The sequence below is a fragment of the Callorhinus ursinus genome, unplaced genomic scaffold (genome assembly GCF_003265705.2).
Source record: "Callorhinus ursinus isolate GAN/ISIS: 27379988/994484 unplaced genomic scaffold, GSC_fseal_2.0 scaffold8, whole genome shotgun sequence".
NCBI lineage: Eukaryota > Metazoa > Chordata > Mammalia > Carnivora > Otariidae > Callorhinus > Callorhinus ursinus.
The window spans coordinates 6,079,382-6,151,470 of NW_027397070.1; the positions used below are offsets into that span (position 1 = coordinate 6,079,382).

General features: G+C 36.2%; 1 pseudogene; it reads left to right on the forward strand.

Moving 5' to 3' along the window:
* Nucleotides 1-38,136: 38,136 nt before the first annotated feature.
* LOC112822890 (small nucleolar RNA U3) lies at nucleotides 38,137-38,214 on the forward strand (annotated as a pseudogene).
* Nucleotides 38,215-72,089: the final 33,875 nt, after the last annotated feature.

Consider the following 72,089-nt stretch of genomic DNA (forward strand, 5'->3'; position numbering starts at 1 on the left):
AAATATTTATATGTAAATATTACCACACTACTGCACAAGCAGTGGGCCAAATAAATCAAACAGCAAATCAAAATATGTCTCAAAACAAAAGAAAAAAAAGATACAATATTCCAAAACCTATGGGATGCAGCAAAAGCAGAGTGAAATTTATGCTATAAATGCTTGTATTAAGAAAAAAAGTTCAGATAAACATTATAGCACAAGGAACTAGAAAAAGAAACTTAGCTGAAATTTAGTAGAGGAAGAAAATAGCAAAGAAAAATCAGAAATAGAAGGGACCAGAATAAACAATAACATAACATTGAAAGTAATGACTAATTTTTCCAAAAAAATAAACAAAATTGGCAATTCTTTAATTGCATTAAGAAAAAAAGACTCGAAAACCAAAATGAGAAATGGAAGAGAAAACAGTACAACAGGTAACCATAGGAATACATAGTGTGATAACAGATTACTGTAAATAATTATACATTAACAAATCTGATAACTTAGAAGAAAAAAGATAATTCCTAAAAAACATGTTACCAAGATCAAATCATGAATCTTGAATTCAAGAGGTAGGAAATCTTCTTAAACCAAAAACCAGAATGAAAATTGAAATAAGAATAAAAAATCTCCCAGCATAGAAGAGCCCACGACCACATGGTTGCATTGTTGAATTCTATCAAACATTTAAAAAAATCAATAAGGGCATTCTTTATCAATATCTTACAAATAATGGAATAGAGGGAACATATTCAAAATTATTCCATGAGGCCATTATGAACCTGATACCAAAGCAGGATAAAAACAATACAAGAACAAAAAAGTCTAGATTGTCCAATATAAGTATTGCTACTCTGACTTTATTTCGTTATCTATTTGCATGATAAATGTTTTTTCACCACCCAACTTTCAATCTGCAGGTGTCTTTAGATCTAAAATCAGTCTCTTGTAGGCAGTAGGTAGATAATAGATGGATCTTATCTTGTTTTTTTGTCCATTCTGATACCCTGTGTCTTTTGACTGGACTGTTAGTCCATTTACATTCAAAGTAATTACTGATAGATATATATTCATTGTCATTTTATTCTGTCATTTGTTTCTGGAGATTTTCTCTGTTTCTTTCTTGTCTTTGTCAGTTTTTGTCTGTCTTTTGCACTCAAGGAGTCCCCTTTAATATTTTTTACAGGGCTGGTTTAGTGGTCATGAACTCCTCTAATTTGTTTGTCTGGGAAACTGTCTCCTGTTCTGAAAGATAGTCTTGCTGGATAGAATATTCTTGGCTGCTGTTTTCCCCTTCAACATGTAGAATATATGATGCCATTCTCTTCCAGCTTGCTAAGTTTCTTTTCTTTTCAAAGATTTTATTTATTTGAGAGAGAGCAAGAGTGAGAGAGTGGCAGAGGGAGGAGAGAGAGAGAAGCAGGTTCCCCTCTGAGCAGGGAGCCTGATGTGGGGTTTGATCCAAGGACCCTGGGATCATGACCTGAGCCAAAGGCAAACACTTAACTGACTGAGCCACCCAGGCTCCCCAGTGGCTTGCTAAATTTCTGTTGAGAAATCTCCAGCTAGCTTTATGGGTTTTCCCTTGTAAGTCAAGGACTTTTGTCTTGCTGCCTTTTTTTTTTTTTTAAAGATTTTATTTATCTATTTGACAGAGCCACAGCGAGAAAGGGAACACAAGCAGGGGGAGTGGGAGAGGGAGAAGCAGGCTTCCCGCAGGGCAGGGAGCCCGATGTGGGGCTCGATACCAGGACCCTGGGATCATGACCTGAGCCAAAGGCAGACGCTTAACGGCTGAGCCACCCAGGCACCCCTGTCTTGCTGCTTTTAAGATTTTTTTACTTTATCAATATATTTTGCAAGCTTAATTATAATATGTCTTGGTCTTGGCCTGCTTTTGTTGATTTTGATGGGAATTTTCTGGGCCTCTGCATCTCGTTGTCTGTTTCCTTCCCTAGATTAGGGAAATTTTCTGCTACTATTTCTTCAAATGAATGTTCTGCCCCTATTCTCACTCTTCTTCTGGGACTGCTATAATGTGAATGTTATTACATTTGATGGAGTCACTGAGTTCCCTAAGCATAAACACAGAGCCACCTGAGGGAAGAAGCATAGCACCAACACTGGCTGCCTAACTTGCTTACACAACACCCCCCCCCCAATGCTCTGGTGGGACTGTCCTTCTCAGTCAAGGTTGCCTCAGTCTCACTGTGACAGGCCCCTCCCCCAGAAGACCAGCACAGACCCTTGTCCCCACCAGAGTTCTGCAGGGCCTTGGTTCTGATGGAGTTAGTGTTAGTTCCCATTTCACAAACAGAATAGAGCACACCTAGTTAAAAGTTGCCGCATTCAGGCCCGGGACCAAACGCTGCCCACAGCAGGCAAGGAGAGCCTCTGCAGACAACTGCACTGAAGGACAGAGCAGCAGAGCACACACAGCACACACCAGAGACACTCGTTAAAGTGCCAGGCCCTGGGTACTCCACGACCTCTTCTTCTTAAGGCCAGTACTTTCAGAAACAGAAGATATAACTGGCTTTTCTAACATAGCGAAGAAGGCAGACTTGGACAAAATGCCAAAAGGGAGGAAATTATCCAGGTTGAAAGAATAAGATAAGGCCATAGCCAGAGCTCTAAGTGAAACAGGTATAAGTAATATGCCTGATGAAGAATTTAAAGCAACAGTCATAAGGATACTGGGCTTGAGAAAAGAATGGAAGACATCAGGGAGATCCTTACCACAGAGATAAAAGTGTTTAAAAAAAGAATCAATTAGAGATGAAGAATGAAATAACTGAGATTAGAAACACACTCAATGCAATGAACAGCAGGCTGGAAAAGCATAGGAATGAAATAGTGACCTAGAAGATAAAATAATAGAAAATAAGCTGAACAAAAGAGAGAAGGCTTATGCAACGTGAGAACAAACTTCTTTATCACTTTTAAATAAACGTTTTATTTTAGAACCGTTTTAGATTTACAGGATTTTTGTGAAGATAGTAGAGAATTCTAGTACACTCTACACTCAGTTGTTCCCTGTTATTAACATCTTACATTCATACATTTTTTGACAAAATTAGTGAAACAATATTAATGCATTATTATGAATTAAAGTTCATTTTTTAGGCGAGCCTTGGTGGCTTAGTCAGCTAAGCATCCTTGATTTCAGATCATGATCTCAGAATTGTGAGATTGAGTCCTTCATCAGGCTCCATGCTGGGCGTGGAGCCTGCTTAAGATTCTCTCTCTCCCCCTCTTTCTGTCTCTCTGCTGCTCCCCACTAAAAAAAAAAAAAAAAAAAAAAGTCCACTTTTTAATACACCTAAAAATTTTTATCATATACCTGTTATTTTATATTTATAATGATAGAGTTAAAAGACTCTTAGAGATGTTACTTCAGCCTGTTTTCTTACCAACAATAAATCAGCAGTAGACAAAGATAAAATAATTTTTTTAAAGATTTATTATTTGAGAGAGAGGGAGTGTGTGAGTGTTGGGGGGGCAGAGGGAGAGAGAGAGAGAGCGAGACTCAAGTAGACTCCCTGCTGAGTGCAGAGCCCTATGCGGGGCTTGAGCTCATGACCCTGAGATCATGACCTGAGTCAAAACCAAGAGTCAAACACCTAACTGAGCCACCCAGGAGTCCTAAGATAAAATTTTTTTTATGTCTAAAATATGTATGTTTGATTAGAGACAAAGTTTTAGTTTCCTTATTCAAAGGCCAGAATTATTTTCTTATGCCTGGCAGTACTGGTTACATGTTTAAATGACCTGCTCTTTCCTTTGAACAATTAATTGATGAGTTCTCAATGTAAAATTCCCACTGTTAACATCTCTCTCAAATTTCTTTAATTGTAAAATTTGACTAGTATTTTTTTTTTTTGCCTCTTGCCTTTGAGAGGCTGAACCATCTTCCATATGCTTATCTACAGAAGCCACTCATCACCCTTCTCACCACGCCATTCTCCAGTTTTCCATCATGTTCCACACTAAATGAAGAAAACCATAAGTCCAATAGTAGACTAAAATTTGGCTCCTTCTTTCTGAGCTTTTGAATCTTGTAGCTTCTTTTTTAGTCTCTATTTACAATTGCTTTCTTTTACCAACCTTCTACCTTCCACTTCCTCATTATCATTACTATTCTCTGGGATCCTCCTCTCTTGCCCCAGGGTCCATTTCAATGTTAACATGAAGTGACAGATTATTGTCACCAGAATCGTTAGCAGCGGCAGCATCTTTTTCTCAGTACATCACAGTCTAACATATACTTTTCTGATGGTTTGCCTTCTCTCAGACTTCTAAGTTTAGAATAGATTTTTTTGCAAATAGCCTTCTGAAATTTTAGAGATAGAACATTTATGTAATTCTAGATTAAGAATGACTACATCGTGCCATCCATCTATCTTCAATATTATCTATGGGATAATATTCCTTACAGATAATCTATTTACTTACTATATAAGTGGGGTTATATTAATATAAAGAAGTAAGAAGAAAGTGGAAACTAATTAATTTAGATTGGTGATGTGCAATTCTACGTCAATAGAATATAATGAATCTATTATATAAATATGTATTTACATATACATAAAATATGTTACACATAAGTTAAAAAAGTTATGTATATATTCATTCCCCTCCCCATGTATTTCCAGGTTCCACTTGCAAGCAGCTATGAGAATTGAGACCTGGAATCTTTATTTAGATAAAGCTCCTCAAATGATTTAATGATAGCTATGTTCTTTAAGCACTAGTTTAGGGGTAACTATTTGTAATTCCAAAGTCAAATAGTCACCTCAACCATGCTATTATCTACAGAGTATGGATATTCCAGCACCCCCTGAAGATACCTGAGAAGAAGTTTTTTTCTCCCCTGCAGTTACCTCTGGTCCCAAGCTCTTCTTCATTTCTCTGAAGTAATTCAGTTTAGGGATGCATCTCATCATCTCACAGGTGTGGCTATTATTCCTTACTGCATAAACACAGATGTAGAATGAAACCCTTTTCCTTCTTTTATAAACACATGCACACACACAAACATATCTACACAGAAGACATTTGTGTGTTAAATTTTATTGAATTATCTACTTATGTAATAAGAAATTACAGCAAACAAGTAATTGAAAGATAAATATTTAACAATTTTCTTGAAGAAGAAACCATTAATTTCCCTCATCTATTTTCTGGTTTGGGCTCTGATCTTCTGCCAATTATTAGTCACCTTTTCAGTCTTCTATCAGTCTTCCTTTCCATAAAGAAAACAAAATCCTCTTTTATCTTTTGTGAAATTAAGATGTTTCCTAAATATGTGTCCTATAAAATATCTACCCTTGGATGATATTTCAGGTCAAGTGTGTAGCTTACTAGAGGATCAGTACTTATTAGTTTTGCATGTCAAATACCTTTACGAACACAGCCTATTTTTAAAGTTTTTATTTAAATTCCAGTTAACATACAGTGTAATATTAATTTCAGGTATACAGTATAGTGATTCAACACTTGGATACGTCACCCAGTGCTCATCATGACAAATGCACTTCTTAATTCCTATCACCTATTCCACCCATCCTCCAACCCACCTCCCCTCATAACCATCAGTTTGTTCTCGATGGTTAAGAGTCAGCTTCCCGTTGTGCCTCTCTTTTCCCCCACTTTTCTCATTTGTTTTGTTTTAAAATTCCACATATGAGTAAAATCATATGGTATTTGTCTTTCTCTGACTGACTTATTTAGCATATCATTGTACTCCCTAACCCCATCTATGTCATTGCAAATGGCAAGATTTCTTTCTTTTTTTATAGTGGAATAATATCCCCTTGTGTATGTGTATATGTATTTATCTATAAACACATACCACATCTTCTTTATCCATTCACCAATAGATGGGCACTAAACAGAAACTGTTCTGTTTCTATAATTCGGCTATTGTAGAAAATGCTGCTATAAACATTGGGGAGCATGTATTCCTTTGATTTGGAATTTTTGTAGTAGTGTACCTAGTAGTGCAATTGCTGAGTCAGAGGGTAATTCTATTTTTAATTTTTTGAGGAACCTCCATACTGTTCGCCAGAGTGACTGCACCAGTTTGCATTCCCACCAACAGTGCAAGAGGTTTCCGCTTTCTCCACATCCTCACCACTACCTGTTGTTTCTTATGTTGTTGATTTTACCCATTCTGATAGGTATGAGGGTGATAGCTCATTGTAGTTTTGATTTGCATTTCTCTGATGATAAGTGATGTTGAGGATCTTTTCATGTGTCTGTTGGCCATCGGGATGTCTTCTTTGGAAAAATGCTTATTTATGGCTTCTGCCCATTTTTAATTGGATTATTTATTTTTTGGGTGTTGAATTTTTTAAGTTCTTTATGTATTTTGGATATTAACCCATTATCAGATATGCATTTGCAAATATCTTCTTCCATTCACTAGGTTGCCTTTTAATTTTATTGTTTCCTTCACTTCTTCTTTGCTGATTATTTCTTGATGTTGTCTGATTGCTGTGGCTAGAACTTCCAATACTATGTTAAGTAAAAGTGGCAAAAGTGGACATCCTTGTCTTATTCCTGATGTTAGGGGAAAAGCTGTCAGGTTTTCCCTATTTAGGATATTAGCTGTGGATTCTTCATATATGGCTTTTATTATATTGAGGTATATTCCCTCTAAACCTAATTTGTTGAGGATATTTTTAAATCATGAATCAATGTTGTACTTGGTCAAATTCTTTTTCTGCAGCTATTGAAATGACCACATGGTTTTTATCCTTTCTTTTATTAATGTGATGTATCATGTTGATTGATTTGTGAATATTGAACCACCCTTGCAACCCAGGAATAAATTCCACTTGATTGTGGTGAATGATTTTTCTTAATGTACTATTCGATTTGATAGGCTAGAATTTTTGCATCTATGTTCATCAGAGATACATCAGATTCTCTGTTTTTGTGGTATCTTTATTTGGTTTTGGCATCAGAGTAATGCTGACCTCATAGAATGAAATTGGAGGTTTTCTTTTCCTTTCCTTTTCTTTTCCTTTCTTTTCTTTTCTTTTTTCTTTTCTTGTCTTTTCTTTCTTTTTTTTTTTTGTAATAGTTTGAGAAGAATATGTATTAACTCTTCCTTAAATGTTTGGTAGAATTCACCTGTGAAGCTGTCTGGTCCTGGACTTTGGTTGTTGGCAGTTTTTTGATGACCAATTCAATTTCATTGCTGGTTACCAGTCTGTTTAAATTTCCTATTTCTTCCCATTTCAACTTTGATAATTTATATGCTTCTATGAATTTATCCATTTCTTCTAGGTTGTCCAATTCATTGGCATACAGATTTTCATAATATTCTCCTATGGCTGATTCTATTTCTGTGGCGCTGTGATCTCTCCTCCCTTATTTATGATTTGATTTAGTTGAGTCCTTTCTGTTTTTGATAAGTCTGGTGAGAGGTTTATCAATTTTATTCATTTTTCAAAAATTATCTCCTGGTTTTATCAGTCTATTGTTTTTTATTTTTTAGTTCATATATCATTTATTTCTGCTCTAATCTTTATTATTTCCTTCCTTTTGTGGGCCTTAGGCTTTATTTGTTGTTCTTTTTCTAGCTCCTTTAGGTGTAAGGTTAGGTTGTTTATTTGAGGTTTTTCTTGCTTTTAATGTAGGCCTGTTTTGTTAAATACTTACCTTTTAGGACTACTTTTGCTGCATCCCAAAGGTTTTGAACCATTGTGTTTTCATTTTTATTTGTTTTCCATATATTTTTAAATTTTGTCTTTGAATTCCTGGTTGACCCATTCATTGTTTAGTAGCTTGTTATTTAACCTCCATGTATTTGTGGTTTTTCAAGATTTTTTCCTGTGGTTGACTTCTAGTTTCATGGCATTTTGATCAGAAAAGGTGCATGGCCTGACTTTGATCTTCTGGTATTTTTTGAGGCCTGTTTTATGGCTTAATATGTGATCTATTCTGGAGAATGTTCCATGTGCACTTGAGAGGAAGTGATTCTGCTGATTTAGAATGGAATGTTGTGAATACATCTGTTAAGTCTGTCTGATTCATTGTGCCATTAAAAACCATTGTTTCGTTGTTGATTTTCTGTTTAGATCATCTGTCTGTCCATTGATGTAGGTGGGATGTTTAAGTCCCTTGCTCTTATTGTATTATTAACAGTTAGTTCCTTTATGTTTGTTTTTAGCTGTTTTATGTATTTGGATGCTCCCATGCTGGGTGCATAAATATTTATAATTACAATATCTTCTTGTTAGGTTGTCCCCCTTATTATTATTATATAGTGTCCTTCTCTGTCTCTTGGTTATAGTCTTTTTAACCTACAGTTTGTCTAATATAAGTATTGCTACCCGGCTTTCTTTTGGCATTCACTTACATGATAAATATTTCTCCATCCCCTCACTTTAAATGTGCAGGTGTCTTTCAGTCTGAAATGAGTCTCTTGTAGGCAGCATACAGATGGGTCTTGACTTTTATCCACTGTGTCATCTTGTATCTTGTGATTGGAGCATTTAGTCTATTTACTTATATATACTTATGGATAGATATGTACTTATTGCCATTGTATTACCTGTTTTGTAGTTGTTTCTGGAGATTTCTGAACCTGTCTGGTCTTTTTCATATTTTGCTAACTTTCTTTAGTGATTTATTCAGATTTCTTTCTCTTTATTGCATGTTTATTAGTGGTTTTTAAAAAGTTTTTATCTAAATTCCAGTCAGTTAACATGCAGTATTATATTAGTGGTTTTTGACATATGGTTACTATTAGGTTTTTGTATAACCTCTTCTGCATATAGGAGTCTATATTAAGTTGTTGTTCATTGAAGTTTGAGCCCATTCTTTTCTCCTCTCCTCCCCACATTTTAGGTATATGTTATTATATTTATATATATTTTTTGTGAATTCTTTGACTGATTTTTTAGAGAAATATTAGTATTTCCTATTCTTGTGTTTCCTACTTTCATACTGTCACTTTTGGTTCTTCTTCCTTCTGAAAGAGTTCCTGCATGGCTGGTTTTGTGGTCCTGAACTCCTTTAGTTTTTGTTTGTCTGGGAAACTCTTCATCTCTCCTTCTATTCTGAATGATAGCCTTACTGAATAGAGCGTTCTTGGCTGCAAGTTTTTGCCTTTCATCACTTTGCTTATATTATGCCACTTTCTTTTGGCTTTCATAGTTTCTGTTGAAAATGTCTTGCAAGCCATATGGGTTTTTCCTTGTAAGTTACTGACTTCTTTTGTTTTGCTGCTTTTAAGATTTTTTTTCTTTATCAGTACATTTTGCAAATTTAGTTACAATATACCTTGCTGTGGACCTGCTTTTGTTGGTTTTGATGGGAGTTCTCTGTGCCCTCCTGAGGATCTGGATGTCTGTTTCCTTCCCCAGATTAGGAAAGTTTTTAGCTATTATTTCTTGAAATAAACTTTCTGGCTCCTTCTCTCTCCTCTTTCTGGGACTCCTATAATCCAGATATTATTACATGTGATGGAGTCACTGAGTTCCCCAAGTCTATGTTCCCAAGTCCTGTTGCATCATTCTTTTTTCTCTCTTTTGTTCAGCTTCATTGCTTTCCATTACTTCATCTTCTAGGTCATTAATTCATTCCTCTGCTTCTTCCAGCCTGCTGTTCATTGCATCAAGTGTGTTTCTAATTCCATATATTGTGCTCTTCATCTCTGATTGATTCTTTTTTAACTCTTTTATCATTGTGGTAAGGATCTCCCTGATGTCTTCCATTCTTTTCTCAAGCCCAGTGAGTATCCTTAGGATTGTTGCTTTAAATTTTTCATCAGGCATATTACTTATACCTGTTTTACTTAGATCTCTGGCCATGTCCTTGTTCTTTGAACTGGGATAAATTTATCCCTCTTGGCATTTTGTCTAAGTCTTCTACCTCCTTCTACATATTACAAAAGCCATTTTTGTTTCCTGCTTCTGGAAGTACTGGCCTTATGAAGAAGAGGTCATGGAGTGCACAGGGTCTGGCACTTCAGGGAGTGTCTCTGGTGAGTGCCATGTGTGCTCTGCTGTTGTGTTTTGGCTGCTCTGTCCTTCAGTGCTGTTGTCTGCAGAGGCTCTCCTTGCCTGCTGTGGGCAGTGTTTGGTCCCTGGCCTGAATGTGGCAACTTTTAACTAGGTGTGCTCTGTTCTGTTTATGAAATGGGACATGGTGCCATCTCCATCAGAGCCAAGGCCCTGCAGAACTCTCTGGTGGGGAGAGGTGGTGTGGGTAAGGGTTTGTGCTGGTCTTCTGGGGGAGGGGCCTGCCACTCTGAGACTAAGGCAAACTGGACTAAGAAGGGCAGTTCCACTGGAGCACTGGGGGTGAGGGTGAGTGTAAGCAATTTAGGCAGCCAGTGTTGGTGCTGAGCTGTTTCCCTTAGGTGGCTCTGTGTTTATGCTGAGCAGTGGAGAAGGGAAATGGTGTGGGGTTGTTCCTTTGTTCCTGGAGAGGTATTTTCATGAATGCTGCCTCTCAGAGACATGGTCTGAGAAGAGCAAATAATCCCCCTACTGTGTGTTCCAGGTGCACTTCAGATTGCTGTTTCCATACTGTCTGCCCCAGGTTGTTTGGCTTTCTTCTCTCCGGAAACAGCACAGTGCCTTCTGGCTCTATCCTAGCCCAGACCTTTGAACTCTAGGCTATAAGCCTTGCTGGTCACAAAAGCTCATGAAATTCAGCCCATTTATTTCCCAAGCCAGTGGCTACAGGGGAATGTTCTCCTTGTGAATTCCTTTGTATGCTCTTCTCTCTCTCTCTCTTTCATCTCCCTTTCTGTCTTTCCTTTCCCTCTCTCCTTCTCATCTTCCTCTCCCTCCCTCCTCCTTATCCTCCCTCCCTCCTCCTCCCTCCCTTTTCCTCCATCCCTTTTCCATAACCATGGCTCCTTCCCCTCCACAGCAGCCAGGATCCATTTCTCCCCTAGCCCATATTTCCATACTTCCTACCTTCTTCAGTGTGGCCTCTTCTCTCCCTTTTGTTATGGAATTTGTTTGGTCAGTCTTTAGGTAGATTTCTTGGGTATTTAGGATAATTTGATATTTATCCAACTGTATTTGTGGGAGGAGCTGAGCCTCCGGTCCTCTTACTCTGCCACTGTCTTCCTTAGGGTCATCCACATTCCTTTTTTTAATCCCTCATGAAAACACTGTGAGCTAAATGTGTTTTCTCATTGTGCAGATAAGGAAACTGAAGTACCAATGGTTGAAACAAATAGAAGCAGTCACACATTTGTTAAAATGTTTGAGAATAGGAATTTGCAGTCAAATACAACTCCAAAGCCCAGATTCCTTTTACATCTACACTTCACTTCTTCAGACATTTAACATGATTCTTCTGGTGCTACTTCCCACCACCAACTGTGCTCCAGCCTGCTGAGCATGTAATGGACAGAGCAGCATATTTCCCAGGAAAGCTGAAGCAATCTGGAGAGTGGCAGGAATGCAAATTGGCAAAATTAATGGCGATGACCAAAAGTATTTGTTGCCATTTTGACAGATGTAGCAGCTACTAGCATTAATTCATTTGTAGACTTTGCACCTGTACCAACTACTAGTATTGACACCATCCAAAAAGAGTTGGATGATGGGGCTAGAATTATGAATATGACAAAACTTCTTGTTCCACTACAACTGCCTGGATAGGTATTATGTGGTCACTATATGCTCTCCTAAATTAGAATTTTTATGTGTTTATAAACAACACAGTTTCTTTGCAAAGAACAACTCTTCGTTTAGGCTTCCATTGTACATAACTGATCCAAGGATCTGATTTGTACTCTATGATCTTTAGTAACAACCCAAACACAGATGAATAAGCTCCAGTCCATCAAGAAATGTACCATTTTAGAGAGATCTGGAGAAATCTTACTTTTTTATATGATTAAAGGTTCTGAAAATAATTTAGTTTAACTGACCACTTTGCCTTATATTCAGTTTTACATGAAGCTTGTGAATATTATTATAATACAAATTCATAGGAGGTTATTTTACTAACATATAAGCAAAACATTAGGTATACTTGGGAGATTTTCTCATATAAATCTTAACTTTAAAATTAGTATTTTTAAAAAGAATTTGCAATTATAACAATGAAGCATCTATATAGAAATAATGTTTCATGATAAAATTAAAAACACTTGTGCAGCATTTTCATTTTTATTCTGGCTATTCTTATTTTCTCTGTAATTTTCATAGCTAGCTATCATAGTATGTAGGAGAGATCAATGTTGTTTCTCCATGTCATATATGATGATTATGCTAGGTAAGTAATTTGATGAAGGTTACATAGGCTTCAGAATCTCTGCAGGAGCACAGAGCTATAAAGTGCTTAGTATAATGTCTGACCCACTCAAAAAACCCTGAGTAATTGATAGCTATTACTGCTGAATATTTGACTATATATAGCACTTGTTTTTCTTTTTTATAGAAATCTAGAACTAAGGAAAATATACACCTTTAATGAAGAAATAAACTATGTATAAATTCGATACCTAGAAATTGAATTTCCTTCTGTTCAGATAGTGTTCCTTTTATTAACTATAGTGATACCTGTTTAGATAACCCAAATGTAAGACAGAAGCTTATGATTTTTCTACATCTTACACTATATGGATGGGTAACCGTTCACTCTTAACCATTTCCTTTAGAATTGTTTTACAATTGAAAGAACTTTAGGTTAATTGGAGTTATTAAAGTTAGTTAATGACACATTAAATTCAAAGGAACTGCAAGGTATTTTCACACACATAGATTCAGCACTCATCTCTCAGGTAGTTTTTCTTTTTCAAATACTGGCCATAGAGCTGACATTTTCATTATAACACTGTAGCCATTTGTTGAACTTTACTCATATTTAACAGGCAGATGTAGAATTTTATTTTTTGCTAACAAAAGCAAGATGGGAAGTCATCTTTGAAATGGGTGACTATTGACAGCTTCTACAAAGAGCCACTGTGTTTCTGCAGCTGGTGACAATACCTAACGCTGCAGCTCCATAGACTTGTACTGGCTGGGGTCCAACCTGCCTGTTGGATTTCAAAGAACCCATCTGGATAACGCTCCCCTGAAACTGACCTGAATGGAGATCACAGACTGGCACGGTCCTTCAGATTCTAGGTATTGTGCACCTTTATAAATGGCAGGCCATGACACTGACAAAAGAAAAAATATATTATCTGTATTGACAGATTTTTTCTATTGTTATAGATGTGAGGGAAGAGATAGAAATCAAAATAAAGAGACAAAAATAGAAAAATCCTTTGTTTGAACATAAATTGTTTATATTTTATGCTTATGTTCATAAAAATTTTTTTCCCAAAGATTTTCATTTAAATTAGAGATTTAAAGAGCATTGTGTTAGGAGATGGGAAACTTACATGAAGAAAAACTGTTTTATAGTTTAGATATTACTCTCCATGTATTATCATCAGCTTTAGTGAGGCATTAGATGAAAAGTTAGGAAACGTGATTATGTACGACTTTTTGTTTAATTGCAAAGTAATTGAATATTTGCGTGCTTTATTCCTCTGCCTTAAGGAATGTAGGAGAAGCTGCAGAAGGTTTCTTGAGTTAAGCCCTGGTAAGCCATCATTCAGGAAGAAGAGTGCAGGTCTCCAACCTTTAAAAGCTACTGCAGCCTGCCTATGATCAATCAATATATAAAGTCTCTTAAGCTCCATGAGTCATTTCCTGGGAGCCCCATTTCATGACATAGCATCAAAAGTCAGGGAGCAATTTTCTCACAAAAAAAAAAATACTTAGAAAAATTTTGGATCAAGAGGCAGAGAGTAACAAGACTCATCCCACTGTGGCTCCCTATTGACCATAGTCACTGCCCTCTATCAGTCAAGATAGGCTAGGTTATATGGTAGTACCTAATCCATTCAAATTTCTCGTGGCTTATATCAGTAGAGATGTATTTCTTAAATTACATGGGTATTTTAGGTACAGTGTGATATGCATTTCGGTTTTCTTCCTACTGGAAAACAGGGTCAGTCTGAAATGTTGGTTATTGTATCAGAGGGAAAAGAAGATAAAAGCTAACTATGATTTTGCTCTGAAAGTTTCTGCTCAGAAGTGACATGTTACTGTTGCTTACCTTTTATTGACCAAAGCAAGTCACCATGAAGCCCCAGTTAACATTTTCTAAATGGTACAAAAAATGACAAGCCATTTTTTTCTAGTTCAAGGTATTTTTAGGCTAGCGTTATGCCCAGGTGCCTGAGAGAAACAAATGTAAATCATTTTCAGAGGATAAATTTTCATTTTAGGTCCTTATGAGGTCAGACCTTCAAATAACTTTTCAAAAGAGATGGTCAATTCAGTCAGATATTACCAAGAACAAAGGAAAATCTATGAGAACCAATGAACAAAAAAACCCAACCTAGCATAAGCATATTCCTAAAACTTCAGATATCCAAATGATCACAGTAATGTAAAGAATGTAAAGTGAGTTTACAATGTTTGAAAAAAAAATTGTGTGAAAACATGTGCAGGAAATAGTAACACACCACTTTTAAAATTTTAAGGAGAATTTGAAAAAAAATTAAAATAGTTTCAAAAGATGAGAAAATAATTTTACCTTGATTCATAATAAAACTAGCAAACTAGGAATAGAAGAGGATTTACTTAACCTGAAAAATGGTGACTTCAAATTCCTAAAATAACCTTCTTTATATATGTTGACACAGGGAAGGCTTTCTCTTTGAGACCAGGAGTAAAGCAAAGATGCTTATTCACACTGTATCAATTATACATTGTATTGGAGGTAGTAACCAGGTCATTAAGAAAAGAAAAAGTAAGTGGATTAGGGGGAAAATAAACCCATCTGCCATTATTTGCAGATAATGTAACTGGGTTTGCAGAAAATCCAGTATATCTTTAGAAAGAAATTTACTAACTTAAATGACAGCAATTTTTAAGATACACAGTTAATATTTTAAAATCAACCAAATTCCTGTAATCCAATTGTATCCTATCAATAGCATAAAACATAGAATAATTTGGGGTGCCTGGATGGCTCATCAGTTAAGTGTCTGCCTTCAGCTCAAGTAGTGATCCCGGAGTCCTGGGATCTAGCCCTGCATGGGTCTCCCTGCCCAGTGGGGACTCTACTTCTCCCTCTCCCTCAGCCCCTCCCTGCCTCATGCTCTCTCTCTCTCTCACTTTCTCTCTCTCCAATAAAATCTTTTAAAAAAATAGAATAATTTTACTAATAATTTTACTGTTGATTAGCATCAACTTTATAAATTATGTAGAAGTGAATTTAACAGAAATCACACATAAGAAAAATTACTTTAAAATACAGAAAAACAGGGGCACCTGGGTGGCTCAGTTGGTTGGGCATCTGCCTTGGCTCAGGTCATGGTCCCAGGATCCTGGGATCAAGTCCCACATTGGGCTCCTGGCTCAGTGGAGTACCTGCTTCTCCATCTCCCTCTGCTTGCTGCTCCTCCAGCCTGTGATCTCTCTCTCTCTCTCTGTGTCAAATAAATAAGTAATTTTTTTTTTAAATAAGGTAAAATAAAATAGAGAAAAACATTAAAGAATATATAAACAGTAAAGTTTATTTTCTTACTGTGGAAGACTTAATATTGTATAGTTATCAGTTCTTCCTAAAATGTTCTATGGAGCCAATGCATTCTGAATCAGAATCTCAATTGGTTTATTTTTATGGACCTGAAAGATGATTTTAAACTTACATAAAATCCTTAAGGATCAAGAATAACTAAGGCACTATTCTGAAAAAAAAAAAAAAGAGGTTGGAAGACTTAGCCAAATAGATGTAAAAATTTAGTAGAAAGCTGTAATACTGTCAATGTGTTATTCATGTAGAGATAGCAAAATGATCAATGGATAAAACTAGAAGATCCAGAAACTCATCCATAATATATTGACATATATATTATTACTTCCTAGGGCTATTAAAAAACTACCACAAGAAAATTTATTGCCTTACAGTTCTATTGGCTAAATCTGAAATCAAGATATTGTCAGGGCCATACTCTGTGTTAAAGCTGTGGAGGAATCCTTTCTTAACTCTTACTCGTTCCTTAGAGTTGGCTGGCAATTTTTTTTTAAAGATTTTATTTATTTATTCATGAGAAGCAGAGAGAGAGAGAGAGACAGAGAGAGAGAGAGGCAGAGGGAGAAACCGCTCCCAGGGAGCAGGGAGTCCGTTGCGGGACTTGATCCCAGGACCCTGGGATCATGACCTGAGCTGAAGGCAGACACTTAACTGACTGAGCCATCCAGGCGCCCCTGGCTGGCAATTTTTGGTGATCGTGGCTTGTAGATGCTTCAGTCCAATCATTTGGCTTCACATGACATTCTTCCTGTATCTTTATCTTCACATGGCCATCTTATAAGGATACTAGCTATGTTGTATTAGTGCTCCATCCTACTCTACTAGGACATCAGCTTAACTTGTTACACCTGCAATGTTCCTATTTCCAAAAAATGTCTGAGGTATGGGGGCTTAGAACGTAAACATAAGAATATCTGGGGGACTCAATTCAACCCATAACAATAACATTCAAAGAATTCCTTACAATTTCTTAACACACTCAGTATGTTGAAGGAATATGGCTAGTCTGGAAATCTAGTGAGTGCCCTTATTGTTTAAAAGCGAACATTTTTCAAGAGCATGGCATTGTATTCCCTAGCTGCCTTTGCTTGCCTTCTATTAACAGAAATCAGTAAGATATAGTACGTGTCTCAAACAACAAAAGTGGTGATTTAAAAAATTGTTTACTGACTCACCACAGATAATGAGGTCAAAGAGAAAAGTTAAAGCACAATACTGCCATTAAATAATAATTTGTCTCAACCTTCCATCTGGGAGAGATATATGAGCAGTTTGTTCTGCCCGATATTGGAATTTTACCGACAAGATAAGTAAGTGAATTATTGAGGAGGTTTTTTGTTTGTTTGTTTGTTTTAAAAAGAACATTTTCAAAGTTTTGGATATGATTGCCCAATTTGATTATTTTTAGGTGTTATTTAAAAAAATAAGAATACTTTCAAAATAACAAAAAGTAAATCACCTCCTTTAGATTAGAGCATATAATTGGAAAAATGAACGTATTAAGTAAAACTTTTGAATATCCATGACACATTAGTGGTTTTCCATTTAGATTCAAGTATATTTGAAAGAGAAAATTCAACAGCACTCAATCATCCACCCACCCTACCCCAACCAGAATAAATTGTGATATTTCCTCACCATCTCACTTGCTTAACTTACTTCATTATGGTAACTGAACTGCACTGCATTTTCCTATGTTATATGGACATAATGATAATGCCTTTTGCTTAGAGCATTATAACTCTGTATATCCTTTGGTTGATTTATTTTTTTTTATTATAGTCAAATTTAGTAAGTAATCATATATTTTCTAGTCATCTACATTTGGTCTTAGGAATCTTAAGCTAGTCTCCTAGAACTGTTTAAACTAATACCTAAAACTAATATGACATCAGCCAATTCCTTAAAATAATAACAGATCTACCAGCAACTACTGATTTGAAAACACCAATTTTAGCACCATTAAAAGATAATCATAACCTTCTCTACTCCAGCTTGACTCTGACTTTCACTTTCTCTTACAGAGATTTATATTCTAATCACCTCAAAAACTTTAGAAATGATATGCTTTAAAAAACTTTTGGAACTTTGTTTTTGTTGTTGTTGTTTTCTTATTTAATGGGAAAATATTTCCACTGATCAACTTAGGCTTTGAAAGCTTTTGTATTATCTTTTTTTTTTTTGGAAAGCTTTTGTATTATCTTAATGATTTTAACTCTAACAACCAATTCTGTGTTTAATCTTTACCTACAGACATTAATCTATTATATCCTTTTGGGTATTTTACAACCATTATTACATCTTTGCAAATCCCTTGGTCAAGAAAACAGTTCTTTAATCTTCTTGCTAATTATCTTATATTTAATTATGGTGAAATCATGGTTGGATATGTTATTTTGTTTATCTTTTTCTTTTTTAAAATCTAGTTGTGCAGGACTTTGGGAAACCACATTAAGGGAATTTTTCTGCCATTAGTCAGAGTCCTTGGTGAATTCAGCCAGTATGTATATAAAGTTTAGTGTTTTCTCTCTATTATTACGGTTTGCATTTTACATTTTCAGGATAGAAATTGAAGGTATGACCAACGCAAATGAGGCATTTGTAGAAGAGAAGGGGTAGGAATGCCAGATTAAACACGACACCCAATTAAATTTGAATTTCACATAAACAATGAATGATAGATGTTTTTAGTGTAAGTATAACCCATACATTTTTACCATGCTGTGTTTGATGCAAATATAACATGGGACCTGAAAAAATCATTCACTTAAAATTGTCTGAAACAACCTCACTATTTAGGGTGGGGGAAAAATTAACACACTGAGCTAACTTTGGAAATGAATGGAATCTCTGACTCAGTCCATGAAAAACTACACATAATAAGCTCTATACTCAAGTTGGTGAAGTTGTTTTCCATGGCAATAGGTTAACAAATGTGATACCAATATACACTGAAATTAAATTCTTAAATGAATGCATGACAGTTGCTGGCAACAGTTTTCTCACTGTTGGAGTCAGAGATTACAATAAGGGGAGAAGTTTAGAAAGGTCATGTGCTAACATTTCTAAGGTGAAACATCAGTATGGATTCATGTTCACCTCTTTTTTGGTGTTGAGTTATTTATGCATTTATAGATATGAACCTCCTGTTGGATATATCATTTGCAAATATCTTCTCCCATTCAGTAGGTTGCTTTTTCATTTTGTCGATAACTCCTCCACTTTTAAGAATCCTTGTAGTTAATTGGGCCCAACTAGAAAATCCAAGATAATCTTCATATTTTGAGGTCAGTTGATATCTGTGAGAGTTCTTATTGTGCCTACCACATCGTTCAAGGGCATAGAATATAACTTCCCCACCCCTTGAGTGTGGTCTGGGCACAGTGACTTCCTGCCAAAGAGTATATTATGGAAAGAGAATAAATAACTTTACTGTTGGATAAACCTCATCCATATTTCCTCAAACACATGATGAAGATTAATATTAATAATGATGTCAAGTTGACAGTATGTATCCTTGATGTGATGTTATGAAAATGAGATTTTACCTCTGTTGTCTTCCTCCCCAAAATGCAAACCCCAGTTTAATCACAAGAAAAATGTGAGACACATTCCAACCGAGAGGCATTTTACAAAACTTCTGAACAGTGCTTCTAAAAAATGCCAAGGTCATCAAAAACAAGAAAGCCTGAGAAGCTGTCATAGACAAGAGGAGGGTAAAGAAACACAATGAATAAACATAATGTGTATCCTGGATGAAATCCTGGTACAGAAAAGGGGCATTAGGGAAAACTTAGGAAATATGAATGGAGTATGGACTTTAGTCAATAATAGTATGTCAATATTGGCTCATTAGTTATAAAAATTGTACCATACAAATATAAGATGCTTATAATAGGGGAAACTTAGTGTGAGTATGTAGAAACGCTTTTTAGATTCCACCTATAAGTAAAATCATATGGGATTTGTCTTTCTGTGTCTGACTTATTTTAGTTAGCTTTACATTCTCGAGGCCCATCCATGTTGTCACAAATATATTCACAATTTTTCCATAAATCTGAAACTGTTCTAAAATTAAAGTTTTCTTTTTAATGACATGTAAAGCCATAAATATGCTGCTAGGGGAGCCAAGTGAAGTACCTAACCCAATTTGGAAAGTTTGTAGACATTGCCTCCTTCCAGTGGAGTTAGCTCATAAAGAGAATGTTGCAGGATGAAAAAAGTAAGCTATGTGTGTCCCGATGCTATTCCAGATAGAGAGGATATCAACTCATGAGATGGCATGGCTGAGCTCAGCCAGGGCTATCTAAATAATGGCAAATTAGACAGAATCATGAAACAGAGTTTAGTGAGAGAGTATGAAGTAAAAGCAGGAGAGTAGGAGGAAACAAATGGGGGCCCAATGTTAAGGAGTTTTGGATTAAGTACTGTAAGGGAATACAACGTATTTCCAATTAAGAAGAAAAACGAAACTAAAAACCACAGCCTCCTTTGACAGAGATGTATGTATACTTATGTTCAACCACAAATCCAACCCATTGAGGCTTAAGCCACTTCTGTTTCATTTGTCTTCAGTAAAGCAACTTGAGTCAAACACTGAGTCACTTGAAAAACTAGACCTTCCATATATTTATTTCCCTCATCAGTGGTTCCCTCATACCCAGCCTAGCCAAACAACAGGCCTATATGTGGCTGGATACCTGTTTCAAAGCCTAAAGTATTTCCTCTCTGGCTCTTGAAGAAGCATTTGCTGATCCTATCCTAGAGATGACTTTTTTTTCTTTACTAAAAAGTGACCTAGAAATCAACAGTGTAAACTATATTAAAATATAGGTTTTCCCTATTATCTAAACATCTGGAATATTTTATTTACCCAGGCTTGCAACTTCTGTTTGCTGGCATGAAGCATATTAGGTTTTCATCCTTATTTGTTCCAAAATGCTCTTGCAATAATATCATCTTAAAGGGGTTACTAAAGTCATTATTTTAGATAAACTAACAAAAGGAATAATGGTTTCTAGAAAAATGAATGAAGAAAATAATGAAAATGAATAAAAGAATGAAGAAAACTACATTTTATGTTCAGAGAGGAGTTCTAGATTTTTAGGACATGTGATGGTCTCATATTTTACAAAACCAGATTTCTAAACGAATGTTCTGAGGAGGAACTTGATGATTCATACCTGTGTTCTTTCTCCGCTAATACCTACTGAAGGTAATTCAAGGAATCCCAATATGGGAACTGCCTCTGCCCTTCAGTGGGAATAACTTTTGCATGATTTATATATAGACTAGAGGGTGGGCAACTTGGAACAAAAAACAAGATGCAGAAATAGAATCTCTTTCCCCACTGAAAACCAGTAATAATTATGTATACACACGTGTGTATGTACACTACATATATATGTGTATTTATATATTTCCATATAATTATGAGAAAATATTTTTACTATTTTCTGTCCTGACCAGTTACTGTATTTAGAAATATTTGATTACTGTAACTGTTGTGGTTTGAAGGATTTTTAAAATTTTTATTAGTAAGGTTCGGTAGAAATAATCAACCATCTACTTGTATTGTGTAAATAGGGAAAAAAGGACTTTTAAATTGGGAAGTGCATGCAAATCCATTCAATAGCAGTTATTAATATTTTTTAAAATGAGTCTATGATGATTTTTACCCCAATGAACAGGGTACCTTCTTTCTTTCTGGGAATATTTATTCTAATGGGATTTACTTTTTAAATTTCTTACTTGAAGTTAGAAGCCTCTGTATGGGTTTTCTTCCCTCTGTGTCTGTAGTTCCCTGTTTGTTTAATCACAATGCATTTTGTTTAATATTTCAGTGCTGTTTATCGAGACACTTTAATTTGTTTCCTTTCGTATTTGTCTTCACCAGGTGTTTCTTGACTGGAGCACATTTCCCACATGATAAAATTAAAGGTCTAATTAATGCCTTTAAGGACATTGGTGCACAATTCAGCACCTAATTTTCTGCAGGGGGCATATTTAGGTGTTTAACTAGGTGGAACTCTGTGCCAAGGATTTCATTTGCATACAAAGTCCCTCTTATTTCTTTGTAAACACCCTTCAATACAGAAACAAAGAATGCATTCACATTACTTGGTATGCACTTTTCTAGCAAGGAAAGAGTATAGAAAAATGTATCTAAGCCACATTTCATCAGAGCAAAAACAAAAATCCTATTATATGAGGTGTTGAAATACGAGGTCCATTTCTTTGGAGCAGTGAGGATAATACTCAGTGTCAGAAAATGGAGGGGCAACCTGCAAAAGCACTGCATGAAAAACGAATGCTTTGAAAAATCACATCTGAGATGTAGAGGATCTTAAGAAAAATATGGCATCACATTAAGCACAAAAAGGAAAGCTAAATCACCAGCAGGCAACTGCCGGCAAAGAGCAGACGGGGAAACAAAACTCATTGATCTATCTACAGGCTACAAGGAGCGGAAAAAAGGCCATCTATGTAAAGATGTTTCTAATCTCATTTCATTTCACTTTCCGTCTACTTTGAAACATAAATTGTGAACAAGTTGTGGATGCCTTAGAATTATTGCTAATAAAATATTTGCTTGATTATTAGCATATTAAATCTGTTAAAATTAACATTTCATCCAATGTCCTCAAAAAATAAGATTTGTCAGATATGGGGATAAAATTTTAGCTCAATTTCCACATACCCTCTACAAAAGCATAATCTTTGTCAGCACTTCACTATTTTTTTTAAGATTTTTATTTATTTATTAGAGAGAGAGGGAGAGAATGCTCCGCACAAGTATGGGGAGGAGCAGAGGGAGAGGGACAAGCAAACTGCCCGTTGAGCGTGGAGCCCCTGACAGGGCTCAGTCTCGCAACCCTGAGACCATGACCTGATCTGAAATCGAGAGTCAGATGCTTAACTGACTGAGCCCCCCAGGTCCCCCCATCATTTCACTTTTGACATGAACAACAGACATTTGCTCAACATTTGTAAAATGTTAGTGTCAAAGCAAAAATTGCTCCAACTAGAGGACAGAGCTAAACAGGCAGGGGAGACTATTCAGGGGTGTTGTGGTGGGGGCTAGAGATCAGAACTCAAGTCTGAGCTCAGTTGCACTGAAACAAAAAGCTGAGGAGTTTTTAAGAGCTGGTGTTGGGGAACTATAGGCCATCAGTGTTTGTGAATTGGCTTTACTGAAAGGAGAAGTAATCTTTCTTGTATCTTTATCACGGGAAGTAGTTTCACAACTTGGACAAGCACCCCACCGAAGTTGGGCTCCTACTGTCGCACAGAAACTTGGGAGTTTGAGGCTTTACCTTATTTAATGTTTATATCCCAAAGGGACAGAGAAAGAATTTACAATTACAAGTGTTCTAAAGTAAATTCTCTAAGAAAAGGGAAGTTAGGGGTCTATCATGGAGAAGAAGCTTGTCTAAAGTTGAGTCAACCGGGGCCCTGGCTGGCTCAGTCGGTTAAGCGTCTGCCTTCGGCTCAGGTCATGATCCTGGGATCGAGTCCCGCGTCAGGCTCCTTGCTCTGTGGGGAGTCTGCTTCTCCCTCTCCTCCCCACTGTGCTCTCTCTCACTCTCTCTCTCAAATAAATAAAATCTAAAAAAAAAAATTAAAAAAAAATAAAGTTGAGTCAACCTGAAGGGAACTTTAAAATGAACTTTGTCACTAGGCAAATATAAATTTTAAAGAAATCCAGCACACCTGCCCCTTCTAATCTTATCTTTGCTTCTATGTCTCACCTAAATAGAAATGTTGGAGTCTCTGCTTTTTAATCTCCATTGTTAGAATAACAATTTCTTCTAGGATATTTGTTCATAGCCATTTACTATGTCATATTATGTAAGTACTATATAGGATTCAGTAAGGCAGATTTTAAAATGGGTATCAGATATTTAAATAGAATTTATAGTAATCCCGATTATCAAGTAATATGAGTTACAATATTTCATATTCTTGTTTTCCCTTTATATTACAACTATACCTTAGTCCAGAAGAGTTTCTCAGAAACGCAAGGGTTCAGAGGATAACAATGAGAAAACGTGAACTTCAAATTCTCTTTCCAGTGCTGGACTAGCTACATAAATTATGGTGCCTAGCTCAAAATGACAATATGGGACCACTTGTTGAAAAATAATTTACAATTTCAAGATAGCAACCATGGATTATTAAACCAAGTATGAGGCCTTTCTGGATAACCACAGAGGTCTTATACCTATGAAGCTTGTAGTGCTCAAATGCTAATTTTCCTTTAAGAATATTTTTATCATTCTTATCCATATATGACTATCCATTTTTATGACATCTCATAGTACTTTGTTCTTTTGTTTTGCCATGTATTCATAATTTGTAATCACTTCTTCGTTTCCTTATTACATAGGGCCGACTTGAGAGCACAGTGCATGTCTTATTTCTCTCTCTAAACTGTGCAACACTTTTATTTTGCTTTTGCTTCTGTTTACATTAATCCCCAAATAAGTAATACATGAGATGGTTCAAAAAGCACAATAAGAAGAGCATCTACTGCAAAGTTTGTCTCATCCTGCCTCATCCATCTTGTTTCTAACTCATCCCCCACCTCTGTAGATAATCAGTAGTTTATGGGTGCATTCTTCTGGAGTTTCTTTCTTTTTTTTTTTCTTCTGGAGTTTCTTTAAGCGAATGTTAGCACATATGAATATATATTTCTAGTTATTCTCTTTCTTACAAAATTGCAATATATTTTTGCACACATATACACATACTGTTCTGAACTTGATTTTTTCACTTAACCATACAACTAAAGAATGTTCTATATCCTACATAGAGAATTTCCTTATGTGCCATAGATTACTTAACCAGTTTCAACAGGTGGATACTTGGATTATTTCCAATCTCTTGTTATTACAAACAATGTAGCAATGAATGTTATACATAAGTTATTTAATGTATGGATGCATATTTATAGGATAATGCCTAGTAGTAAAAATGAAAGCATAATCATTATTTTGATTATTTTTGCCAATTTATCTCTTATAGAGATTATAATATTTGACAGTCACCTCAACAGTGTATGAAAAGGCCTTTTTCTCCCTGCCTGCAACCTTATCATTGTATTTTGTCAAATATTTGGGACTTAATACTTCCATATGCTATTTGGTTCATGAATATTTATAACTATTATTCTTTATTATTAACTGTGTGTATTCATAAAATGCCCTCCTTTTTCTTTTAATATATTTGGGGCTTACTTCTACCATATCTGATTTTAAGAATGTGGCCCCAGCTTTTCTTAAAATTAAATTTTTATTGCAGTACAACTAACATACAATGTTATGTTAGTTTCAAGGTTACAGCATATTAATTAATTCAATAATTCCATACATTACTTAGTGCTTACAATGATTAGTGTAGCCACCTTCTCTCACCATACAATGTTATTACAGTATTATTGACTATATTCCCTATGCCTACTTTTCATCTCCATGACATTTATTTTCTAACTGAAAGTTTGTACCTCTTCATCCCTTTAACTATATCAGACATCCCCCCACTTACTCCCTTCTGGCAACCACCAGTTTGTTCTATGTACTTAAGAGTCTGTTTTCTGTTGGAATTATTTTTATTTATTCACTTATTTACTTTTTTATTGAAATATAATTAACATCCAATGTTATATTAATTTCAGGTGCATAGCATAACAATTCAACAATTCTATATGTTATTCAGTGTTCACTGTAAGTGTAGTCACCACCTGTTACCAAAGTTACTACAACATTATTGACCATATTTCCTATGAGATACTTTGTATCTCCATTTCTTTCTTATTTTATTTATTTTTTAAAAAGATTTTATTTATTTATTTATTGACAGAGAGAGAGAGCGCATGAGAGCAGGAACACAAGCAGGGGGAGTGGGAGAGGGAGAAGCAGACTCCCTGCTGAGCTGGGAGCCTAATGTGGGACTTGATCCCAGGACCCTAGGATCATGACCTGAGCCCAAGGCAGATGCTTAACCAACTGAGCCACCCAGGTGTCTCTCTTTCTTATTTTATAACCAGAAGTTTGTACCTCTTTTTATTTATTTTTTGAGTATCATTTACACATAGTGCTAAATTAGTTTCCAGTGTACAACATAGTGATTCAACATCTTTATAGGTTAGGCTGTGCTTATCGCAAGTGTAGCTACCATCTGTCACCATACAGCACTATTCCAGTAACCTTGATTATACTCCAGTGCTATACCTATTATTCCCATGACTTAATTATTCCATAACTGGAAGCCTGTGTGTTTCATTTCCCCACCCATTTTGCCCAACCCCCACTCCCCTTCCTTCTGGCAACCCTCAGTTTGTTCTTGTACTTCTAGGTCTGGTTCTGCTTTTTGTTTGTTTTTCAGATTCTATATATGAGCCAAATCATATGATATTTGCCTTTCTCTGACTTATTTTACTTAGCATTATGCTCTCTGGATCCAACCATCTTGTTGCACACGACAAGGTCTCATCCTTTGTATGACTTAGTAATATTCCACTGTGTTATAATACACACACACACACACACACACACACACACACACACACACACCACATTTTCTTTATCCATTCTTCTATGATGAACATTTAGGTTGCTTCCATATCTTCCATATCTTGGCTATTGTAAATAATGCTACAATAAACATAGGGGAGGGGCACCTGTGTGGCTCAGTTGGTTAAGTGACTGCCTTCGGCTCAGGTCATGATCCAGGAGTCCCTGGATTGAGTCCCACATCGGGCTCCCTGCTCGGCAGGGAGTCTGCTTCTCCTTCTGATCCTCCCCCGCCATGTGCTTTCTCTCTCTCTCATTCTCTCTCTCAAATAGATAAATAAAATCTTAAAAAAAAATAAACATAGGGGTGCATATGTCTTTTCAAATTAGTGTTTTTGTTTTCTTTGGATAAATACCCAGTAGTTCAATTATTGAATGATATGGTAATTCTGTTTGTAATTTTTTGAGGAATGTCCATACTTTTTCCACAATAGTTGTACCAATCTACATTCCCAGCAACAGTGCCTGAGTGTTCCCTTTTCTCCACATTTTCACTAACACTTGGTATTTCTTGTCTTTTTGATGTAAGCCATTCTGATTGATGTGAAGTGATATCTTTAATTTGCATTTTCCCTGATGATTAGTTATGCTGAACATGTTTTCATGTGTCTGTTGGCCATGCGTCTGTATGTCTTCTTTGGAAAAATGTCTGTTCAAGTCCTCTGACCACTCTTCTATGGAAATGTTTGTTGATTTTGGTGTTGAGTTGTATAAGTTCTTTATGAATTTTGGATATTAATCCTTTACTGTATATATCATTTGCAAATATCTTCTTCCAATCATTAGGTTGTTTGCCATGTAAAAGTTTTTATTTTAGTCTAGCCCTGATAGTTTATTTTTGTTTCCTTTGCTTGAAGAGGCATATCTAGAAAATGTTGCTAAAGAAGCTGACATCGAAAAGATTACTGCCTATGTTTTCTTCTAGGAGTTCTATGTTTCAGGTCTTACATTTAGGTGTTGGATCCATTTTGAGTTTATTTTTGCATATGGTATAAGAAAGTGGTCCAGTTTCATTCTTTTGCATGGGACTATCCAGTTTTCCCAACAACATTTATTGAATAGGCTAGACTATCTTTTCCCCATTGTATATTTTTGCTTCCTTTGCTGTAGATTAATTGACCACATAGGTGTGGGTTTCTTTCTGAGCTCTCTATTCTGTTATATTGATCTATGCTCAATTTTGTGCTAGTACAATACTGTTTTGGTTATTACAGCTTTGTAGTATATCTTGAAATCTGGGTTTATGATACCTCCAGCTTTATTCTTTCTCAAGATTGCTTTGGCTGTTTGGGGTCTTTTGTGGTTCCATACAAATATTAGGATTATTTGTTCCAGTTCTGTGAAAAATGCTGTTGATATTTTGATAGGGGTTACATTGAATCTGTAGATTGCTTTGGGTAGTATGGACATTTTAAATAGTATTCTTCCGTTCCATGAGTATGGTGTATCTTTCCATTTATTTGTGTCCTGTTTAGTCTCTTCTATCAATGTCTTACAGTTTGCAGAGTATAGGTCTTTTATCTCTTTGGTTAAGTTCATTTCTAGGTATTTTATTCTTGGTGTAATCATAAATAGAATTGTTTTCTTAATTTCTGCCACTTCACAATTAGTATATAGAAATGCAACATATTTCTGTATATTAATTTTGTATCCTGCAGTTTTACTGGATTTTTCAATCAGTTCTAATGGTTTTTTGATGGAGTCTTCAGAGTTTTCTATGTAGAGTATCATGTCATTTGGAAATAGTGACAGTTTTACTTGTTCCTTACCAATTTGAATACCTTTTATTTTTTATCTGCATGATGCAGGCAAGACTTCCAGTACTGTATTGAATAAAAATGGTGAGAGTGGACATCTTATCCTATTCCTGTTCTTAGCAGAAAAACTTTCAGTTTTTCACCATTGATTATGATGGTAGCTGTGGAAATGTCATATATAGCTTTTATTATGAGGAGGTATGTTCTCTCTAAACCTACTTGTTTCCCATGACCCTGTCTTCCAGCTCGTCGATACATTCTTTTGCATCCTCTAATCTATTGTTGGTTCTCTCTAATGTATTTTTATCTCAGTTACTGAATTCTTCAGCTCTGACTGGCCCTCTTTTTATTTTCTACCTTTATGAAGCTCTGAATGAGATCATCCACTCTTTTCTAAAGTATAGTGAGTATCTTTATGACTATTACTTTGAATTATTCATCAGGCATATTGCTTTAGCTCTCACACTGTGATTTGTGTCGTTGTTTCTCTTTCATTTGGGACATCATCTTCTGTATCCTCATTTTTTCTCTTTGTTTCATTTTTTTTTATTATGTTAGTCACCATACAGTATATCATTAGGTTTTGATGTAGTGTTCCGTGATTCATTGTTTGTGTATAATACCCAGTGCTCCATGCAATATGTGCTTTGTTTCATTTTTATGTATGAGGTATGTATGAGGTAGGTTGGCTACATCTCCTGGTCTTGAAAGTAATGGCCTTGTTTAGAAGATGTGCTGTTGTGCCCTGTAGCACAATTGATGTTGACCTCAAGAATCAGGGGTTCTAGACTTGTCCCCTGTGTAGGTTGCACACCCCCACTGCCTTCAGTCTGGCTGGCTGCAGTTGACCTGCTTTGCCTGCTGTGGGCACACTGGGTAGGGTTTGGTCACTGCACTGTTAAGAGACTCTTCTGAGGCTGCAACAGACTCATTTGTGGGCAGGCTGCTGGTTGGCCTTGGTGTCTGCAATTAGCCTCTCTGCCACAGCTGCGGTCATACCACAGGGCAAATCTTGTTGCCTGTGCAGCTACCTAAGAGGCCAGGCGGCTACAAATGCAGGCATGCTGATGTGTGAGGTTATTTCCCTTTCCCCTCTCCCTTTCCCCCCCAAAGCTGGAGTCATTTTGGAGTGGTGCCAGTCCTGACCAGGGTTCCCTGCATTGTATGGAGGGGCAGGAGCCATTTTGCAGGTATACCTGCTTAGAGAAGTGGTTTGGATGAAGTGAATTAGCAGGAGTGGGTGGCTCATGCAGTGCTAACAAGGTAGATGGAGAGTGTTAGCACTGGCTCCTGTAAGCATCCAACTATCTCAGCCAGGCAGGCAAAAAGAAACAGAACCCACCAGCACTTTTGTCTCTGGACAAATCTCCTGAATCTCTCTGCCCCTCCAGCACATGTTCTAAGATTAGTCAATAAATCTCCTTCACTTAAACCCCAGGCATTTTCTAAACTGCTGCTTCTGTGCCGTGTCTCAGGAGTTGTGACTTAGTGTGCTGGCTCTTTAATGTTGAGGACTCAGTTTCTTATCACCCTGTTGCTCTTCCACAGTTAAGTCCTGCTGGTTTTCAAAGCCTCATGTTACAGGGACTTGCCTTCCCATTGTGGGTCTCTAGTTCCAGGGGTGCCCAGGGTGGGGTCTGATCCCCTTGCTTCTCTGTGTTTATGATGTCCCTCCCATTTGGGGTTAGTCTTGGGGGGGGTTGGTGCTCGAAAGCATTTATGCCCTTTCTACCCTTTCTGATGTGGCCTATTTTCCACAATTAGCTGTGGGAGGTCTTTTCTGCCAGTTTTCAGGTCATTTACAAACTTATTTGCTGTAATGTTGGTGTGTCCATGGGAACTTAGGATCCTCCTACTCTACCATCTTCCCTGTGCTCCAGTTTTTATTTGCATTTGCCCGGTATATATTTTCTCGTTTTATTTTTAACATTTATAAATTATGTTATTTTAGTCAATTACCTTATTTAGCATAGAGATGAGTTTGGGTTTTTAATTTAGTTTATATATTTTATTTTAATGTACAAGTTAAGCCCATTTATGTAACAGATGTTTCAATTTAGTTCTATCAGAGAATTTTTTGATATATATACACATACACACAACATAAAATTTAGTTTGAATTTTCAGGGACGCCTGGGTGGCTCAGATGGTTAAGCATCTGCTTTCTGCTCAGGTCATGATCCCAGGGTCCTGGGATCGATCCCTGCCTCGGGCTCCCTGCTCAGTGGGGAGCTTTCTTCTCCCTTTCCCTTTGCCCCTGCTCCTGCTCGCTCGCTCTCTCTCTCTCAAATAAATGAATAAAATCTTTTAAAAAAATTTTTGAATTTCTTATATCCTCTCTCCTCCCCTTAATCATGTAATTTTAGTTAATACAATTAATGTTCTTGGTGTTTACTCTTATATATTTTTAAAATTTTACCACTTATTTTTCTGCTCTAAATGATACCTTAAATATAATTATACATAGATTATATGCAGATATATTTATATCATAGCTGTCTATTTATATAGGTGTTACTTGAAATGAGGCAAACTTTCAATATCGCTTATCATTTCCTCATTTAATAATAGTATAATTACCCTATTGTCAAAGTGTATAATATTTACAACACATTTTGTCACACTTCCCCATTTTTTGGCAGATTAAAAAATGTCCATAGCTTGTGTAATTGAAGGAGAACTTGGCTAGTTATGAAATCTTTGTCTCACTTTTCTTTCTTTAGTAACTTGTGGGTGGTACTCCACTGTCCTATCATACTGAATGTTGCTATAAAGAAATCTGATGTCAGGAGGATTTTCATTCATCTACAAGTGAATTTTATTTTTTTCTGGCTGCCCAAAGGGTTATTGCTTTTTACAAACCTAATAAATTTACTAGAATATGCTTCAGCTTGGTTAATGTCTTGTGCCCTTTTAATATATAGACTCATTATTTTTAAGAAAAATGCTTTTATTACATTCATTGCTTTTAGTTTTCTCTGTGGATTCCACTTATGTGTAAATTAATCTTTGTAATCTGAATTTCATATTTTTCCTGATCATTAATCTTTCATGTCCTTTCTTTTGTTTCATTTTGTTAATTTTTCTCAATTTTCACAATTTTTTCCTTTGCTTTTCAGCAGTGTATTCTCCATCTTGCCCCTTTTAATTTAGAATTTCTGGAACAGTTTTGCCTATTTTTTCAGCTCTTTCCCTAAATTTTAACATTTCTTTTCCTTCTGCTATCTAGCCATATCTTTCCTGAGTGCTTGTATTTCTGTTTTGAAGACTTACTTGGTAATGATTTCACTAAGATTTTTTTTTTTTAAGTCCTGTTGGAATAATCAGCCTATACTTTGTGTATTTCAAATGAAATACTCTTCTAGTGAGTTTTGCTTATTCATTGTTGTCTGTATGCTAGTATTCCCATTTTTCTTATATCTTTTTTTAGGGATACCATATTTATACTTTTTGTATTTTTATTTGAGTTAGTTTAATTTCCTTGGGTCATATATTAATGTAATATCATTGGAAGAATGGAGGGGCCACAGACTTTATCAAATTTTTCTGTTCAAGGTCTCTGTCTTCTTTTGCTATAATGGCACATGATTCTGATTATGAGACTGAAGCATTGCCCACTGTGCCAAGAGGGCCTATAAGGACCCATTCTTATTTAAAAAATGGCTGTTCTGTATGACGATATAACCTTTATATCAGATCTCACTCAGGATCTGATACAGATTGGGAGATCTTCTATTCTTAACTTACCTCAAACCCTGGTAGCCTCTGTTTTTTTCAAATGTTCCCTTTACTTTCAGAGGCATTTCTTCTTTTCCCATGAGTCAAATCTTGGACCCCGGATTCTTTCTTCCTGTACTTTCTCTGCTTTTACTTCTCCAAGGAATGAACTCTGTTAGATTCAATCTGTCTCATTAACACTTCAGACTCCAAAATTATATACTTTCCAGGAGAATGTATTTGCTATGAATCTTAGACCCCTACACATATCCTGATGTTCCTAGCATACTGCCGCACAATTTTGGCTGCCCACATCAATTGTGCTGGTCTCAATTGTTTTTGATAACACTTAAATTTAGAGTGTGGGTCTGTTCCATGAGCTAGTCTCATTGAAGAAGTAGTTTGTAATTTTTCCTCTTTTTTTTTTTTTGTTCCATATGATTTTCAGGCAAAAATGTAGGAAAATTGGGAATAAGTTGCTGCTGTGTCCAAGTTACTAGACTTGGATGTGTCCATCTAGCTCTTGATAAAATATGGTATGTCACATGTTTCAGGAGAGTTTTCATGATCTTATTGCTCAACCCTTCTATTTTAGAAATCCCTACTGAGAAAGCTGTTTTTAAAGAACAATAATCAAATGGAAGCAAGATACCACTTTATTAAGTGTAAGGAAGTGCTCAGTCCATCCTAATGCAGAACTTCCATAACCTTGGAATGGAGATTGCTATTTTAAACTGTGCTCTTTCTTTTCCCTTCATTTAACAATTAAGATAGGTAAGTCTGCATCAAATTCTGGCATCAGCTCTTCACTCTGTTGTGGGTGAATGCCGGAGAACAGATAGAAGAGGATAGGGTATAGTCGGATCCTATGCAAGTGAGCAAGTGAGCAAGTGATCCAAAGCACAAGAGAAAGACTGAAGATAGGTTTGCTATCTAAGGCAAAGCAATCACCCTATCTGGTAAAACATGGCTAATCCTGGCGGTCAGGATTTGTATGAATGTAGTAAGAGGGTAGAGAGTATGTTAAAAGCATGGGAAAGAGAATGGAAGTATGAAATATGTGTCTTCTATTGAAGAATGAACAAATGTGGGAAGAAAGGAAGGAATTTTTCTTCCTCTACCACCTGACATATAATAAACACTGAATAAATATTTATTAAATACAGTTTATTTTTAACATATTTCAACATTTATATGGGAAAGTCACTCCCCAACATTTATATGAAAAAGCCACTCCCCAAAATTAAATCACCTTTAAAAATTTAACCCAAGTAAATTCATTTTTATGTAATTTCTTACTTTGGGCATTTATTCATAAATGTTCCTTAATTAATTACACTTAATTAATTAATGGACATGGATCACTCAAACCCAGTCATTTCTTGTCCTAGGAAATGCTGACCTATATAAAGCCCTGCCATAGCATAGACCTGCCGTTACTGCCTTCCAAAATCAAGTCCTCTTGTAGGACAATCCTGATTATGAGGTCTAGGATGGTATAAAGGGACTCATTTTCATTAGAAGAAATATTTTAGGAGCTTCTAAAGGCAAATTAATGTGATGATAATTCTCCTAATGTATATAATGAACAATTGGTCAATATCCATAAATTATAAGAATATCTCCACATTCCTCTTAGAAAATTATTTCTGTTTTTCTCAGTACTATTTAGTGGAAAATAGGAAAAAACAATAATCTCAGTAATACAATTTAAACTTGCATACAGAAGCATAATTTCTCATTTGGATAGTTTCAATAAGCAGCCAAATTATAATGGGCTAGGAGTCTACATTTATCATATCTGGTGTATTTGCTTTGATCTCTGGTTGCACAGATTAAGTTCCCTCCCAGTCCTGCTAATGGGTTGTTTTGTGGGTTGAGGATAGTTAAGCAAAAAAATAGAGGGCCCCCTTATCCAGGAAGATGGTCCTGCCTGCAAAAGTTCATGGTGAGATTGGGCTAAAAGCCAAACAAAACAAAAAGCAAAAACCATGAGTAAAATAGAAAGTACTAAAAAATACAAGCTACCATGTTTTAGTGTTTTAATATATGCCAGTATGGGTTTTAACAGCTCCATTTTAAAGATAAAGATATTTAAATGCAAAGTGTTTCATCCAAGATCACACAACAAGCAAAAGGCAGAGCAGGGACTTGGGCCCAGCTACTTTGCATTTCATAAACCAAGGCTTTCTTTTTTGCCACACTGGCTCTTCTAGAAGGCCCTGGATAAGCAAGTGCCAATTTGGACCATGAACAAAAAAGAATGCTGGAGATTCCATTTTATGTGGTGTTTTGTGAAAAATACATATGTGGCTAGAAGAGCTTAAAGAAATAGGTCCAGCTGGTTAGCTTATACAATTTCAAACTTACATGTCTAAAATTGAAGTCAACACGTTTCCCCAAGTCTTTTTTGCTATGTGTCTCCTTCCTTAATGAGGAATACCAACAGATACTGTATTTTAGAAACAAAACCTAGGAAGTCCTCCCTAACTCTTCCCTCACCTATGCCACCCTTTATATATATATTATCAAATCCACTCAGATTTGCTTAATAAGTCTCAAGCCTGGATGCCTCTCAGGATCTCCACTCTACTGTATTGTTTAAGGAAATCACCACCTTTGGATTACTACAATAACATCCCAAATGTTTCTCCCCTATGTGTGTCCTTCCCATGCTCAGTCCATCTCCACCAAGTGCTTCACCCTATAATTCAGAATGATTTTTCAGTGCTAGTTTTATCAGGTTACTCTACTGTTTATGATCCTTCTCAACTCCTCTCAGGATAAAATCCAAATGGTAATAGTGTATAACAAAGATGAGAGTTCACCTCACATTCTCCAGCTGAGGAAGAAAAGTAAATTCAATTGTTGAGGAGGGGTGGTGAAGATGACCAGTTCAGGCTTGGAATTATTTACTGAAGTGCTTATGGTATATCCCATTGGAAATGTCCATCTGGCATTTGGATATATGTATGTTAGCTGGTCTTTGCTCTCAAACAAGAAAGAAACCGGGCCAAGTTATTTATAGGAAAATACTAGTAACACTGTTATCACTCATCCCAGGAGCATTTCTTTTGCATTAAACAATTTTGAAAAAATATTAATTCATACATATAAAGTATTTTCAAATCATAGAACCTCAAGCCCAGTGGAATTGGGTTGAAAAGATTTTTAAAGGGTGGGTTTTGGTCCTTTAAATCATGATGCTTGTGTATTTCATATATGAGATAAGAGGTACTCATTTTAGAGAAACTGCTGGAAAATTCACCGTGGCTGAAACATGCAAATCAGCACAGAATGTTTGCTGGAGGGTAAATCAGAGCAATGCCATTGAAGTAGACTGTATATGCATATCTCATTGGTGACATCTTGAGCTCTGTTAATCAATTCCTATTTGAGATAAATGCATCTGCTTGTATCTCAAAAGACTAGATTCACAGAACCGTGACTAAGATATTTCATAGATGCTCTCCAAGGACTTTAAAAGACGACAGGAAATTTACTAAATCCATACAGCTAACCTGGAGAAAAGGTTAAGCAAAACTCAGAATCCTCCTTTACAGTCTGCAAATTTTGATAAACGGTGTCATAACTTTGTCCACCTATTTCTGGAGATATTTCATTGTAATGATATCTGTATTACCAGGACTTAGAAGAGGTGCTAATTCCTGTCCCAGAAAATAATATATCTCAGAATTTCATTCCCCGGTTGGCAATTTCCCCCCAAATATTTTAGAAGCAGCACTTCTATGTTTAGGAAAAACTGAACAAAAAATATCTGACAAGATAACAGAGAATGGTAGGATTTTTATTCAGAAGGAAGTACTAGAGAATGTGGCTCACCATTATGCACAGAACTCCTAAGGGCTATCTATGACATCTTTACCTTAGATTATTTCTCTCCTAAATCATCGATAATAGAGGCCCCGGGCGTTGTGAAGTAAACCCTAAAGCTCAGCGCACACAGACTCTAAGGGGTATCATTTTCCTGGTTCAGTGAACAAGGGCAGTGAAACTCACGCCATTATTTGACTTACTTAAAATGTACCCTTTTTGTGTTTTAAGCTCTCCTATCCCATGTATTCGCAATTATTTGGCCCTTAGCATTCTCCTTGAAACAGTCCTCCTCTGCCTGTTTCTCCTCTTGTTCCTGATGACAATTTTTACACCATAGCTTCCAGCTATCCCTCAACCACAAAGGTAGTCGAAGCAACATCCAAAAATACCAGCTCCCAGGAGCTGTTAGTTCTGTGCTTAGAGTATAAAACGGGTCTCAAGCCTGGGTAATAACTGAATTCATGAATCTCAATTCCCAGATGACATTAATAGCAGCATAGAGCAGGAAGCGGAGTTATGTTAATTTCTGCAGGTAATGTGTGAAAGCAGATAGGGAAAGCTTGAAAGGTCAACATCTGCTGTCATGCAGGAGTGTTGCAAAATGTGATTGGCCAGTAAATGTCAACACCATGTTCTAAAATCTACATGCCACCCCTTCAATTTAATCTTAGCTTGCAGCCCAGCTAACAATCATGCAGCATGTTTCAAAAGCCCTTGAATTCTAAAATGGAATTGTATGATTGCATTCCCATGGCAATAAGACACCTGTAAATTACAAACTTGTCATTTAATCAGCATAAATATAGGGAGTTTGTGCAACCACCAGATTTTTTTTCATATCTATTTTCAGGGAAGGCTGAAGACCTCTTAATGATTATATACCATAACGGACTGCAGGTCTAACTGTTGCCATGGTATTATGTACTTCTTTTCTTTTAAAGAAGTGACTGGAATGTAGAGCAGATAATGAATCTAATTGATTGTCTCCTGTTCCACACAGATATACTTTATATTCTCTCCCTTTTGTGCTGTTCCTCTCTTTCACTCCAGACTGGATTCACAGATATACATTTGTTCAATGACAAGAATGGCTGTTATACAGAGCAACTCCCACCTTATAAAAAGAAATTAATATAAAATAATCTGCTTTGAGAAATATCTATAATAAAATGATGTATAAAGAACATAGAAGAAAAAGATTAGCATTCACCACACAAACTGTCAGTTTAAGTCAATGAAGAGAAAGATAATGGGATTTTTGGTTGAACAAAAAGTATATAGTCGGTACACTCATAGTGCCCAAGGTTATATATAAGAAGTTCTCTTTAATTTAATATGAACTTAGTGAATCTTAAAATTTCCAGATACACAAGTTCAATTAATCATTAGCACATTTGATAGGTGACTGGGTTTTTAGAGTATAATTATTAACATGCATTTGCCAACTGGACCCATTTACAACACAAAGCACAACATTTAATACAATTGACATTTATTCTCATACCATTTGCATATACACCCAAAATAGAATTAAAATTTTTTTTAGTTGATACACAATGCCACATTAATTTCAGGTGTACAACACACTGATTCAACTTCTTTATATGTTATGCTCACCACAAACGTAGCTACCATCTGTCACCATGCTATTACAATGTCATTGACTATATTTCCTACATAATGACTTTTATTCTTGTGACTTATTCCGTTACTGGCAGCCTATATCTCCGACTCCCTTAACCCATTTTGCTTATACCCCTCCCCCCTCCCTGTTAGCCATCAGTTCTCTGTCAAAAATAAAATTTCAATAGAGGTGTTTTAGCTTGGGTAATTATTTTGGATAGAATTATAAATACGTGGCTTCAGACTACCCAGTCTTTCCCCATACAAAATAGACTTCCAAGACCCGAGATAGCAGAAAATGGGTCCTGATAATTTTCTTTGAATGAGATAAAAATTTACAGATGAATGAATTTAGTCATTAGAGAGATTTGGCCAAAGCCACACAGTCTGGTGAGGAGACTGGCTGGAACTGTTTTTTTGACTTCTCATTGAAAACTCTTGCTCCTTAGAGTCCAGGTAACATTTTTACATCTCCCAAAATAACAATAAATTTTAAAAGAGGTAACTTTTTCCTTTTTATTTATTTTTAAAGAAAGATTCATTTTTTAAGATTTTATTTATTTATTAGAGAGCATGAGCAGGGAAGAGGGGGAGAAGGAGAGGGAGAGGGAGAAGCAGACTCCCCGCTGAGCAGGGACCCTAACATGGGGCTTGATCCCAGGACCCTGAGATTATGACCTGAGCCAAAGGCAGACACTTAACCCACTGAGCCACCCAGGCGCCCCTATTTATTTATTTTAGAGAGTGAGCAAGTGTGAGTGGGGCAGGGAGGGGCAGAGGGAGACGGAGAGAGAATCCTCAAGCAGACTCCCCACTGAGCAAGGAGCATGATCCAGGACCCTGAGATCATGACCGGAGCCTAAATCAAGAGTTGAATGCTTAACAGACTGAGCCACCCAGGTGCCCCAACTTTTTCCTTTTCGAAAGAAATGGATACAGGTACACATCTCCTGAGTCACTGCTTAGTGTCTTTAGGTTATGCTAGAGCATAAATGGTGTGCTCACATTTAATGGGTTAGGGTTCCTATTAGGGGTTACAAAAGTTTAGATTAAAAACAACAAAGGCTACACTTTTAGGGTTCATTTCTATAGTTTGTTACTAGAGAAGTTTCTCTGAAAATGTAGAATATCCAGAAAACAAAAACAAAAACATTCTTTTAAATAAGAAAAGGACCACCAGAGAGAAAATACTGAATTATCACAAAACTCTTTGATTTTATTGACAACTTAAAATACAGATTTAAAGCCTTCTTGTGAATATGTAAAATGTATTTCCTTTATGTTAGTGATGATCCGCTATTAAAGATAAAGCACTGGTTAAAAGATGCCTACCTTTTATTTTGCTCAAACACTTAAGTGTATACATTAATCAGCACAACTTTCTACTTTCCACCATGAACTAGTTGGACAGGCTTTTAATAATGCTAAGAAACCCTTTAATCACAGTGTGAGAGTGGGATGCTGACTTCCTAATGTTGGCTGTGGAACTTTGGGCAAGATGAGCCATCCGGGTTGTCCTTTGCCAGTTTATGTCTAATTCAAGCGTGTGACTGACCAGTGAGTATTTCACCATCCTTTCATGCTTAAACTAGCAGATGTTATGGATGAATATATAGTTGAATGAATCAATATTAACAATGCCACATTTTACAGAAATCTTAATAATGCAGCTATACATGGGGCAGAAAGTGGGTAGGACCAATGACCACTACACAATGGCATCCGCAAAATATTTTCTAAGACAAACCAGATGTAGCCATCCCATTCAATCTGGTAAAGACTTTGACTTTCATTTTCAGCAACAAAGGGTAAGCTGGTTCTCCAATTCAGGGGGATAGGACAATTTCAGAACTGGAACTGAATCTGAGAGGAATGATGCCTTGCCATAGAAAGAGAAACCTTTTCCCTATTACTTTTATCTTGCCCCATTTCCCTTCTATTAATTCTGAGATCATTTCATTCCCTGCAAATGTTACACAGTAGTGTGGGGGCCTACTGTGAGGATAGGGGGTCAGTGTATAATATTTGCATTTATTGATGGTGCCTGGATATAATGCATTAGTTGAAAAATAGGCAAAAGTAGGACGTCTGGGTGGCTCAGTCGTTAAGCGTCTGCTGCGGCTCAGGTCATGATCCCAGGGGACTGGGATCAAGTCCCGCATTGGGTTCCCTGCTCGGTGGGGAGTCGGCTTCTCCCTTTATGCCCCATCCCTGTTCATGATCTCTCTCTCAAGCTCTCTCTCTCAAATAAATTAAAAAAAAATTAAAAACAGGCAAAAGTAGAATATATTTTGAAGCAGGAAGCCCTTTGGCAGTTGATACATGTATAGCTTCTTGCTCCACTGAATGGACTCTTGGCTCTTTTATTAGCATACATTCTGGAGACTAGTGAGGAGGAGTTAAAAGCAGACATGCCTCAGCAGTGATGATGAGATTAGGCCATCTAGTCAAAGGGTTGAGGTACTGTTTCCACCTGTTTAAAAAAAGTGTTGAAATATCAAAAGACTAGTGTTAGTTGAACAGTTTATGACATCTCCTTCTTTGCAACTGTTTCATATAGAATTATCCCCTGGAGGGGGCGGAGCAAGATGGCAGAGGAGTAGGAGACCTGGATTTCATCTGGTCTCAGGAGTTCAGCTAAATAGGGATCAAACCATTCTGAACACCTACGAACTCAACAGGAGATCGAAGAAAAGAATAGCAACAACTCTCTGAACAGAAAAGCGACCACTTACTGGAAGGTAGGACGTGCGGAGAAGTGAATCCCAGGTGATATTCAGGAGGATAGATGGCGAGGGAGGGGGGGCCTCTGTCGGCCGCTTCTGGCAAGTGATAGAGCCGCGGAGCCCCAAATTGGAACTTTTAGATGTCGGCTCCTCTGAGGGAGGTCGCTCTGGGTGCTAAGCTGGGGGTGCAAACCTCACAGGACAGTGTGGTCTCAGGACCCTCAGCGTCACAGAAAGACCGGGGATGCCTGAGTGCGGCAAAGCTCCTGGATATCAGAGCGGGGAAGCCGGCTGCAGAGACGGAGCGGAGGCGCGGGCTCTCAGCTCGGGGTTGCCATAAACCATGATCTGCAGCACAGTTGGGCCACTGCTCCTCCAGCAGGGACCCAACAAGCGGCAGATCTGGGGAAACTCCCCTTCCTCTTCCGAGAGGAGCGGCGGGAGAGTGCACCACAGGGATCTGCTGGGTTTGGAGACTCCACACGGGGTCAGGTGCCAAAGATAGAAATGCTTGGTCACAGGCTGGGTGAGCACAGAGTGCGGCTGGAGACTGGGGAGATGGGAGTGATTGACTGCTTTTCTCTGGGGGCGCACTGAGGAGTAGGGCCCCGAGTTCGCTGCTCCTCCGGGGTAGAGATTGGAGGCCGTCATTTTCACTCTCATCCTCCAAAGCCGTATGAAAAGCTTGCAGGGAACAAAAAGCTCTGGAGAGCAAACCGGAGCAAATTACTTAGCCCGGACCAACAAGGGGCGGGGCAATTCCGCCACCGAAAAAGACATTTGGTAACCACGGCAACAGGCCCCTCCCCCAGAAGATCAGCAAGAACAGCCAGCCAAGACCAAGTTTACCAATCAATGAGAACAGGAGAACTCTAGCGCTAGGGGAATACTGCACATAGAATTCATGGCTTTTTTTACCATGATTCATTAGTCTTTCAAATTAATTTTTTTAACTGTTTTTTTTCTTTTTCCCTTTTCAACCCACATCTTACAATTCTCTTTTTTAAAAAAAACATTTTTATTTTTCATTTTTAGAGTCATATTCTATCCCTTCATAGTAGTTACCCTTATTTTGGGCATGCATATATATATATATATATATATAAGTTGTTCTCTCTTTAAAATTTTTGAGGTACAGTTTCTTCTAACAGATCAAAATATACCCTAAATCACTAGTGTATGGCTTTGTTCTAGTGTCCTCCCTGATCACATTCTTTCCCTTTTTTTTCTTTTTTTTTTAAATCATCTTCTTCCTTTTTTCAAACAAATTCTTATCAATTCCTTTTATAAAATCTTTTATAATTTTCATCTTTACACTCATATTCCATCCCTTCATTGTATCAACCCCTATTTTGTACATATATAAGTCTTTCTTTCTTTAAAATTTTAGGACTTATTTTAGCACTTTCTTCTAACAGACCAAAATACACCCAAAAGCTATTGTGTGGCACTGATCTATGCACTAGCCTGATCATATATCATCATATTCTGTTTTTTTTTTTGTTTTGTTCTGTTTTTGTATGTTTTTATCTTTTTCTTTTTCTTTTATTTTCTCTTTCTTTTTTCTTTCTTTCCCTTTCTTTTCCCCTGGTTTCAGGTCTTTTCTGATTTGTTTAGAGTATATTTTCTGGGGACGTTGTTAACCTGTTAGCATTTTGTTCTCTCATTCATCTGTTCTCCTCTGGGCAAAATGACAAGACGAAAAAAATCACCTCAACAAAAAGAACAAGAGGTAGTACTGTCTGCCAGGGACCTACTCAATACGGACATTAGTACGATGTCGGACCTAGAGTTCAGAAACATGATTTTAAAGACAATAGCTGGGCTTGAAAAAAGCATGGAAGTTATTAGAGAAACCCTTCCTGGAGAAATAAAAGAACTAAAATCTAACCAAGTTGAAATCAAAAAGGCTATTGATGAGGTGCAATCAAAAATGGGGACACTAACTGCTAGGATAAATGAGGGAGAAGAGACAATCAGCGATATAGAAGACCAAATGATGGAAAATAAAGATGCTGAGAAAAAGAGAGATAAACAACGACTGGAACATGAGGGCAGAATTCGAGAGATAAGGGATACGATAAGACGAAACAACATTAGAATAATTGGGGTCCCAGAAGAAGAAGAAAGAGAGAGAGGGGCAGAAGGTATATTGGAGCAAATTATAGCAGAGAACTTCCCTAATTTGGAGAAGGAAACAGGCATCAAATTCCAGGAGGCGCAGAGAACCCCTCTCAAAATCAATAAAAATAGGTCAACACCCCAACATCTAATAGTAAAACTTGTGAGTCTCAGAGACAAAGAGAAAATCTTGAAAGCAGCTCGGGAGAAGAGATATGTAACCTAAAATGGTAGAAACATTAGATTGGCAACAGACCTATCCACAGAGACCTGGCAGGCCAGAAAGGACTGGCATGATATCTTCAGAGCACTAAATGAGAAAAATATGCAGCCAAGAATACTATATCCAGCTAGGCTGTCATTGAAAATTGAAGGAGAGATAAAAAGCTTCTAGGACAAACAAAAACTAAAGGAATTTGTAGACACGAAACCAGCCCTCCAAGAAATATTGAAAAGGATCTTCTAAGAGAGAGCCTAAAAGCAGCATAGACCAGAAAGGAACACAGACAATATACAGTAACAGTCACCTTACAGGTAGTACAATGGCACTAAATTCATATCTTTCAATAGTTACCCTGAATATAAATGGGCTAAATGTGCCAATCAAAAGACACAGGCTATCAGATTGGATTAAAAAACAAGACCCATCGATATCTGTCTGCAAGAGACTCATTTTAACCCAAAGACACCCCCACATAGAAAGTGAGCGGGTGGAGAACAATTTACCATGCTAATGGACACCAAAAGAAAGCTGGGGTGGAAATCCTTATATCAGACAATTTAGGTTTTAAAACAAAGACTATAATAAGAGATGAGGAAGGACACTATATCCTACTTAAAGGGTCTATCTAACAAGATCTAACAATTGTAAATATCTAGGCCCCTAACATGGGATCAGCCAGTAATATAAGCCAATTAACAACAAAAACAAAGAAACACATTGACAACAATACAATAATAGTGGGGGACTTTTAACACCCCCCTCACTGAAATGGATAGATCATCTAAACAAAAGATCAACAAGGAAATAAAGACTTTAAATGACACACTGGAACAAATGGACTTCACAGATATATTCAGAACATTCCATCCCAAAGCTACGGAATACACATTCTTCTCTAGTGCCTATGGAACATTCTCCAGAATAGATCCCATCCTAGGTCACAAATCAGGTCTCAACCGCTAACAAAAATTTGGGATTATTCCCTGCATATTTTCAGACCACAGCACTTTGAAACTAGAACTCATTCACAAGAGGAAAGTCGGAAAGAACTCAAACACATGGAGGCTAAAGAGTATCCTACTAAAGAATGAATGTGTCAACCAGGAAATTAAAGAAGAATTAAAAACATTCATGGAAACCAATGAAAATGAAAACACAACTGCTCAAAATCTTTGGGATACAGCAAAGGCAGTCCTAAGAGGAAAGTATATAGCAATACAAGCCTTTTTCAAGAAACAAGAGAGGTCTCAAATACACAACCTAACCCTACTACACCTAAAGGAGTTAGAGAAAAACAGCAAATAAAGCCTAAACCCAGCAGGAGAAGAGAAATAATGAAGATCAGAGCAGAAAACAATGAAATAGAAACCAAAAGAATGGTAGAACAGATCAACGAAACAAGGAGGTGGTTCTTTGAAAGAATTAACAAGATTGAGAAACCCCTGGCCAGACTTATCAAAAACAAAAGAGAAATGACCCAAATCAAAAAATCATGAATGAAAGAGGAGAGATCACAACCAACAACAAAGAAATACAAACAATTATAAGAATATATTATGAGCAACTCTATGCCAGCAAATTAGATAATCTGGGAGAAATGGATGCATTCCTATAGATGTATCAACTATCAAAATTGAACCAGGAAGAGATAGAAAACCTGAACAGACTTATAACCACTAAGGAAATTGAAGCAGTCATCAAAAATCTCCCAACAAACAAAAGCCCATGGCCTGATGGCTTCCCAGGGGAATTCTACCAAACATTTAAGGAAGAATTAATACCTAGTCTCCTGAAACTGTTCCAAAAAATAGAAATGGAAGGAAAACTTCCAAACTCATTTTATGAGGCCACCATTACCTTGATCCCCAAACCAGACAAAGACCCCATCAAAAAGAATTACAGACCAATATCCTTGATGAACATGGATGCAAAAATTCTCACCAAAATACTAGCCCATAGGATCCAACAGTACATTAAAAGGATTCTTCACCATGACCAAGTGGGATTTATCCCTGGGCTGCAAGGTTGGTTCAACATCCACAAATCAATCAATGTGATACAATATATTAACAAAAAAAGACCAAGAATCATACGATCCTCTCAATAGATGCAGAAAAAGCATTTGACAAAGTACAGCACCGTTTCTTGATCAAAACTCTTCAGAGTATAGGGATAGAGGGTACATACCTCAATATCATAAAAGTCATCTATGAAAAACCTACATCGAATATCATTCTCAATGGGGAAAAACTGAGAGCTTTCCCCCTAAGGTCAGGAATGCGGCAGGGATGTCCACGATCACCACTGCTATTCAACATAGTATTAGAAGTCCTAGCCACAGCAATCAGACAACAAAAAGAAATCAAAGGCATCCAAATCAGCAAAGAGGAAGTCAAACTCTCACTCTTTGCAGATGATATGATACTTTTGTGGAAAACCCGAAAGACTCCACCCCAAAACTGCTAGAACTCATACAGGAATTCAGTAAAGTAGCAGGATATAAAATCAATGCACAGAAATCAGTGGCATTCCTATACACCAACAACAAGACAGAAGAGGGAGAAATTAAGGAGTCGATCCCATTTACAATTGCACCCTACAGCATCAAATACCTAGGAATAAATCTAACCAAAGAGGCAAAAGATCTGTACTCAGATAACTATAAAATACTCATGAAAGTAATTGAGGAAGACACAAAGAAATGGAAAAATGTTCCATGCTCATGGATTGGAAGAACAAACATTGTGAAGATGTCAATGCTACCTAGAGCAATCTACACATTCAATGCAATCCCCATCAAAATACCATCCACCTTTTTCAAAGAAATGGAACAAATAATCCTAAAATTTGTATGGAACCAGAAGAGACCCCAAATAGCCAGAGGAATGTTGAAAAAGAAAAGCAAAGCTGGCGGCATCACAATTCCGGACTTCCAGCTCTATTACAAAGCTGTCATCATCAAGACAGTATGGTACTGGTACAAAAAGAGACACACAGATCAATGGAAACGAATAGAGAGCCCAGAAATGGACCCTCAACTCTATGGTCAACTAATTTTCGACAAAGCAGGAAAGAATGTCCAATGGAAAAAAGACAGTCTCTTCAACAAATGGTGTTGGGAAAATTGGACAGCATCTTGCAGAAGAATGAACCTGGACAATTTCCTTACACCACACACAAAAATAAACTCCAAATGGTTGAAAGATCTAAACGTGAGACAGGAGTCCATCAAAATCCTAAAGGAGAACACAGGCAGCAACCTCTTCGACCTCAGCCACAGCAACTTCTTCCTAGAAACTTCGCCAAAAGCAAGGGAAGCAAGGGCAAAAATGAACTATTGGGATTTTATAAGATAAAAAGCTTTTGCACAGTAAAAGAAATAGTCCACAAAACCAAAAGACAACTGACAGAATGGGAGAAGATATTTGCAAATGACATATCAGATAAAGGGCTAGTATCCAAAATCTATAAAGAACTTATCCAACTCAACACCCAAAGAAAAAATGATCTAATCAAGAAATGGTCAGAAGACATGAACAGACATTTTCCCAAAGAAGACATCCAAGTGGCCAACAGAGACATGAAAAAGTGCTCAACAACGCTCGGCATCAGGGAAATGAAAATCAAAACATCAATGAGATACCACCTTACACTAGTCAGAATGGCTAAAATTAACAAGTCTGGAAACAACAGATGTTGGTGGGGATGCGGAGAAAGGGGAACCCTCCTACACTGTTGGTGGGAATGCAAGCTGGTGCAACCACTCTGGAAAACAGTATGGAGGGTCCTCAAAAAGTTGAAAATAGATCTATCATATAACCCAACAATTGCACTACTGGGTATTTACCCCAAAGATACAAATCTAGGGACCCGAAGGTGTATGGGCACCCCAATGTTTATAGCAGCAATGTCCACAATAGCCAAACAGTGGAAAGAGCCAAGATGTCCATCAATAGATGAATGGATAAAGAAGAAATGGTATATATACACAATGGAATATTATGCAGCCATCAAAAAGAATGAGATCTTGCCATTTGCAATGACGTGGATGGAATGGAGGGTGTTATGCTGAGTGAAAATAGTCAATCAGAGAAAGACATGTATCATATGACCTCACTGATATGAGGAATTCCTCATCTCAGGAAACAAACAGGTTTGGTGGAGTGGTGTGGGCGTGGGAGGGACGGGGTGGCTGGGTGATAGACATTGGGGAGGGTATGTGCTATGCTGAGCGCTGTGAATTGTGCAAGACTTTTGAATCACAGATCTGTATCTCTGAAGCAAATAATGCAATATATGTTAAGGAAAAAAAAGGAAGAAGAAGACAGCAGTAGGGGAAGAATGAAGGCGAGTAAATCGGAGGGGAAGATGAACCATGAGAGACGATGGACTCTGAAAAACAAATGAGGGTTCTTGGGGGGGAATGGGTTAGCCTGGTGATGGGTATTAAAGAGGGCACATTCTGCGTGGAGCACTGGGTGTTATTCACAAACAATGAATCATGGAACCCTACATCAAAAACCAGTAATGTAATTTATGGTGATTAACATAACAATAAAAATTTAAAGTTAAAAAAAAAAAAGAATTATCCCCTGGAATACTCATAGAATGATGATTGAGCACCAAAGTTGAACCGAGAGAAGGAATGGGGCTAAATCTCTTACCTTTTAAGTATATCATTCTAAAAACTGTGAAATTGGTTAAAATCAACAATTTTGACAATGAGACTCTTTACTGATCTTGTGCTTAAGAGCCGTCCGTTTCCCCATATTGCTTCCTTCAGCCAATTACACATTTTTCTGCTCAACAAATAGCATATTAAACTGACTTGTAAAATATATTTTGATGTTGTAGAATTTCATTGTCAAATATCTTACACAAATGCACACACTTGCATACACACTTCTTCCAAACATGGAAGAGAAGCAATGATCCTAAATTCAACTATCCAATACTATTTGCTACATTTTTACTCGATTGTAATTTAGAAACATTTTCAAGAATCCTGACCCCTTTCCTCATCTGGCAGAGAAGATTGAATGGGTCTCCTCACTATACTGATGATAAGAAGGCAAAGATAAACCAGAGAAGTCATGCTTGCCTTTAGGGATTCACCTGGTAAATTGCTGCTTAAAGAGTGCTGTCAGTAAGTTAACTTCTTTAGTGTCGGGAGCAATTCTCTACTGGCAGTGAGATGGACAAGATGACTGAATAGATCTTTATTCATCTCAAGATCCCAAGTTTCTTTTCAAGGAATTGTGACTAGAGAACAGAAACAGTGTTTAGGGCCTGTTCACAAACTTTTAACTTTAAAAGAACCTGCATTTTATTATGTTCTTTCTTGAGTGAACTGATGTAAAATCTCTTAAAAAAAATTCACATTTTGCATCACTTTATTTATTTCTATATTTATTGTTTAAATAATGATAATGGTTAAGAACCATTCTAGGACTTAATATTTTAGGGTGAAGTTTTCCTCTTGCACCTTTTTTGTTCTCCTAGTACCTTAAAAGGAGGACTTTCCTCTTCCATTTCCCTCTTAGTCAGCAGAGAGATACAGTGAAATGGCTAAAAACAGAATTTAGAACCAGGTTGGGTGTTTATTATTTATTTATTTTAATTGCAGTATAATTAACATACAGTGTCACATTAATTTCAGTGTACAACCTACTGGTTCAATAATTCTATGCATTACTCAGTGCTCACCATGATAAGTGCAGTTGCCATCTGTTACCATAAATGTTATGTTATTGACCATATTCCTTTTTTCTTTTTACTGACCATATTCTTTATGCTGTACTTTTCATCTCAGTGACTTATTTATTCTATAACTAGAATTGTGTTACCTCTTTATCCCCTTTACCTATTTTACCCATCCTCCCAGCCACTTTCCTCTGGCAACCACCAGTTTGTTCTCTGTATTTAAAAGTCTATATTTTGGTTGGTTTGTTCATTTGTTTTTTAGATTCTACATATAAGTGAAATTATATGACCCTTGTCTTTGCCTTATTTTACTTAGCATAATATCCTGTAGATTTATCCATGTTGTTGTAAATGGCAAGATCTGTTCTTTTTTTTGGCTGAGTAATCACATATACACATATACACATATACCATATGTGTATACACATATACACACATATATATACCATCTCTTCATTCATTCATTCATTCATTCATTCATTCATTCATTCATTTATTTTAAAACAAGTATAGTTAACATGCAGTGTTATATTAGTTTCCGGTATAAAATACAGTGATTCAACAATTCTGTCACTTACTTAGTTCTCACCAAGGTAAGTGCACTCTTTCTTCATCCCCATCATCTACTTTACCCATGCTCCCACCTACCTCCCCCCTGGTAACCATCATCAGCTTGTTCTCTGTACTTAAGAGTCTGTTTTTGTTTTTTGTTGTTGTTGTTGTTGTTTATCTCTTTTTTACCATATCTTCTTTATCTATTCGTCTGTTGATGGACACTTGGGTTGGTTCCATATCATGGCTATTATAAATAATGCTGCTATAAACATAGGGATGCATATATCTTTTCAAATTAGTGTTTTTGTTTTCTTTTGGTAAATACCGAGTTGCGGAATTACTGGATCATTTGATATTTCTATGTTTACTTTTTGAGGAACCTCTATACTGTTGTCCACAGTGGTTGCACCAATTGAACTTCCACCGACAGTGCATAAGTGTTCCCTTTACTCCACATCCTTGCCAACACTTGCTATTTCATGTCTTTTTGAGTCCACCCATTTTGACAGGTGTAAGATGATATCTTATTGTGCTTTTAATTTGCATTTCCCTGATGATGATTGATGTTGAACACCTTTTCATGTGTCTGTTGGCCATCTGTATATCTTTGGAAAAATGTCTCTTCAGGTTTTCTGCCCATTTTACAATGTCTATGCTGAAAGCACAGACTTTAGAACCAAGTTGGGTTTTTATATATAACCCTGTCACCTATTAGCTATGTGACCTTGAACAACTAACACCAACCTCTTTCTTCCTCAGTTTCCTTATCTGTAAAATGGAGCAAATAGCATTTATCCTATATGGCTATCATGAGAATAAAGTGAGTTAATATATTAAAAGGATAATTGGCACATGCTAAGTGTTGAATAGGCATTTGATTCTGTTGCTTTTATTATGAGGATGGTTATTATTGTGGCAGTTCTCTCTTTTTAAGATTTTATTTATTCATTATCAAGAGAGAGCATGAGTGGGGTGACGAGCAGAGGGAGAAGCAGATTCCCCACCAAGCAGGGAGTCCGGGACCATGCCCAAGTGGAAGGCAGATGCCCAACCAACTTGAGCCCCCCAGGCTCCTCTGTGGCAGTTCTTATTAAATGTACTATTTTTTAAAAGATTTTATTTATTTTGAGAGAGCGCATGAGAGAGAGAGCATGAACAGAGGGAGGGGCAGAGGGAGAGGGAGAATCAGACTCCCTGCTGAGTGGGGGACCCCTATAGGGGACTCTATCCCAGAACCCTGGGATCCTGACCTGAGTCGAAGGCAGATGCTTAACTGACTGAGCCACCCAGGTGCCATAAATGCACTATCCTTAAGAATGTTAAATTATTCTCTAATTATATATATTAGAAAAATCAGTTTCAGAAATCATGATGCATTAGGACTGCACATTAGATGAGTGATGGAGTGGTTTTTGCATTAATCTTGCTAAGTTAGTATGATAATATTGGAGAAATGCGAAAGCTGCAAATTGTAGAGGCCTTTGTAATTGAAACAGTGGTGTTATCTTGCCTGAGTAAGGTAAAGAAGCGTGTGCCACCATCACTTTACTTCTCTGAGTTCTTACTCACTGGTCATAGTAGGAATGTGGCTTCCATTTCATTCCCAGGGCTCATTGAATCCTCAGGTGCATACCTTATTTATGGTATTATCTTGTTCAGGGACTGAGCCTCTTGTTGACTAGACTGTGAGCCACTTATGAGTAGTAAGGACATTTCTTTAATCTTCGTAGTTCTCAACATCTAACACACTGGTACAGAGTAGGTTTTTAGTAAATATTTGTTGAATAAAGGCATCAAGAAATGTCATCTGGCACTTAAAATTAATGTTTAAGACTTCTTTTTCCCCCAATGTGCTGTCAGCATGGTCGTTTGTCCTCATGCATTTTATTATTGAGGCAGAAAAAAGTGAAATGGTAGCATATGACTTAGTAAATATGAATTTACACTACAGAACTGGGATTTGCCTTTTAGGTTCTTCAACTTTCACAGATTCAATATATAGGCACATTTTTAGTGTATACAAATGTCTACTTATTCTCAGAAATCCTGGAAACTGTTGCTGCCGTATGATTTTGTGCTGTGAAATCTCTTCCTAAAATCTCTGGATCTGGGTACATATGGACAAAGTCAAACTGTTAGTAAGTATATTTCATGGTGCATAAACTATATCAAATACATAATTTATATTTTGATCTGAGTTTTCTGTATTATTGACCATGAGTTTTCTATAGCCTGTAATTACCTTGCTTATTTGTAAGCTAAAATTCGAAGAAAGACAGTGTTCAAGTACCTCTTTCCCTTTACTCTCATATACCAAAAGAATGGTTCTCTGAAGGTACAGATAATTAACATATATTTCTACATTCTGTCTTCTTTGGGAAGAAAGCAAATTCCAAAATAAGGGAGGACGCTGAGGTTGCAAATTCTTTACATAGAGAGTTTCCAGCTCAGGTTTTTCAGCGGGGAAAATATGCTTGAGAAATATCTTCCTATTTTTGCCCCTAAGGAAAGGAAGTTACAACCACAGTCATCTAATCTAATCACTTTTCTTATTCCTTTCACAGATTCATCTCACAGGTGAACTGGTTTTCCTCATTTTCATTCTTTTCATGGATTCTCTTTTGGCCTCTAATTCCCTACTGATATCCATTGAAAAGTGCACAATTGCAATTTTAGCATTAAATTTCTCTATAATACTGCTTGTCTCTTTACCTCTCATTGATCCAAAGCTGTTGCCAAGTCAATGGAGCAAAGTAAGTTTAATTCTTCCCTTGGCTTGTTTACCTACCTTCTTCATCAACCAGCAGCAATTAAAAGACACAACACCTCAGTCCTTTTCTTTGATATAATTAGATGAGTAATTCTTAAAAGATCCGCTTATTATTGATTCCTTTCAACTTTTCTCCTTCCCCCCATTCTCACTGCATCCCACTTCACTTTCTCCAAAGTTAGCCACAGAAGTGGGACATCTGCTCAGAAAAACGTTTAGATTGCTAATGATTCTTTTTAACATCTGTTACACTGCTACTGAACAGTTGTTGTTTCTTTAAGGAGGCTCAAGGGACAAGACCTATGTCACCTTCATAGTGGGTACTTTTTGGAAGTAGTAAGCCCTGTGCCTTTGGGAGCTATCCAAAAGTGCTATGGTGTACATACATAAACTTAATGTTTCCAGTCTTACATTTCTTTTTTGTCCAGGGCAGTATTTCCGATTAGAGTACTTTTTGTCTGGTTATTGTTAGTACTTGACAGGGTTTTTTTTTTTTTTTTTTCTTTGTCTTATTCCATTGCTCATTACAGTTGCACTTTTAAAGAGAGACACTATTAAGCACAAAACCTATCTCATATCACCTACTGAATTGGATGTGAGCATTTTATAAAAAAAAAAAATTAAATGGGCTTTGATACCAACAACTCAATCTGTATGATAATTCACAATAAGGAAATGACTTGAGAATATGATCTGAGACCAAATTTTTCTTTTCTGTTCAGTAAATGCATGTGTACTTTTTCACACACACTTTGTGTGAGAAGAAATAAAAAAAGAATTACTTTTAAGTATATCTTCCCAGGGTATCCTGGAAATATTCTCCTGTCCTCATGTTGCCAAAAATGTTATTCACACCTTCAGACCACAGGGACCAGAAATTACTGGTGAGACTAGATGCGGTTCACATAAAAACTAGCTCTCTGGTAATTCAAAAAAGTGGTGAAAGATCTAAAAGGAATTTAGGAAGTCAGGCTTCACAAAGGAAAAAAAAAAAACCTGATAACTGAAACAGAATTTAAAATAAGAATAAAATGATTATGTTTTGCTAATTTGTTTTCCATTTAAGTTTAGATTAAGCCAAATTTAATATCTACTTTTGACTTTTATTTATTAGATCTGTTTTACATACAAATATATATGGATAAATAGATGACAGATAGTAGAGAGATGGCTAGCTTTTTCATATTCTGCACAGTCTTGATATTTCCCATTGTCTTTCAACAGCAGAAAGCCCTATGGCAACCTCTGGTGGATGAATTAATTATGATACTGGAGAAAATAACCTACTATCATTAGAGGAATTTATATAACTATAAAGAATATCTTTTATTTCACATAACAAATAAAAACTCCTATATCAATAATGTAAAATACAAGTTATTTTTCATCTGACACCTTGAGGTAAATATCATGGTTTTTGTTTTGATTTTTCTGTTTGGTTTTTACCATTTTAGGAAAATCCAAGTAAAAAACAAAGCAACAATCAAATTAACTCAGCTCCCTGGATTATTCCATTTTTGACTTTTCATTCAGCTATAGCTAGGTTGGGTATAAGTGCCCTGATAGTTTAGGAATTTTGTTATGGAGATTATTCATAAAAGTAAATCATCTGTGGTTTATTAAGCCAATTAAAGGACTACTAATCTCATACAAGTTTTCTCTGGGATGGATAATGCAATTTTGCACCAAGGCATAGAATTTAAAAGCTAAATGTTTTTTTGTTCCTTCTTTCCTAAATTTTGTTCAATAGTGATATACCACTTAATAAGTAATTGGAATCTTAAAAGTGTTGTAGACAATAGATGTTAATTGGCATAAAAGAAATAATGGCACAGCTTAAACAGATCATGCAGTCATATAAAAAGTAGCACTGGAAGAAACTAATACAAAACAAAATATGTCAAATAATAACACTTTGTGACTGATTCCAGATCTAAGATTCCCTGACTCCAACACCATTATGTTTTTCAAATACATTAAAATGGTGCTTCATAACTGAGTTTCAGTTTAGTTACATAAAATGAGATTCCTGTATCAAAAGTTTACATACTTGAACAGTTTATAATTTTACTTTTTTTTAAAATACTTTTTATTTATTTATTAGAGAGAGAGAGAGAGAGCAAGCACGAGCAGTGGGAGGAACAGAGGGTGAGGCAGAAGCAGACTCCCCACTGAGCAGAGAGCCTGATGTGGGGCTTGATCCCAGAACCCTGGGATCATGACCTGAGCTGAAGGCCGACGTTTAACTAACTGAGCCACCCAGGCACCTCTTATTTTAGTTTCTTAAATTTTAATTTTTAAGAGATAATGGTAAACTTTTGAATTAAAATGAATATAAATCTCATTGTGCAATCTATCCCCCTTCATTTTACACATACCTCAGTACAAGACCACTCAAGTCCCTATCCAGTGAGGAGTTTCAGATAAGATATGGGAGACTTCAGAATAATCCAACAAAGTCTGATTCTACCCAAGGCTCTAAGAGTGGTTTTCTAAGCCTTTTGTTTTACATTTTCATATATCTGAAATTTATATGCATCCTACCATTAATGACATATCATATTTTAATGATTTTTTTCTTTCTTAGTGAACATAAAATCATGCTACATCTTACCATTAATGACATCTTAGGGTCAATAAACATAAGTAGGTGCAAAAGAATATATTGAATTTAGGAAGAACCCATCAGTCAGATTATGCAGAATATTCCTTTTTAAGCAGTAGCTAACACTTGATGCTCTTTATCCTTCTTGTTGTTAGGTTATCTAGAATCCATCCAAGTCACTCACTAAAATTTTTAAGCTGATTACTTTTTCCTTCATTTTCCTATCAGCCAATTCTCCAAAGTATAGTTTTATGAGAGAAAACAGTGACCCTGGAATAGATCATATCTGTTAGACTGTGTGACAACAGTACAGATAATATATGTGAGATTTGTGGAACATTATCAATGAGGCACTCAAGTGGATTTTTATAGTGCAGCACTTGAAATAACCTATATGCTCAGGTGGTATTTCATTATGTAAACAGATTTTCCTTTATATATCTTAAACTTTAAAAATATCCAGCCAGTCAGGGAAACTTTCTTAATATATAAATGCAATATTCTTTCAGACTTCACACAGCAAAATTTATGCTTAAGACCTATGTGTTCTTGTATTTTAGCTTCTGCACATCCAGTCAGCAAAGCATCAATTCCATGCCTCCTGGCGCTACACTGTGTTTCTTGCCATTGGTATCTCTGGGGGGGAATTGTATTAAGTTATGTAAGTGGTAAGGTACCGAGTTTGTTGTGTATTCACAACTCAGTAGGACAAAAGGCCTGTTTGGGTAAATCTTTCCAAAAAAATCTAATGTCACTAGCAATGACAAGAGTGCCATCCATTAGTCCATTCTTCATTCATATGCAGCAGGAGGCAAGGAATTGAAATTGGCAAGCCAATTTCTGCCTTTTCTCAACCTTTATTCTTTTTATTCAAGGGATATGGCAGCCCTTTCCATTTAGCACCACTCAGGATCCCTTGGGTGTATCACTGTCACCTTGGTGAATCTCAGCTGCCTTGAGATGTCTCATCTTGCTAACCTAAGTGTCAGGTACTCTATCTCAAAGGACATGTGTGTGTGTGTGTGTGTGTGTGTGTGTGTGTGTGTGTGTGTTTGTACAGCCCCAACATAAACACATAATATTGTGAAGTTTGAATCCAGTATTTCAAAGTGAATTTAATGAGCACACACAACACAAAAAAATAACTAGCATGTCTATTCAGACACAAAACAAGCAAAAAGCAATAGAATTGTATACAGTGGCCCTGACTTATATTTATTCTAGAATAAGCAATATTTAAAAACTCATTTTAATCATTCAGCTCCTTAGAAAGGTCAAGATCATTATGTATTTTTCTTGGACTGTTTAATTTATTGTTCCCATTTACACGGTTGCCTTCATTACTATGCAGACATAAAATGATAGGAAAAATTTATGGAGGGAGGCTATCTTCAAAATATTCATTAGTACAAAGAATTAGTAATATTCATTATCTTCTATAAAAATGGGACTATTTCAGTACAACTTATGTTCAAATGTTCAGTAGAACTATATGTTCAAAATATAGTTTGGAAAAGGTATTAGGATAGCAAGGAATAAAGAAAGGAAATAGAGAAATCACTATTAAACCACTTTCTTTGACTGTATTTATTAAATTTGATCCTCAAATTTTAGTGAAAAGGCCTTCCAATCTCGAGGTATGCATATTAGCAACAAGGAATAAATATACCGTGTTATTTCATTCAATTTTAAAGCAAGCCTACTTTATGTCTTTGTTCACACTGCGCTTGGGGGAGGGGGGAAAAAAAAGCAAAGGCCAGTTCTTAAGCCACTCAAACGTTTTACTCCCACCTTGTGGCAGTGTGCTGCATGGCTACTTTTCAAAATTTGAGAGCTCAGAATTTGACTTATTTTCATATTGTCTTAACCACTGATGAAAATAAGATTGACTGGGAAAGGAGCTTTGTGATTTACCAAAGACGGAGGTCTGTGATACAGGGCTTTTGCAGCATGCAAATCAGCAAAGAGTGATATGAACGGTGCTACAGAGTAAATAGGCTTCCTTTCTCTACCTTGGACATAGAATTTGAAAAGAAATTTTGAGGCTCCTCTTTTTGACCCACTACACTGAGACACTTTGATTCAAAATGTTTTTAAATACCAAAATTATTTTCACAAGCCAAATTTAGAGTGTTAACAAAAGCACATGTCATCTAGTTTCTTTTAGCATTAAAAAAGCATGCAAAGAAATACATTGGCTATCTCTCCAAAAAGATACTACATGAATTGTCTGCAAAACTACGAAGAAAACTGAACTCAAATGCTTATTTACACAATTTTCTTTCTTTCTTTTTCTTTTTCCTTTATGTGGATTGAGAAATAAATGGAAGAAATACCTCTGGCTGGTAAGTTAGAGAAATAGATCTGAGTATGTTGTTTATCTCCTGAGTATGTTGTGGACTTCTGCTTATTCCACAGTTTACTACCTTAACTATTAGCCAAAACTATGCCCATCAAATTCTTCTTCCCAGATTGATTTTACTTTTTCCCTGGTTGAGTTTAGCATCCACCTTTATTAGAAAAAAAACACTCAGCTTCTTTGAGCCAGAATAAAATAAAAGCAGCTTAGTTTCAGGATGAAACAACCCTAGAACCAGGGATTCTTTCTTCCATACTACAGCCAGGGACTTCCTCAAAGGCATCTGTGAGTCCTGCCTTATTGTGTTTCAACATGGTCTGGCAATTTCTGAAGACAACCAGCTTTATATTTTCCAAAGGCTCTCCCCACCAAAAGCTGTGCTGGTGTCAGCATGATTTAACTTATGACTGACAGCCTCTATTTGAGAACTGTCTTTCCATTCAAACGTATCAGATCAAGTTCAGGGAGATTTAGTTAAATTGATTTTATTGTTTCACAAAAGTGGGAAAATATGAGTAAGGAGTTAGCCTAATTTATGAAACAGAATTCCTAACTGATTTGAAATTGGATATTCCCTTTTAAAAACATAAATCCATTCAAATTACTTTTATTATTTGTAAGATATACAATGATTTATATATATATGTATATATATATACATGAATGAATACACATACATATACACACACATAGAATGTTTTTACTCTTCCCAATTTTTGAGGATCACTAATAAAAGTACTATAATTTATATTTCAATCCTCAGAGTACCTAGATTATGTAATAAATAAACTTTGTTCTTTATCCAGATGTTTGAAATTTTCTTGTCCCTTAAAAGTAAGTAATAGGAAGAGATGAGTTTTTACTATCTAACTGTTATTTGCTACCAATTATTGTTACTAAATTGGAAAAATAATTCATTTTCATCATGATTATTTTAATATTCTTTAAAAAAAGAACAAAACAATTTTAGACATTTGAAATTTTGACCAGAAGAAACTCCTTACGAGTTTATAAATGATGAGATTAATTTCAAAATGCCAGCCACATAGCTGCTCAACATTTCAAGTTGAAGATGCATATGGGATTAAATATTAGACATGTCTCTAATATCTATGTTATTTCACATGTAACATTAACTTCTAGATAACATGTTCATTTCCTCTAAAAGCATATAAAAGAGCTTTCCTATTAAACATCTTTAGAGACAGAAAAAAATATCTATCTCCTATTTTCTTTTTTAACACTTGTTTCTGCTATATGTGTAGGGGATTTTTTTCTCTGCAAAACTGTTGAGTTAGGAACCAGCCAGCTCTGTATGTCTCCTCATACACTCCACCTGCAAACTTATCTGAATGTCTCATCTGGGAGAATTTGAGTTTCGTTTATCGATGTTGCATTTGTAACTGACTGCATGTTAAGCCAGGCTGCCATCCCTTTAGGAGCTAAACCACAGTAATAAATGAAGTTGAAATTCTTTATTCCTCATCTGGCACAAGTCATTAGTTTTCCTAAGTAAAGAAGTATTTGTAAGGTTGCGTTCCAGTCTTTCTCAAGCCCTAATTTTTTTTTTCCATTGTCAAAATTTCTTCCATTTACTTTATTGTTCTAACCATCTAAAATTTAATCTTAGGAGTTCTCACATAAGACTGAGGAAAAAAAAATTTTTTTTTTTTTACTTTGTGTCAAATGTCCTTCCAAGATTTACAAATGCTAAAGTTGCTCAAAATAGTAAATCAAAATTGTCCTTTTATCTTCAATATCCAAAAAAGACAATATCTCTGGATCACATTGGGCATGCTCCAAAATAGCTAAGAATATGTTCCTTCTCATCACAAACAGGGATCTGACTCAAAATAATGGACACTTAAAAATTAAATTTTAGGGTGCCTGGGTGGCTCAGTTGGTTAAGCGACTGCCTTCGGCTCAGGTCATGATCCTGGAGTCCCAGGATCGAGTCCCGTATGAGGCTCCCTGCTCGGCAGTGAGTCTGCTTCTCCCTCTGACCTTCCCCCCCTCTCATGTACTCTCGCTCTCTCATTCTCTCCTCAAATAAATAAATAAAATTTAAAAATATTAAATTAAATTAAAAAAATTAAATTTTATTTTTGCACTTCTCTGTTATATAGACAATAGAAACTGTATAACTCAAGTCAATTATTAATGGTTTCGTTTTCCTAAATTTATTAGGAAATTTAATTTCTTGATAATTATACATGGAGAGTATATCATTTTAGAAAAACTGGAAAATAAGCACAAGGAAGTGAATAGCAACAACAATGAAACTATAGCCTAGAGAAAACACTGTTCTTTGATATTAAACAATGGTAGGTGAAATTTTACCAGGCTTAGTTAGTGCCTTCTGGAATCCATTGCCCTGACAGAATTGAATAAGGCATTTGGATTTAAGTGTAAGAAAGAATTGAGTCCCATTTTCCTGTAATTTCAAACTGGCTTCATGTATACAGGCTACATGGAGGTCTATTGCATGCTTTATCACTTACTAGAAAAAGAGCATGGACAAAACCCAAACATATACGTGTATATGTACATAAAAATCCAGATGTACCCCACTCTAATCTAGTGATGGTATGTTTGTGCCTCCTGCCAAATTCGTATGATGAGACCCTAACTACAAAGTGATGGTATTTAGAGGTGGGGCCTTTGGGAAGTATTTAGGTTTAGAGGGTGTCATAAGGGTAGAGCTCTTGTGATGGTATCAGAGTCTTTATAGGAAATGAAAGAGACTAGAGCTCTATGGCTCTAGAGTAATAGTAATGGCTATCAGTAAACCAGGAAATGGGCTCTCACCAGCCACCTGATCTGCCAGCACCCTGATCTTGGACTTTCTAGCCTTCACAGCTGTGAGAAATAAATGTCTATTGTTTAAGCCACCCGGGCTATGATATTTATTATAGCACAGCACCTTCATCAAGACAAGTGGTATTCCAAATTTTAAGAGCTAAGATGCCATGTTAAAAATCTTTCAGATTTGTCATACCCTTAGTTCCCTTAATTTCTATTTAGCACATTTGAAAAGTCTCACATTTTAGAATAATAGAACATATAATTTTATTTAGCAATAATTGAAATAGATATGGAATTTTACAGCTTAAAATACAGGTTTCTTTTTTCCTGGACTCCTTCAACATTATTCAAAAGATATTTTTCTTAATATTATTTTGTTTGCTTAGTCAAAATTTGTGAAGTGACTACTGTTGGGCTTAGGCATGTTACTTTGACAATATACAAAAGTAAAATATTTTCTCTCTTCCAAATTGTGAGTGTACAGTTGGGCCTCCCAAGAGTAAGATAAAAATTATTGCAAAGTATGACAAGGTCTCAATAAAGATATGCACTTGTTTTGTCAGGGTGACATGAAGAAGAGCATGTAGATGACACTTGTGGGGGAAAGGTCATGGTGTTCTGGGTGATAGCCCACCAACTCTGAGTTTTCAAAGAATACTCTTTAAATTTTTTTTGACACAGTTTTAATAAGAAAGCTCTCTTCAAACAGAAGAAATAATAGAACATATTCATTTTAATGTATAACTATGCTTATTTTAATGCAATATTATGAAGTGCCAAATGACCTGAGTGGTCTTGTGAACTTCCTCAAGAGAATGGCACAACTATTTTTTGAGCCCCTAGTATATATGAGGCATTTTATTAAGAAAAATATAGAAAGAAAAAGGTTTTCAATTTCTGCAGTTCAAAACTTTGTCTACACAAGCCAAATGGAATAAAGATTTGATTAAAAACATATCTAGATAATTTGATCAAGGTAGAAATCCTTTCTGTGATTACTCTAGTGTAAATACAAGCCACTTTGACCCTCTGAGGACCAGAACCATGTGCATTATCTCAGACTGAAACAGAACACTGTGGGAGATCTGAAAAGGCAATTGAAACCACAGTGGGGAAACTTGTTATTGGATTTTTTTTAGGTCTCATGCCTTGTGACTTACTAGCATTTGAGAAGGTCAGCCTTGTAGAGGCGTGGATACTTTAATAACAAGCATCTCTTCATAACAAACTTCACTTGATACTGTAATTGACTTCACATCTGTGAGATTTTTATTACTGTGGATTTTCATCAACACTTCACCCAACATCCTAACTTTCCACTGAATAATGCCTTGTGAGTATCACGGACTTGAGATTACAAAGTGAGCTATGTGGTTGATAGTGTCTGTTATAAGACCATTGCCAATATATAAATATGATGGAAAAAAATGTGCAAGGTGCTGGTTTTTGACCCTTGCAACAGTTATCTGTTTATATCACTGTGCTACTGGCAAAGAATGACTCTTCCTTCCCTGGCACCTTCATGAGTCATTGTGAACTCCTACAGAAATGAACTAAGACGAACTTTCTGGAAAACTTCTTGTAAGAAACTGCCAAATTCTCATAACTTAAAACAGTTTTGATCAGTTCTCTTTACAATATTGTTTATAGAGATTCCCATGAATTAGAAAGTAAACCTTCCCTTTAAGATGAGGTTAGAAAGACTAACAGAAGTTATGTGGTTGAGTTGAAATGTCAAGCTTTCTTTTATACAGGCTTTCTCTTACACAGAGTCCCTACACAACTCCTGAGAGGGAAAGGTGAGTGAATGGATGCTTAAAAAATGCTCCAAAGATACTTAAGCCAGAGAACAAATGTCAGGCAGAATCCTTTCCCCCAGATTACCTAATTAGCAGGTATCTAATAAGTACACCGTCTCCTCTGGTAAAACTAGCAGGAAGAATCACAGCACAGTCAAGGTAGGTAACCTCGAGACCAAACCAAATTTGAGCAGGCAGGAAACTGGTGCAATCTTGTGCAAAGTCTTTCAGAAACAGAAAGGCTCAAATTTGGCTCCGATTGGCAACACAGTACTAAGATCAGCAAGTAAAGGAAATCAGAAAGAAAACTTACAACTGAGGAAGGCAATGAAGAAAACAAAATCAAATCAGTTTTCTCCTTAGTGATCCCACAAAAATGCAGTTACTGTTCTATTCATTCTTACATTTTCTAAACAAAAAAGTCTGTATAGAAAAAGGGAACATAGTCATTCCTCTTCACTATAAAATTCCTTCTCCGTGAAAACTCAGATCTGTATCAGTGACAACATCTTACGCTACCCAATACATCAGAGGGTAAAAAAAGACCATTGCTATTGATTAGGCACCTACTATGTGCTAGAGACAACAGAGATCAATTATTGAAATCTTCAGTTGCTCTATGATGTGGCCATTATCTTTTACAGATAACAAAACAAGACTCATAAATTCTATACATTGTTCAACTTCAGTTTATCAGGGTCTAAGTCAGCATTTGAAATTTAGAGCAACACCAAAGTCCATATTTTTTCACTCATCTGACATTGTAGGTACTGAGAGCTGCTGACTACACAAGGCCAGCCATTTAATTAATGTTGTAGGTGGACTAATTGATTTTGGTCAGTGAATGTTTAATGATTATTTCACTTTCTCCCTTGACTACTTTAGTCGTAGTTAACGCACCAAGAAGGCACTGATCATTCTGAAACACTAAAAAATATAAAAGATAAATTGATAAGGAGTGCTACTTTTATGAGGTATACATAATTTTCTGTAATTACATTATTATGATGATCATAATCTTTTTCAAATGAGTCATTCTAATATAATATTCTCTGTCCCAAAGTAAAGGCACTACAACTAACACCTTAATTCTTGCCAATACATGGCGTAAAATATATACTGGGAAGGGAGGACAATCTAAGGTTACCTACTAACTTTCCTAAATTGGAAAATTGTGAATATTGAAATTTATTTTAAGGGGAGGCGGGTGGGGAGATGAGTGAACTAGATAGAGGGGATTGTGAGTACACTTAACTTGAGCACTGTGAAAAGTTTAGAATTGGTAAATCACTATGTTGTATACTTGAAGCTAATATAACATTGTATGTTAATTTAGACTTAAAAAAACAGGATAGCAAAAACATAATAGTTGATACTCTGAGTACGTGGTTAAATTGCTCGTTTACTGTGTGTTTACTTGCCTTTGAAGAGGCAACTACTAAACAGGGTATAATGACACTTTTTTAGATTCCAGAACGAACATCTTAAAGCTACCAACATCCTTACTTCATTTTCACTATTATTTATCTAGAATCTGTCATTTTATTACTTGTTCATCTAGAAAATCTGACCATGCAAGTGATTAAAGACATAGGCATTGGGATCAGTTAGACATAGATTTGTATTTATTTTTAAATTCCAGTATCATTAACATACAGTGTTATATCAGTTTCAGGTGTAAAATATAGTGATTCAATAATTCTGTACATTAGTGCTCATCAAGATAAGTGTACTCTTAATCCCTTTCACCTGTTCCAACCCCCCCACCCCACCCCGCACACGCACACCTCACTTCTGGTAACTATTAGTTTGTTCTTTATAGTTAACAGTCTGGTTTTTGGCTCGTCTCTTTTTTTCTTTGTTCATGTGTTTTGTTTCTTAAATTCCTTGTACGAGCGAAAACATATGGTATTTGTCTTTCTCTGACTTATTTCACTTAACATTCATTATACCCTCTAGATTAATTCATGTTGTTGCAAAATGGCAAGATTTCATTCTTTTTTATGGCTAATATTCCATTGTATATACATATTTACACCACTTCTTTATCCATTCATCTATCACCTAAGTGATAGACACTTAGGCTGTTTCCATAGTTTGGCTACTGTAAAATATGCTGCAATAAACATAGGGATGCATATATCTTTTTGAATTAGTGTTTTTGTATTCTTTGGGTAAATACCCAGTAGTGAAATTACTGGATCACATGGTAATTCTATTTTAATTTTTTTGAGGAATCTCCACATTGTTTTACATAGTGGCTACACCAATTTAAATTCCAACTGACAGTGCATGAGAGTTCCTTTTTCTCCACCTCGTCCCCAGCACTTGATGTTTTTTGTGCTTTCAATTTTAGCCATTCTGACCCATGTGAGGTGATACCTCATGGTGGTTTTGATTTGCATTTCCCTGATGATAAGTGGTGTCGAGCATCTTTTCATGTGTCTCTTGGCCATCTGTATGTCTTCTTTGGAGAAATGTCTGTTCATGTCTTCTGCCCATTTTTTAATTGGATTGTTTTTTGTGTATTGAGTTGTATCAGATCTTTATATATTTTGGATAGTAACTCTTTATTGGATATGTCATTTGCAAATATATTTTCCCATTCAGTAGGTTGCCTTTTAGTTTTGTTGATTGTTTCCTTTGGTGTGCAGAAGTTTGTTATTCTGATGAAGTCCCAATAGTTTATTTTTGCTTTCGTTTCCCTTGCCTCAGAAGACATATCTAGAAAAATGTTGCTACAGCCAATGTCAAAGAAATTACTGCCTGTGCTCTTTTCTAGGATTTTTATAGTTTCTGATCTCACATTTAAGTCTTCAATCCATTTTGAATATATTTTTGTGTATGATGTGAGAAAGTGGTCCAGGGTGCCTGGGTGGCTCAGATGGTTAAGCGTCTGCCTTCGGCTCAGGTCATGATCCCAGGGTCCTGGGATCGAGTCCCGCATCAGGCTCCCTGCTCCTTGGAAGTCTGCTTCTCTCTCTCTCTCTCTCTCTCTCTCTCTCTCTCTCTCTCTCCCCCCCCCCGCCTCTGTCTCTCATGAATAAATAAATAAAATCTTTAAAAAAAAAAAAGAAAGTGGTCCAGTTTCATTCTTTTGCATATAGCTGACCAGTTCTCCCCACACCATTTGCTGAAGAGACTGTTTCCCATGGCATGTTCTTGCCTCTTTTGTAGAAAATTAACTGACCATATAACTGTGGATTTATTTCTGAGCTGTCTATTCTGTTCCATTGATCCATGTGTCTATTTTTGTGCCAGTACCATACTGTCTTGATTACTATAACTTTGTAATGCATCTTGAAATTTGGGATTGTGATAGCTCCTGTTTTGTTTTTCTTTTTCAAGATTGCTGTGGTTATTTGTGTTTTTTTTTTTTTTTTTGTGGTTCCATACAAATTTTAGGATTGTTTGTTCTAGTTCTGTAAAAAATGCTGTCAGTATTATGATAGAGATTGCATTAAATCTGTAAATTGCTTTGGGTAATATGTCCATTTTAACAATATTTGTTCTCCCAAACCATGAGTATGGAATATCTTTACATTTGTTTGTGTCATCTTCAGTTGAGTTTGTATCTTAAATACCTTGTACTGGATGTAGAATCCTCCATTTCTTGGATCCAGAATTTTCTTAACTATAAATTAGATTATATATGTGTGTGTGTGTGTATGTGCATACACAATTTATATCCCTTCCTCTTCTGTTATATCATTATTTTCATCATCATCAGTATTCAGGATCATGTTTATTTCTCAGTCTATGAAACAAACTACACATAAGCAGTAATTTTAAGATATTAATCAAGAAAAAATATATATTTCTAATCCATCATAAAATAAGTACTGGTATAAACATATTTTATAAATTACTGTAAATTTTATGGTATGGATTCTTTAAGACAGGCTATAATTTCCTCTGAAAAATCCCCTGACTTCTCTTGTCCACCTCATGACACTGTATTCCCCTACATCCTTGCCTTTTTCTTATCTTCACCTTCTTCCTTTGTCTGGCTATCTGATTTTTGCTCTAATTGCTGTAACTGATCCTTCTCAAACTCTTCCTTTTCCTTTGATTTCTAAAATATTTTCAGTCCCCATTTTCTCTTTTCCCGCTAATCTCTTATACACAATAACTTTATTTATCTCTTTCACTGCTTGCTTTTATTCAAAATTTATTAAAATCATCCTTATTTTTTGCTTGCTCATTATAATTCTAATTTAAGACAAATATCAGTTTCCTTTACATTGAAATTTTCCCTTTTTTCTTTTTTTTAAGATTTTATTTATTTATTCATGAGAGACAGTGGGAGAGAGGGAGAGAGAGAGGGAGAGAGAGAGAGAGAGAGAGAAGCAGAGGGAGAAGCAGGCTCCCAAGGAGCAGGGAGCCTGATGCGGGACTCGGTCCCAGGACCCCGGGATCATGACCTAAGCCGAAGGCAGATGCTTAACCATCTGAGCCACCCAGGCGCCCTGATTTTTACTTTGAATCAAATGTTATAGTTAAGTAGTTGCTTTTAATTTCCATTCATTAAAGATTTCTGTGTCTTTCTTTATTATGCATTTCTAATTATATTTGGTTGTGTTCAGAGAACAAGGCTATAAATCTCTACTTCAAAAATGATTATAGTTTTCCTTATTGCACTTTTGTAAATGTCTCTATAAATGACAAAGATACTCTTTTTCTTCCAGCTTTATTGAGGTGTGATAGACAAATAATAATTGTATACATTTAGGTTGTAAAATGTCATTTTTCTAAAGATGTAAATCATGATGATTTAATACACATATACATTGTGAAATGATTTCACAATCAGGTTAATTAACACATCCATCACCTCACATAGTTACCACATTTTTTGTGTGTGGTGAGAACACTTAAGATTTATTCTCTTAGCAACTTTCAAGTATACAATATAGTAATATTAACTATAGCTAGCATGTTGTTTATTAGATTCCAGAACCTATTCATCTTATATGAACATTTGTACCCGATGAACAGCACCTCCCCATTTTCCTCACACCCCAGCCGCTGTCAAGCACAGTTCTACTCTTGTTCTTTGAGGTCAACTTTTTTTAGATTCCACATATAAGTGAAATCATACAGTATTTATTTGCCTTTCTATGTCTGGCCTATTTCACTTAGCATAATGTCTTCCAGCTTCACAAATGACAGGGTTCTCTTCTTTTTTAAATGACAGAATAATATTCCATTATATAAAGAGATAGACAAAGGTATGTATAAAGATACAGATATATCACATTTTCTTTACCCGTTCATCTGTCAATGGACACTTGGGTTGTTTCCATTTCTTGGTTATTGTGAATAATGCTGCAAAGATATAGGAAGTGCAGGTATCTTTTAGAGGTAATGATTCTTGATTCCTTTGGATATATGCCCAGCAGTGGGATTGCTGGATCATATGGGGGAACTCCATCCAGTTTTCTAAAATGGCTGTACTAATTAACATTCCCACCTACAGTGTAGAAGGGTACCCTTTTCACCATACTCTTGTCAATACATAATCTCTTGTCTTTTTGATAATGCCCATCCTAAAAGTTGTAAGGTGTATTTCCCATTTTGTTTTTGATTTGCATTTCCCTTGATGATTAGTGATGTTGAGCACATTTTCAAATACCTGTTGGCCATTTGTATGTGTTTTTTGTAAAAATGTCCATTCAGGTCCTCTGTCCAGTTTTTAATTGGGTTATTTCTTTGCCCTTGAGTTGTAGGAGTTCCTTATATGTTTTGGATATCAACTCCTTGTCAGAAACAGGGTTTGCAAATATTTTCTCTTCTTCCTTAGAAATCTTCTCATTTTATTTATTGTTTCATTGCTATATGGAAGCTTTTTAGTTTGATATAGTCCCACTTGTTTACTTTTGTTTTTGTTGCCTGTGCTTGTGTGAGCCCAGAAAATCATTGACAAGACCAATGTCAACAAACATTTAGTTTCATGGCTTACATAAAAACATAAAACATTTAGTTTTTTTTTCTTATTATGTTCAGTTAGCCACTGTATAGTACATAATTAGTTCTTGATGCAGTGTTCAAGGATTCATCAGTTAAGCATAACACCCAGGGCTCAACACAACATGTGCCCCCCCCAATACCCATCACCCTGTCACCCTCTCCTGCACCCTCCTCCCCTCTAAAACCCCCAGATTGTTTCTCGAGGTCCATAGTCTCCCACGGTTCATCTCCCTCTCTGATTTCTCCCCCTTTGGATTTCCCTCCCTTCCCCTATGGTCCTCCGTGCTATTGCTTATGGAGGGGATTATGTTAAGTGAAAACATTTAGTTTTATTTAGTTTTATGGCTTACATGTTTAACCTGTGGTTTAATTTATAGTTTACATTTTTTAATCCATTTCAAGTTAATATTTGTGAATGGTGTGAGACAAGTCCATTACAGTCTTTTGCACATACTTACCCAGTTTTACGAACACCATTTATTGAAGACACTGTCCTTTCTCCTTTGATTATTTTGGTCATCTTGTTAAAAATTAGCTAATCCTTATGTACGGGTTTATTTCTGGGCTGTCTATTCTGTTCCATTGTCTATGTGGCTGGTTTTATGCCAGTACCATATTTTTTCACTGCTATAGCTTTGTAATATAATCTAATATCAGGAAGTGTGGTACCTCAAATTTTGTTCTTTCTCAATATTGCTTCAGTTATTTAGTCTTTTATGGTTCCATACAAATTTAGGATTGTTTTTTAAATTTCTATAAAAAATGTCATTTGAATTTTGATAGGGAGTTCATTAAATCTGTAGATGGCTTTGGGCAGTATGGACATTTTAATAATGTTATTTCTTCCAAAATAAATATAAAGTATCTCCATTTATTTGTGTCTTCTTTAATTTCTTTCATCACTATCCCATAGTTTTCAGCATACAGATCTTTCACCTCCTTGGTTAATTCATTACTAGGTGTTTTTTTAATGCAATTCTAAATAAGATTAATTTATCTTTCCGGCGGTTTGTTACTAGTGAATAGAAATGCAACAGATGTTTGTATATTGATTTCATATCCTGCAATGTTACTGAATTTATTTATTCTAACATTTTTTGGTGGAGTTATTAGGGTTTTCTAAATATGCTGGGAATGGCTAGCACTCCCTGTACTAATGGATGAAAGATTACTACTCTGAACTTTGCTGTGAAAGAGAGGAGAAGGCAAGGGGTCAACGCTCAGAGACAAGACCCTTTGCTCTTTGCTCCCGCCTTTATTGGTCCTTCAGGACAATCATAAATCTTTATCACTCTTTCTCAAACAAGTGTTGTGTGAAAAGGGGTCTTACTGGAACTAGGAGGATCTGTTTAAGGGAAAGATAGGATGTGCTAATCTTCCTGTTCTATGAGTTCTGCTACACATAGCCTAGGGGACAATGCATACATCTCCGATAACGGGGCGGCTGTTTGGGCTAAGAAAGCTTCAGAGAGCCTCGGTGGCTCAGATGGTTGGGTGTCTGCCTTTGGCTCAGGTCATGATCTCCAGGTCCTAGAATCGAGCTCCACATCGGGCTCCCTGCTCAGTGGGGAGCCTGCCTCACCCCCTGCTTGTGCTCTGTCTCTCTCAAATGAATCAATAAAATCTTAAAAAAAAAAAAAATCTTCGGGGAAGGCAACTGGCAGAGTGGTCACGCAGGCCTCCGCCTTCCAAAGGCCTATGCCCTTCTCTGAAAACTTCCCTGCCCCCAGTGATCTCCATGTTACATTTTAGCAAGCCAGGTATTATGGATGATTTCATGCTCTACATTAACCCCAACATATATATAAAGTTGTCATCTACAAACAGATGATCTTTTCTTCCTTTCCAATTGAGAACACTTTTGTTTGTTTGTTGTTTCTTTTCTTTTTCATTTTTTTTTTTTTTTTGTCTAATTTGGTCTAGAATTTCTAGTACAATGTAGAAGTAGTGAGAATGGCCATGCTTATCTTGTTCCTTATCTTAGAGGAAAAGCTTCAAGCTTGTCACAGTTGAGTGGAATGTTTTCTGTGGGCTTGTCAGATATGGCCCTTATAATGAGTTAATTTCTTCTATTCTTTGTTGAGAGTTTTCATCATGAAAGAATGTTTAATTTTGACAAATGCCTTTTTCTGCATTTACTGAGATGCTATTATAATTTTTTTCATGAACCAAACAATGGTAGCTCTACCTGCTTCCAGATGTTTTTGTTGTCAAACTAAATAAATTCCTATTTAATCTCAATCCACTCTCAGATGATATTATTATGTAAACTTCACAAGGACAGGGCTTTTGTTTGCTTCCTCTTCACAGATATACTACTGGTTCCAGGAACATTGCTTAGTGTAAAATACGTGCTCAGTAAATATTTGTTTAATAAATGAGTTAATATTATGATTACTGCAAATGGGAAAGATTTATATATCTTTTCATTACATTTATCTTTTAATGTCATTTCATCTAATATTAATATCACTGCCACTGCATTTTGCTTGTATTTTAGTGCTAACTCTTCATCTACATTTTCATTTTCAACCTCTTTGTATCTTTAAGTTTGTTACTTAAAACTGAATTTTTTTAAATCATTCTATTTTATTTTATCATGATAAGTATACTCTTTAATCCCCATCCCTTATTTCCTCCATCCCCCACCCACCTCCCCTCTGGTAACCATTAGTTTGTTCTCTAGAATTAAGAGTGTGCTTCTTGGTTTGTCTCTCTTTTTGTGCTTCCTGTGCTCATTTATTTTGTTTCTTAAATTCCACGTTGAGTGAGATCATATGGTGTTTGTCTTTCTCTGACTTATTTTGTTTAGCACTATATACTCTCTAGTTCTATCCATGTTGTCACAAATGATAAGATTTCATTCATTTCTATGGTTGAATAATATTTTTTGTATATATATACCACTTCTTGTTTCTCCATTTATCAATCAGTGGACACTTGAGCGGCCTCCATAGCTTGGCTGTTATAAATAACGCTGCTATAAACATTGGGGTGCATGTATGACTTTGAATTAGTATTTTTGTAATTTTGGGGTAAATACCAAGTAGTGTGATTGTTGGATCATAGGGTAGTTCTGTTTTTAATTTTTTGAGTGACTTCCATACTGTTTCCCACAGTGGCTGCACCAATGTGCATTCCCACCAACAGTGCATGAAGGTTCCTTTTTCTCCACATCTTTACCAACACTTGTTTCTTGTGTTGTTGATTTGAGACATTCTGATAGGTGTGAGGCATTGTGGTTTTGATTTACATTTCCCTGATGATGAGTGATGTTGAGTATCTTTTCATGTGTCCATTGGCCATCTGTATGTCTTCTTTGGAGAAATGTCTGTTCATGTCTTCTGCCCATTTTTTAATTGGATTAATTTGGGGGGTATTGAGATGTGTCAGATCTTTATATAATTTGGATGCTAACCCTTTATATGTGATTTGCATATATCTTCTCCCATTCATTAGGTTGCCTTTTAGATTCTTTTAAGTTTTTATTTAAATTCCAGTTAGTGACACACAGTATAATATTATTTTCAGGTGTACAATATAGTCATTCCACACTTCCATGAAACACCTGGTGCTCCTCCTAACAAGTGTACTCCTTAATCCCCATCACCTATTTAACCCATCCCCCCGGCCACCTCCCCTCTGGTAATCATCAATTTGTTCTCTATAGTTAAGATTGTGTTTCTCAGTTTGCCCCCCGCCCCACCCAGGCACCCCTGTATGAAGCATTTAAATCTGGTGTGCATGCATAATATCACCTCAGGATAACCAATATTTATTGTTTGTCCAATGCATTTTAATCTCAGTCTTATAGTTAGTTGCATGTCAGTATTGTGTCTCTAGCTCTATCCTTTAGTATCATCACTGCGTAGAAGGATTTTGAAAGATACTTCCTCCTGGTAACCAGGATGAAGTGGCTGAGAATGAACCAGTGGTTAGACCCTGTCACTCACTTGCTTCTAGAAGATACAGACATATAAACTGTTACTGTAGATGCACATACTTAAAAGCAGATCATTGTTTTTTATGCCTTCAAAAATTGAGTGTATTGCTACTTCAGAGATGTTAAAATGTGAATCCGAAACATGGAAACCACCATTAGCCAAGTTTAAACCTTGTTTTGACAATAACTTCGTGTTTCTTGCCTCTAATTTTATTCTCTCCAATTTTGTTCAATACCTTGCTACCAGATTAATTCTGTCTAAAGCATACTTGTGGTTATGTTAGTACTGTCTATAAAAACCTTTATGTCTCCCTATCAGTATACAAAATAAAATACAGACTTAGAGTTTTTACTATATTTTTTGTAATACTTAAGGAAGATGGGTGAAGTTTGAACGAAATCCTTGATGATCTGTCATAATAGTGCCATGCATTCTGTACTCCAATGAGATGATATTTCTGGCGTACATATATGCTGTGAGTATCTATACCATCAATATTTCACAAGATAACACTTTCTTCCATCTCTACCTTTCTTACGCATCTCCACAAATTTTCTCCATGTGTGCTTTGCCTCTTCATCATCCTAAGTATCTCTCTTACAGCACTTAACAATTGCCTACTTTGAGTTACTCGCAGTATTTTTGTATCTTATCTCATCATTCGTTTGTCTTTTTTTTTTAAGATTTATTTATTTATTTATTTGAAAGAGAATGAGAGAGAGAGAGAGAGAGAGCACATGAGAGGGGGGAGGGTCAGAGGGAGAAGAAGACTCCCCGCTGAGCAGGGAGCCTGATGCGGGACTCAATCCAGGGACTTCAGGATCATGACCTGAGCCGAAGGCAGTTGCTTAACCAACTGAGCCACCCAGGCACCCTTTCTTTAAGTTTTTTGAGGGCAAGATCTATATCTGATTTACAATTTTTTCCCACTCCAAGGGCCCGATGTGAGAGAGGTTTGACAAATATTTGTCAAATGCATGCTGTTGTTTAGTTCATAAACATTATGTTATTATTTGTTAGTTTGGCAACACAAAACATACCCAGTACCTAACATAATGCCTTTCGTATATGAAATACCCCCAAATTTTTGAATGAGGTAATTAATCAAAATATGAATATTGGTTTTGTTTTGTTAGGTATGTTTCCTTTGAGGTCACTTATTCACTGACATGCCTAGCTTCTCATTTTCCAAGTGTGAAATCTTGTCAGGGAGAATGGTAATTTGTTCCTTATGCACTAAAGCAGTATCAAGTTAATCTTTGGGGATTTTTAACACTTCTGTCTGGTTTGCAGCAGTGAGAAATTCCAGCAAAAAAGTTAAGTCACCCTGCAATCTCCTATGGGCTAATACTTGTCCTATTGAGTTTAGAGCCTATGAGCCCAATACCATTCTACAAAAGAATAGACAAAATAGCCTGTAAAAAGCCTTTGAAC